Below are 72,089 nucleotides of genomic sequence, written 5' to 3'. Positions count from 1 at the left end.
TTCCTTATATTCTGGACTGTAAAGAGACCTGGTGATGGAGCAAGCCAAAGCAACATGTCGACACTCTGCAGAGCACATTGAGTTGCAAAAGCGGTATGTGGGTGAACGTTATCCTGTTGGAAAATATCCACTGGAATGATGTTCACGACTGACAGCATGACAAGTCGAATCACGAGACTGAGATACAAGTTTGCAGTTAGGGTGCGAGGGATAACAACGAAAGTGCTCTTGCTAGCATATGAAATCGCACCCGATACCATAGCTCCAGGTGTAGGTCGAGTGTGTCTATCACGCAGATACGTTTATTTCAGGCCCATAACTGACCTCCTTCTAATCAACACAGAGCCATCAGTGGCACCTAGACAGGACCAGCTTACATCAGAAAACACAACAGACCTCTATCCTTCCCTGCAATAAGCTCTCGCTTGACACCACTGAAGTCACGTAAGGCGGTGGTTTAGGCTTAATGGAATGCTTGATACAGGGCGTCTAACTCTAAACTGTCATTCAAGTGACCGGTTTGTAACAGTTCATTATGTCAGTGTGATGTCCATTACTGCACAGATTGCTGCTGCAGATACAGTACGATGAGGCAGAGACACACGCCGAACACAATGGTCTTCCTTCTTCGTAGTGCCACATGGCCGTCTGGAGCCCGTTTTCTTGCAATTCAACATTTTCACGACCACCGCAGCCAGCAATCCTGTATAGTGGCTACATTCCTAACAAGTCTTGCTGTAGTATTGCACAAGGAACATCGAACTACTGGCAGCTCTATTACACGACCTCTTTCAAATTCAAAGAGGTGCCGTAGTGGCGTTGTTGCCTTCTTAAAGGCATTTTTGACTAACATCAACTCACCAAGTCCAAACCCAAAGGTAACTAACGCAATCGTCCGTTACAGCGCGTATTTAAAAAAAAAAAAATGTGATTTGCATCCTCATAGTGGCGTTACTAACACCACTCTATTGCGACTGGCGTGAAATTTGAATAGACATCATCTTTCAGATGTAGGAACAAGCGTACTAACTTTCGTTTACGTCGCACGACTCCTTCATAGAGTTGCCAATTTTTTCCTTTAGTGTATAAAACTACACACTTACAAAATTCGCTCCTGTGAAGGAAAACGTTCACAAGGATCTGCTGACTTGCCATATTGCTTCAGAACTGTTAAAATCATTTGGGGGAGAAGCTGTAACCAGAAAAGCAGTTTTGTTGGTATTAGAGACCGGTAGACAGCAAGGCCAGACCACTGTGATAACTATTCGCAAAATCAACCTAAGGTCTCATTCATCCAACTTGCTGAGAAGAATAATATGCAGAATAGTGGAAAAGAAAATTGTGGATTTGTTGTACGACAGTCAGCTCGGCTTTAGAAAAGGTAAAGATACTAAATACTGGGATTGATAATGGAGCAGCGCTGAAGAAAAACTAATTTATCCTCATAGTATAAAGAAATTGCTCGGATTAGAAAGCGAGTTGTAGCTTTCATCTCTTCCAACTTGTATCGAAACGAGAAGAAGATGTTCCCGCCAAGATGCAATAGTGCCTCTTCGGATATACTAACTGCATATGCTGTAGTTTGCGACAGGTTGTATCTTGATGGCTATGTCGAACAATCCGCGACTAAGGATTGCAGTGAGATTATGAGGATGATTGCTTACCCCGTTTCATCTAAATCTGTCTCAATGCCTCCACTACATTCAAAATGAAATTTCTACTCTGCGGTGGAGTGGGCGCTGATACGAAACTTCATAGCAGATTGAAACTATTTACCGGGCGGAGACTCGAACTCAGGACCTTTGCCAATCGCCTGGGCTACCAGAGCACAACTTACGATACATGAACCTTCATGGTAAATTACAACTGTGTGCTAGCTCATGACTCGAACATGAAACCTTAGCCTTTCGCGGGCAAGTGCTCAGTGCGGTACACATTTTTAATCAGCTGGGAAGTTTCAAATCTGCGCACACTCCGCTGCATAGTGAAAATTTCATTCTGGGAACATAACCCAGGTATTGGCTAAGACACGTTTCCGCAGTATCCTTCCTTCCTGCAGTGCTAGTCCTGCAGGCTTCGCCGGAGGGCTTCTGTATAGTTTGGAAGATTAGAGATGTACTGGCGGAAGGATAGCTCTGTGGAGGGCTGCTGAGTCATGTTTGGGCAGGTCAGTCGGTGGACCCCTTTCCCTCAATGGACGGAGGTCCCGAGTTCGAGTCTGGGTGCAGCACAGGTGATTTATTTCTTTTCCGTTGGCCGCGACTCTTAACATGCGATGAACAGGCAGTGAATTTGTGACTGGCTTTTCAGAATACTAACGTGATGCTACCATAAAGTATCCAAATATTGGATGCCACCTTATTTTCTGATTTAAACCAAAATGAAAGAAATGTATTTTCACAATAGATACTGCAGGAGAGACAGTATGAAAGCATTAATTGCAGTAATGATTGCAGAATCACTTTAAAACCTATCGAGAACATCTATATTCACAATCAAATACACAACATCTCTTTCCACACAATCTCGATGGTAGCACAAAACTGCATATAAACGTTTCCCAAGGCAAATCTAAACGTTTCCGAAGCAAATATGAACTTGAGCTCAAAACGAGCATTTGTAATTCACACGTATTGCCTGCATGAAAGCTATTCACAAGACTCCTTCTGGACAAACGTAACTGTTTCGCGTCTTCCCTTTTATGCGCTTTCGTGATTGATCGATCAAGTTCACCAGGCACTTGTTGACATTAAACCGATTCCCTAATTAATCTCTGAAAGTAAATTTTGGAAGACTGAAATTGTAATTAGACACATATCGGTGTGGGTAAGGACTTCAGTACTATTAGAACAGCATATGATCATTTAACATCAAACATTGATATTGACAGTTACTCGTCTTGGCGTCAAGTCTAACACACACGTCTCCGTCGACTCTTCGGCACAACGTGTCATATTCCCATACCTTTCCCACATTCATTGGTCATTTAGCCCAACTCCTACTTGTGCAGCAAGTAAGCTCCAGTTTCCGTTTACTCTCAATATTACAGCAGTTTAAGCATTTAGATAGTACGATATAATAAAATTCTGCTCGAAATCTAGTATAAGCGCAACAGAGATGCTGTTTACGCCCCTGCTGTTCAAACTGTACATCGAGAGAGCTGTTGTATCCGTGAATTGAAGTACAACAAACGATAGAAGGCGCTAGGAATCAACACAGTTTATTCCTCTACCAACTAAGAAAACAGAATTATATACAGCTTCATTGACTAGGCTACCGATGGCATTGGGATGGCGATTAGCAAAGTCCGTGGAGACACCCATTATCAGAGTGCAGACTAGAATAAATCCAGAACAGCCAAGTTCCAAGTATCGAAGTCCAGTTGGTGACGATTCGTGTGTTGTGGCGTCGGGGAAACAGCAGTCATAGTACAGGAGTACTGAGAGTGATGCTGCATGCTCTTATGAAGCCCTGTCGGACGAGTAATATACCCATCGCCATACATATTATAAAAGTAGATGAATGTATGTATCTTACATATCTCCTCCTAACCCAATGGAAAGATTTTAACAAAACGTAATACCTGTATCACTTACTGTCTGGAAAGAATCACTCGCACTGGCATTGACGTCCCTATCCTTAGCGAAAATGAAGAAGACTTGAAGGTTATGTCGTATGGATAGCCCAATAAGTACTATATATGGATTGGAAGTAAACTGAAGAAAGACGAATGTAATGAGAAATAGCAGAAATGCGAACAGCGAGAAACGTATTGGGGACCACGAAGTTGATGATGTTAAAGAAGTCTGCTGTCTAGGTAGCAAAATAACCTATGACGGACGGTGCCTAGCAAGAGGTTCTCTGTGACAGGCACTAACAGTGTGGACGCTACATACTGACTGCTCATCGACACCGACAAAAGTGAAACTGACACTGTCGGGTTCTATTTAAGATCTTGGACCTAGAAAGAAAACAGCAGACATAGTAGGCACCATTTACTATTGCTAGAAGAACGGCCGTTTCTACGAAATGCAATGTCGTCAGCGAGTGCTGTGGGAACTTTCTCGATTTGTTAGATGACCATTAGCTACCTGATCCAAACCGCCAACTACCTTCAAGCAAAATACCCATGTGCTCCTGGTTACCTTCACCAAACCAAGAAGCTGCTTTAGCGACCATCGTCTTTTTGGTGGCCACCAGAAGCTATAATTGAAAGGTGTTGCTTAAAATTGGCTGACCAAAACTGCTCATGTTCAGAGAAAATTATGTTCAGTAATTCCCGTCTCACTCTCGTGACGGGGACACACCCAATATCGGGGAGCAAGGCTTTTCTTGTATTTTAATTTCTAATAAACTGGCGGGGAAAGCTCGCTAGTAGCGCATTTATTTTGATTGTTTTAGTAATATTACGTTACCATCTTCGGACCTCATTCAGAGGTCTGAAGTTAAAAGGATGCATGTGAATGTCCCCAAACCTAACCACGCCCGAGTGACAAGTGAGCAGCACATGTTCCGATGAAAGAGAACAGTTGAGTGAGGGCCCATCGTCTGAGACATGTGTCTTACGGAAGGCAGGATTTCGGTGTCGACGGCGCCTTTCTCAGTCACCATTGGTTGATCAGTTTAAAAAAAGTCACGTACACTTTATTTGGAACCAACTGCATATAAGGCTGACAATAAGGAACAATTACCAAATTAGACTGTTAAGACAATGTATAATTAAAAATTCTTCAGACAAATTGCATTCACGGCCGAAGGCCTTATTGACCAGAAACTCAAATTATTTGTCGGCTGAAGGCCCGAATAGTAATAACTCGAAAAACAATTTGATGGCTTAAGGCCTAGATTCTCACTAAAATTTTATAAAAAAGAGACAATCATATTAAGAGACAATATCTAATTGAAAATTCTTAACACAAGCTGTATTCACTGCTGAAGGCATTATTGCCAATCATCACAATCTGACGAAATCAATAGAGAAGGGGGCCTCAGACAGTGCTCCAAGGATCTACCTGGTAGAGTCGCTCAACTTCGTAAACGATTAGACAGGCAGCCAAGAGTTGTATTCACTTAGCTGGATAGCAACTCAAACTAGTGACAGTTTAAACGCAGACCAACACTCTTGCCAAATCTACCTGATGTCAGGTAACCAACACAACGATGGAATAACCAAGGCAAGGCGGAACCGGCGGACAGCACTGCATCTTCAGAATCCGGTGCTTAGAGCATCCAGAAGGGGAAGGAACCACTACGTCCAAGGTAGTCCAAAACAACAAAATATCAGAACCACAATCAAGGAGGCTGTCAAACTAAATGCCCTACCGGACAGCAGCTGCAAGGCGAGGAAAGATACACTGCTGTGAAATACGCTAACCTCCCGGGCACCGAGCGAGGTGGCGCAGTGGTTAGCACACTGGACTCGCATTCGGGAGGACGACGGTTCAATCCCGTCTCCGGCCGTCCTGATTTAGGTTTTCCGTGATTTCCCTAAATCGCTTCATGCAAATGCCGGGATGGTTCCTTTGAAAGGGCACAGCCATTTCCTTCCCAATCCTTCCCTAACCCGAGCTTGCGCTCCGTCTCTAATGACCTCGTTGTCGACGGGACGTTAAACACTAACCACCACCACCACCACCTCCCGGGCAGGTAACTAGAGCGTTAGAGGTCACTAGGCAGAAAAAAATCGCTGGGTAAACTTCACCAATAAACACAAGGGATTCAGTGATTAATAATAAAATGTGGAGGATGGCTAGTTAATTTCGCCAACTTCAAATACTCCACTCGTTGCTCTTCGTCTCAGCGACCCTGCGAGCAGCAAAGCATGAACAAATGGCGCGATCTCAAAATAGTGGAGCTTTTACTATTAGGTTAATGTTCACTCAGGTCAAATGTTCTGGGTCCGGTGGACAAGGAGGTTGTGGCCTTCGCAACTACGGACCCTCGACCCGACAGTGCCTGCGTGCCGCCAGCGGCCCTGGCATGTCCACGCGGTCAGACCTCACTGCTACTCCGTCCCGACCTAACTGCCGACGCAACCGACACAGAAAACACTTGACGTCCTTCCAAAGATAGTTCCACAGTGCTAGATATCGACAAACGCTGCTGCCACTCACGGACAGACAACGCTAGCAAACGTAGTGGCGCCAGTAACCACAAGAAGAAAACGGGACGCCACTATCCCTATTACGCGATTGCCAACCTACCAACGGCACCAATGCGAGCAGCATACGGCTCATCGTCCTCTTGCGAAGAACTGTTGAAGCCAGCTATGAAACGGCGAACCTGCTTGTAGTTTGAGCGCAGGAATGGAATACTGCAACAACAAATATCAAACAAAATAGACAACTGCTGCATGTGTGGACCAAATGATACATCTGACTATAAATTTACTGTGATAATTCGGTTCGCAGTGGCCTTCAGAGTAAAAATTGCCAGCTTGTTGTACATCCAGAAAAAGCAGAGGATGCCGCGAAAATTGTCAAAAATCTACTACTGAATCTTAGTGCGCTAAGAAGTCTGTCAGCGTTCGGGGTTGGTATGAGGCATATTACGTGTGTGTTACGACGAAGCAGTGATAATATTACGATTTTGTATGCCGCTACGATTATTTTAATTTGAGGTAGCGTTTAGAAACTTTGGAGTTATGCTACATTACGAGACATTTTTGTATAATGTATACTGCTGAGTGATAATAAGTGTAGGCGAAGAAAGAAGAGCTTTGTGTAAGTTTTGTAGTTCGGAAGGGCAGTGCATTTGGCTGCCTCGAAGAAGTATTCATGGGTAGCTTTTTTATTATTCACGATGGTTCCGCAATAACCAGCCATCCAATGGTCAACTACATTCAAAAGAACGTGGTTTTCACTCAATAAACACAACATCTTCCAGGAACAAGGAGTAATGAAGAGAGTAAGTCGCCGAGATCAGACCGATGTCAGTTATGCAGCTCCCAATGCGACACTTTCGTCAGAACATATCGATGTTAACGTTACTACAGTTTACAGATAATGTGGTAGGGCTCATCTCCAACCGACCGCAGAGGTAGCTTGAAACTTTACAAAATTTTACGTTCACAGCGCCATGTTAAAGATTTTTTACTGCAAGGAAATTTATTGAATGCATTTGCTACAACGATGATTTCTTTTAGTATTCACGAAATCGGTAACTTATTTACACAACCTTATACCAATATTATCTACTTTTGAGATGAAAGTATTGCACTTGGGATAGTTTTAAGTAAGGAAAACTTTCGCCAAGTTTAAAATTTAAGTGCTATACAATGTTGCACTCTTATATCGAAAAATTTTGCCTTAGAGGGTGAACACCTTAGCTTTGAGCGTGCTGCGCAATTAATTCTATGATGCAGTTAACATACACTGCACATTAGGTTTATGAGTGATAATTTAAAGGAGGAACTGTTTTCACCGGTCTGAGATCGACACTAAGTAGTTGCTTGCTATTTCAGACCCGAATGTGAGATTAAGTTACGCAACCAAGGTGGCCAAGTAATTTATAACTTACTTGTTTAACAGAGGCTGTTTAACGTCGAATTCTGTGTACGTACTGATCGAATGCAGATTATCTTCGAAAGCAAACTAAACTCGAGAGATTGGACTATATCCTTTAAACAGGTTTTCGAATATTTAAAGTAATATTTTTCAACATTTATCACTTACGGGCAGTTAATGACGCCCTTATAGAGGTGTATTAATTGGGACAAAATATGTAGGTCTCATTCTGTAATAAATTTTAAACATCTGTCTTTTCCTTTGCATGCGTAATAGTTTCTTGAATTTTTAAGAGGTTCAATAGACTCCCTATGGATGGTCACTATGATCTTAAATGCAGTATTTTGAGATACTGAACGAATAGATGGAAATGAATGGTTCAGGCGGTACGAGTTCTTGAATGAGCACTTCGGATGAGCCTCATGTAACTGAAATACATGTATTTCATAACAACCAACCGCTGCATGGTGACGTTACGTTGGCAACTAGCGGAATGATCCATGACGGAGTTTATTGCAGTTTACAGTTGATGATCCGTTGTCGAAAGAGCGTGCAAAATCCGTTACAGGAACTAGTAAACATATTAATTTCAAAAATTTAAAGAAAAGATGGTGCAATGTAATATAAGTTTCCAAGCGCGTTAACCAATTATATTAAATGCATTTTAGGAGATTTCTTACTGCAACAGTACAGGTTTGTTTTTTATTCTTACAGTATAATTTTTTAACGAAGAAGATAATACTTACAATTACTAGTAATACAGGCTATACTTTGTCTTTTGCGACTTTAGTAAAAGTCTTATTTAGACCACACATGTTTCGCATTAATTCAGAACATCTTCAGCTCTCATGTTTTACATTATTAGAACCAAACAGTAGTAAATTATAACGATTACTCCCGATTTTCTGCGTCTTATTGCATTCACTCGTCTGCCTTTGGTTCATTGGTTAGGGGCTGCACTTCTACTTCACTCGCGAAAATTTGGCAGATATTCACGTCGCGGTATCTCGGTTTTCCTCTTTCCAGCCTTTGGTTCTCGTTATCTAAATAATATGAAACACGTCACCCTGACTGTCAATAAATTCGGACATCTGCAACAATGATTGTGACTATTTTTCTTGTAATAACTGTTTGTCACCAACCTACCGTCTGTTTCTTTCTGTTGTTTATCGATACAGGTGCGCGTATGTGCAACTCAGTTGCTTATTTCTGCTAAGGGCAGGGTATGAAGCCGTCTTTAATTTCATCATTATTACGGGGATTTTAAAATTATGCTAAAACATTGGATTGTGGATACTGAGAGCGGAGGTTTTCGGCACGTTGAATCTGGATATGCGAAGGTCATTTACAAAGTATGCTGGTTTGCGTGGCTGTGTCTCAAGTAATTCAGTTTTAAAATTTAATTTAAACCGAGTCAGGTCCGATTATACGCACTGATCGACGTTCCTGCATCAAAATCGATTTCCCGCGCTCAAAGAAACCAACGTAAATTAACAACGCTTTTATGTCAGTGTGTGGGAGTAGTGTAGCAGGTTTTAGCACTATATCATTGTGGTCTTCTCGTTTACGTGAAGGTCGATTAAGCCCCAGAAGTGGAAGCTCATCAACAGCAACAGGCTACACCTCTCGGGTTACTCTTAATGCCATTTAGAGAGCGAATCGACGAAAATTGAGGAAATTGCATGTGCGGCCGCAATATCTGCCACTTCAGTTTACAAAAACCATAACTGAAAAGATAAAGATGAGGAAAGTCGATGCCAGACGAATTCCACAAGATCTGACTGAAGACAGAAAACACGTCGCAAAAGAATCGCAGAAGAATTGTTTCAACTCAACGAACCAGACGAAGAACAGTTTCTGAAGAGGATTGTTGCACTTGATGTATCGTGGATATGAGACTTCGAGCCAGAACTGAAGTCTCAGTCGACACAAAGGAAACGTTCCGACTCTCAGGGTCCGAAATAAATCTCGCGGCTGACAATCAGAGGTTAAACTCATTAAGATCTTTGCGTATGAGATGAATGATGTCATAGCTAGAAATAGAGTGCCCCAAGGGACATCGTTAACAAGCGCGTACTACAAGCTGTTTCTGCGAAATTTTTGCACTTCTAAATTCATATAAGAACGCCAGATCTGTTTGAGCTGGTGTCCCCATTTTATACCATAATCCAACTCCGTATGTTGCCCTACCAGCAATAAAAACGCTCGACAAATATAGATGGGGAATATTTCCGCACCCACCATTCAGTCCTGATATGAACTCACCAAATTTTCATTTGTTTCCCAAACTGGGAAAAGCCTTTAATACAGTTTATGAGGATTCGAGTGAGGTGATCCGAATAATCAGACAGTTCGACAATGAAGTTGCCCCGTCCAGAATACAGAAATTGCCGGAAAGCTGGGAAGCTGTCACAAGGAAGAATGAAGACTTTATTGAAAGCCTATAGAGATATATCGTAGAATTATGTTCTGCAGTTACGTCTTTCAGTGTGCACATCTTTTGACGTGACCTTCGTAATAATTATACAGCAGTGGATTAACGATGGGGGGAGTGGGATTTTCTGGTTCGGCCGAGTAGAGTTTCTATTGCTTTCTGGGAATCGTGGAAAAGAGAGGAGCAAGAAATGACAGAATTCTGTTGAAATTCCACTGGCTGATTGTCATATTATTAAGTCCACCAATGCAAGCAGAGAGTTGTTTGTGACGTTCTCTTCGTTATTTTATATGTGGTTTCTTTTACGTATTCATTCAGTGTATAATGCAGCAGAATATAGTGGCCGGAAAACCGAATGAATGCATAGCGAAAAATTTGAAAGGTACATTCTAAATGAAAAAAAACATCGGGGACAGAAAAATAACTTTTTCATATTGTTCCCCAATTAATCACAACATGCCATGTCGTGCAGAACGCGTATACGATTATCTATCGTTTAGAGGGATAGTTATAGCCTTTATACAGGCGCACAGGAAAACAATGACGTCGCAAAACTGTAGTTTTGTTTCTATCAGATGTCTCTTCGGAGCTGTATACGTAGGCAGAATATCACTTGCAACAGAAAATTTTTACATTTCCCTCTTGACATGATTTAATTTTTCCAATTGCAGCTTCCATTTCAAGTACAAAGTATTACATCTATTGCCCACACACTCATTTCTTCGCCAGTTTCAAAGCGTCTTTCAAAGCATTCCGTACTGCTCCATCAGATTTTAAAACATAGGCTGCCCTTTATCCGCTCTCGCCACCCCCGCCCCTCTGCAGCCTTAAAGCTGCTTCTCCTAGTTGCTTCTTTTCATTATTGCACGACGTTATTTGAAACGGAGCTTGCGTTTAAAATAACAGCTTTGAAATTTGTGATTATATTCGCGAATGCAGATACAACAGACTTGCATGACACAAACTAGCTTTGAATGTTAACTCATTGCAGTTTCGACAACGAAAAAAGAGACATCACAGATGCGTATGCTTGAAAGACTTGACGTCGGGAGACGACACTGAGAAATTAAAAGAATGAAATTCATCGAAAAAAGCATCGCATTCAAAGCAGTGGTAATCGAGCACGTCGTTTTTTGTTTGTGCCAAGGGAAATTAAGAACTTAATTACGTTCTTTCTGACTTTATACATTTGACCCTTCCCGAGTCAGATATTTACTCAGATCTTTGATTCTTATAACCAATAAGGTTGTTGTACAAAAAGGGTAATCAAACATAAGTGGAAAAGCTACTCATTACCTAGTAAATGACAGCTTAGACAATCTTTAATAATAATATTTTATATAGTTCACAACTATATATAACGTTTTGAGTATTAAAAAGTCATAAATCGACAAAGAATTGAGCAGATAAAGTGATTATCCACAAATTCAATTTTACAGCGATATCTGCTGATAAAATTCTCACGAGCTTACAGCGATATCTAGTGGTTTACAATACACGAGTTTTCAGCAGAGTACTCGTCTGCCATTGTCACCCACCTGACAACAGCCGGGAAGTAATCGTCAGAAAGTTCGTGGATTTTAAACCACGTGATGCGGCTGGAAGCTCGAGAGAATTTTATCACAACATGATTATCGCTCATCAAGTTGTATTTAGAGAAACTGAAGACAGTGAAGGAGCCGTATTTCACAAAGTGGTCGCTAATACTCGTAGTTGGGTTCCTGTGAGGGGGTGAACGAGGAAGGTGAGGCTACCATTGATTGTATGGTGTCGTCCAAAGAAGGAGGGATTTTTTTTTTTTGGTATCAGTCTTCTGATTGGTTTGATACGGCCCGCCACGAATTCCTCTCCTGTGCTAACCTCTTCATCTCAGAGTAGCACTTGTAACCTACGTTCCCAATTACGTGCTGGATGTATTCCAATCTTTATCTTCCTCTACAATTTTTGCACTCTCCAGCTCCATCTAGCACCATGGAGGTCAGTCCCTGTTGTCTTAACAGATGACCTATAATCCTCTCCCTTCTCCTTGTCAGTGTTTTCCACGTATTCCTTTCCTCTCTTTCTCATTCCTTACTTTATCAGTCCACCTAATTTTCAACATCTGTCTGTAGCACCACATCTCAAATTCTTCGATTCTCTTCTCTTGCCGTTCTCCCGCAGTCCATGTTTTACTACCATACAATGCTGTACTCCAGACGTACATTCTCAGAAATTTTCTCCTCAAATTAAGGCCGATATTTGATATTAATAGGCTTCTCTTGGCCAGAAATGTCATTTTTGGCATTGCTAGTCTGTTTTTGATGTCCTCCTTGCTCCGTCCATCATGGGTTATTTTATTGCCTCGGTAAAAATGGCTCTGAGCACTATGGGACTTAACATCTATGGTCATCAGTCCCCTAGAACTTAAAACTACTTAAACCTAACTAACCTAAGGACATCACACAACACACAGCCATCAGGAGGCAGAAAAAATCCCTGACCCCGCCGGGAATCGAACCCAGGAACCCGGCAGTGGGAAGCGAGAACGCTACCACACGACCACGAGATGCGGGCTATTGCCTAGGTAGCATAATTCCTTCACTTCATCTACTTCGCGACCGCCAATCCTGATGTTAAGTTTCTCTCTGTTCTCATTTCTGCTACTTCTCATTAACTTCGTCTTTCTTCGATTTACAATCAATCCATACTTTGTACTCATTAGACCATTCCAATCACCACATCAAGTAATTCTTCTTCACTTTCACTCAAGATAGAGATGTCATCAGCAAACCGTACCACTGATGTCCTTTCACCTTGAAAGAAAGAAAACAACCAAGGACAGTCGATGCCATACGCAGCAAGGTATGGAAGACGGTGGCGTAGACAGATCCTCAGGAGCTTCCGTACATTTTTCTTTCCTGGGGTTTTTACCACCCTCGTTTCGTGTTTCAGCAGATTTACTTTGTGACACGATGCCTTACCTGTCACCTCGTTCGTCAGTCACTCTAATGGAGAGAAATCGTTTGCGACTGCTGTCTGTAGATCGTGTGATCTTCGTTCTATGTGTTACCGTATTTTAACCCTTTGTGTATCGCTTTTTCTGAGACAGAGATTGGGCTTTTTCTGAGACATAGATTTGGGATTAAACAGCATTTGCCTAAACGACAGAGGAAAACCGCCTAAAAATCCCACTGAAGTTGCACTGCATACCAGATAACCGATTGCTTAATTCGCCGAGAACGTACGATCCGTGTCTGGCCGGCGCCTTGTTGAAACTAATAACCTGGTTCTACCTCCTGTAGCCTGCCGGAGTGGACGTGCGGTTCTGGGCGCTACAGTCTGGAACCGCGAGACCGCTACGGTCGCAGGTTCGAATCCTGCCGCAGGCATGGATGTGTGTGATGTCCTTAGGTTAGTTAAGTTTAAGTAGTTCTAAGTTCTAGGAGACTGATGACCTCAGATGTTAAGTCCCATAGTGCTCAGAGCAATTTGAACCATTTTCCTACCTGCTGTGATGTCGCGAGCGACAGCTCATAGTGATGCCAGAAGCAGACTATGCCTCGACATTCTCTGACCAAAATCTCTGAAGTTTTTTTACGAAATATTTCATCTGACTGTAGGCTAAACTCTGCTGCAACTTTTTATTTCCTCTGACAACTACAACTGAAGTTTTGATTATTTAATCTCTATTCTTTTATTAAAACGGAGTTACTGTGACTTGCCAGCTGCGTATATAAAGACTGTTTCTCACTAATGCAAGCTATGAGCTGCTTTATGTTGTGCTTGCTCTAATTCAGCTCCTTAAATCTGATTTCTTCTTCCGTTATTCTTAAGGGAAGAGGGATACATCTTACATGCAACTGTGGTCCTTTAAGAGCTGTGTACATATAATTACCGTTAAAATTCGTCACTCAGCCTTTCTAGTCGTATTGGAGAGGAGTGATTCTGACGTGCCAAGTATGTACGAAGACTGCTCTGATTAATGCCTTACACGCTAAACAAGTCGAAATTGGAAGTATTATCAATTTCCTCATAAATTTCTTGCCACTAAGAGAACTACTGTAGTAAGATGATTAACCGTCAAGTTATATCATAAGGACTAATCCCTATCTTACCAAACGTTTTGCCACCTCACTGCACTTAGAAACAAAGGAAATTATAAACCCGTTACAAACACTATTAAAATACTGAAATGCATGAATGTAGTTATTTCGTGATTAACGCACCACTGTCTGAATGTAATTCGCCCCAGCACTCTAATTCCTGTGTGCACACGTCAGGGGATTCCTTTTTCTTTGGCAGCTAGGTACTCAGATAGTTTGCCTGAAAACGGAATACTTTGGGAAATGCATCAGATGCTAATCTTGGGGGTTTTCGACCTAACGCAAGCTCGCTACTGTCATCCCTATTCATTCTGTGTTATTGAAGAATATGTTTCCCGTGAAATGTTTTGCGCAAATGTCGACCGAAAGTACTTCTGTTAATAGAATAAATGTATTTAACACGTAAAGAATCCTTCTGAGAGAAATGGAAAGCAGTGACTTAGCTTTTCTGAGATTTACACGCAGCCCAGACGCATTAATGTGACCACCATCTATACTCGATCAGTAGTAGTTGAAGCGATATAAAGGAAAACAGTGCAGTCGTTGTCGTAAGTCGGAAAGGATTTATCTGTCGTCCAACAGGGCAAGATCCTTAGCTTATGGGCCAAGAATGGAGGCATTTCCGGAAAGGCTAAGTATGTAAATTTCTGGCGTGCCACAGTGGCATGGCAAAATGGCGCTATTCAATAATGGCGCCCAGGCAAGTGTGGCGCAAAACGGACCATAGATGGCACGCGTGAGAGACAGCAGTGGATGTGTGTACGAGCGATTAGACGGGAAACTGTTGATCATCTCACCCTCCAGATGAATCAAGAAGCTACCAACAGTGTCTTCTCAACTACCGTTCAGCGGATGTTGTTGCGTATAGGCCTCCACAGGAATTGCCTGGTTCATGCACCCGTTATAACTGCTGTTCATCGGCGATGAAGACTAGAAGCTGCACGCCAGTACAGCAACCGAATGTCCACTGTGTATGGCGACTGGTGGCCTTTTCTGATGAATCACGTTTTATGCTTCATCGCACACTGGCGTTAGGCGTGGAAGAGTAGGTCCTGAAACGTCTAAAAGCAAACACACTACAGCCAGGATTGCTTGACATTCCCTTGGTGACCTCGTCATTCTGAAAGGCACAGTGGATCAACACAAGCATGCATCTACAGTTGCGAAACACGTCCACCCCTACCTGCACCTTGTTTGTCCTCGGCACGATGGCATCTACCAGCAGGACTTTGAATTGTATCACGCAGCTCGCAGTATTCGTGCGCGGTTCGAAGAGCACCAGGCTCGTAGTCTGACACTAACCTAGCCAGATTTAAACATTGCGGAGAGTGTGTGCAAGCACCTCGATCAGGCTGGCGCCGTGGATCCTCAACCGAAAGAAACCTGGAGCAGCTGACCACAATATTGGAGTCGATATGGCTCCAAATCCCTATAGGTGCCTTCCAGATCTTTAGTAACTCTCTTTCTGCACATCTCGCCGCGGTTCACACTGCAAAAGATGGTTATTCAGGCTATTATCAGTGTAGTTAGAAGTTCAGCAAGGCACACTTCATTTCAGCGCCATCTGAAAAAATTTTTTTCGTGGCAGAACATTTAAAATGTTGTGCCGGTACGTGCAGCCACAATGCATTCTGCAGCTTACGGTAATAGAAGCTTAGAGTCTCAGTGACGAGTGGAATTTATTTACTGCAGAAAAGATACTTACGTTCTTTATATTGCATAGCAAATAACTGTTACCGTGTGACGCACTATGGACTACACTGTAATACTCATAAAGACACACTACATACAGGAACCCCACAAACGGGAAATGAACACTTCTCAGCGAGATGTATGTACAACGTGGCGATACCCCGACTCTACAAGTTACAACCATACTCCCCTCAAGCAGCCGGGACACTAGTTCATTAAGTCTCAGTCTATCTCACCTGTATGTCTCGAAAGGTGGCGCTATGCGTGAAGATTTATGAGCAAATCGTAGTATCCGAAACACGCCACGAAATTCCAAAGATACTACTCACTTGCCTGTGTATATACGATGGCTGTCAATATCGTGTTCACAACGGTGTGACGCTGCCTAAAAAGTGAGTTAAACTTAACTCAGGATTGGTATTTGGATTCTAACAACAATGGTGCAAATGGCTCAAAGCACTATGGGACTTAACATTTGAGATCATCAGTCACCTAGGACTTAGAACTACTTAAACCTAACTAACTTAAGGACATCACACATATCCATGCCCGAGGCAGGTTTCGAACCTGAAACTGTAGCAGCAGCGCGGTTCCAGACTGAAGCGTCTAGAACCGCTCGGCCGAAGCGGCCGGCTGGATTCTAACCCTAGGAAAAGTATAACAACTGGGTGTTGATAAGATATTTACTATAAAACCAACTCTCAAAGAAAAATATGCAGATTGAACAACTATAGAGGTAGAACATTAACTCTTACTCATTAACTTAAATATGAGATTTGCAAAACATATACAGATTCACTCGAAATCGTGCCCCCTTCTATACGACGGAAACACTAAATGGCTGATACTGACTAATACTCTAATACTCTATCATCAGAAAAACAAAACTTAACACATTAGTATTAAAGATTCCCTATCTGCTGAGCGGTGGTACGTATATCATCGGATCCAGTGGTGGGATGAGTAGTTTTACAGCGTCGATCTGCTCGATGCTGGTGATGGTTTTGCGGCCGACTAAAGATTCCGACTACACAGATGACACTAAACAACGTCCCGAAGATCCTAGGGTCGAAGCTGCTTCCATACAATACTGGACAAAAATCAAGAATTCTGCTTGCTGAAAAGCAAGGAGCACAGACTTGACTCAAGTGAACGGTCGTAAAGAAGCACTTCACGATACCCCTGTCTCCACGAAGAAGCACTGGTTTGTTTCTCTGCTCATAGGGAAACGAATGATGTCGGTCTCTGTGCCAAAAGCACCACATTCGAATCTAATGATGACACTGTTCACAGACGCCTTGCCAGCAACGTCTCAAATCGCTATCCAATGAAGTGAGTCATGTCGACACCCGTCAGAATCTCCCTCCGCTGAGCAGCGTCCAGTTTAGGGCGAACCCAGCCACGTCAGCATGAGCTCTTTTTGTGGCCAGTCACCATGCCCGTTACGAACGGAATACCTTCCACTCTGAGTCATGAATCTGTCAGCCATCTACCTTCAGTTCATAGTCCGTTCGGTAGAAAATTCTAGAACAAATTGTGACCCCCTCCATCTACCATTCAGCCACCCAGGTGAGTTTCTGTGTCTTTTGGAGGGAATACGCCTTGGCGTCTGGCTTGAGGACTTCTGCAATCGCTAGCTCAGATTAATAAAATTTTCCCAGGCTTCCAGCCGCGTCTGGTGGTTAAAATCCCACGAGCTTTCGTCAAGTGATAAGACTGATTTTAACACCTGATACAAGGTAGGCCGGCAGCAGCAAAACTACGCCGCTCTTCGGCCACAGATAATACATGCAGTACAACTGGAGACATCGAAAAATCAAACAACAAAGTGGATAGACAACAGTAGATATAAAAATTTAAAATACATGAAGTCGTTCACAGATGCAGCGTCCAAATAAAAACGTTCAGCACACGGACACTAACAGAGACCACAGAAGTAATACACGTGAACGAAGGAGCACAATCGACCAAGCACTGGAGGGAGGGTGCCCTCGGGAAAAAGAACAGAGAGGGTGGAAGGGGAGGATCAAAGTTTTTAGGGAAGGGTAGATGGAGAGGACGAGGGCATTATCAGGGAGTGGGAGTTCGTGGACGCCAACATGGGCGAGGGTATGGAGAGTGGAGAGATGGAGAGCAGGTGGGACGTGGGAATACAGGCACAGCAGCAGACGGGGTGGAGCAGGATGGGAGAGACAAACGGGTGAGGAGGATCAAGTTTGCAGGAGGTGTAGAAGATCCGTATCCATTCGAGGAAAAGGAGGAGGTGCAAGAAAGGAATGAGGTCATACAGGATCTGCGTGTGGGAGGAGAGATGGATGCAATAGGCGAGGCAGAGCGCATGGTGTTCTAGGATTTGAAGGGATTTGTGAAAGGTAGGACGGGTGGAGATCCAGTCAGGGTGGGCGTAGCATAGGATAGGGCGGATGAGAGATTTATAGGTGTGGAAGATGGTGGGGGGGTCCGGACCTCATGTGCGTCCAGAAAGGAGCTTAATGAGACGGAGTCGAGAGCGTGCCTTGGCTTGGATTGTTCGGAGATGGGGGGTCCTGGAGAGGCGATGGTCAAGGGTGACGCCAAGGTACTTGAGGGTGGGGGTGAGGGTGATATAGAAGTCGAAGAGACGGAAGGAAGGGGTGGTTTTGCCTACAACGATCGCCTGGGTCCTGGAAGGACTGACCTTGAGCAAGCACTGGTTGCACCAAGCGGTGAACCAGTCAATGCGGTGTCGCCGTGGCCGCGTCGTTATATGGCCGCACTGCTGTCTGTGACGTCACTAGTGGCGAGGCGAGGAAGAGAGCACTAGTGACGTCACATCCAGCGGTGCGGCCATATAACGACGCGGCCACGGCGACACAGCAGCCAGTCTTATCACTTGACAATGACTGAGGAGAGCTCGTTCGAAAGCTCGTAGGATTTTAACCACCTCACGCGGCTGGAAGCCCGAGAAAATTTTATTAATTCATATCGCCGCGAAACCATGCATTCATACGATAGCTCAGATTTTCGACAGGCATTCCTCGTGCTTTATTCCGTGATAAAAAGGCTAGTGGTGGCCCTATCTCTACGATCATTTGCTCTTGGTATCGTCTAGCCCCCGCCTCCTTAGCAGTTGCAGGGCTGCTGCGAGAAGCCCTGGTCCACCTGCTTCTCGATGGGCGGCGGCGGAGTGACAGAAGTTAAGTGCCTTTCAGGGCGGCTCTGTATGCAGCCCTTGTTCCCTGTCGCTTTTCGAGACCGCGAAGACCCACGTTCGCCCCGCCGTCAGAGCCAGCGGGAAATTACACTAGAAGCACGCACATCTATAGATATGTTCGTATGAGGCTACCCACTATCAACCAATAAATGATAAATAATTCGATAAGCCCACTGAAAATGCAATCCCATACAAAGTAAATGAAGTAGCAATATTAAAATTATTTATATGTGTTATGAAAAACTTGCTGCCATACAATACAGTGTTCTGGAGCCACAGTCACCGAAAATTTTCGAAAAGATATTTCCACCATCTGATTGAGTATAATGTGTTTAATTTTCTGATTCGGTCTTAGGCCTTGGGCCATTTTCAGTTGTTCCACTAAAATGAATAACAAAACGCAGGGAAAAGAACAGAAAGGTAAAATTAATGTATAAATAACTTGATTTGCTACATTAGTTACATGTCAAAAGTCGGCGAAAAAGGCATATCAGATTACATAAATTAGTTGTCTTGTAAGTGTCTGTTATACATAAAATGGCTGGAAAATTGCAAGTCTGGCATATGTGGTGAATGTGTGATGTAAATTACACGTCCAAAACCCAATTTTTTCATTGCATGTAAATATCAACTAACTCGAGCATAACTGAAACGAATATCAAAGATCATCACAGAGACATTTTCACCATGTAATCTATGATTTGTCAAGGAAAAAGGTAGCGGATTTGTTTATTTAATAAGTTGATTACACCACCTTTGAAATAAATACTACATGACAGTATATAAAGTGTATAACATAACCTTGGTGAAATGCATTATCGTAATACACTCCTGAAAATGGAAAAAAGAACACATTGACACCGGTGTTTCAGACCCACCATACTTGCTCCGGACACTGCGAGAGGGCTGTACAAGCACTGATCACGCGCACGGCACAGCGGACACACCAGGAACCGCGGTGTTGGCCGTCGAATGGCGCTAGCTGCGCAGAATTTGTGCACCGCTGCCGTCAGTGTCAGCCAGTTTGCCGTGCTTTATTGACACATTCCTGGGGGTCAGATACATCACATGATCACACTGACAGAACCACAGGCACATAGACACAGGCAACAGAGCATGCACAATGTCGGCACTACTACAGTGTATATCTACCTTTCGCAGCAATGCAGGCTGCTATTCTACCATGGAGACGATCGTAGAGATGCTGGATGTAGTCCTGTGGAACGGCTTGCCATGCCATTTCCACCTGGCGCCTCAGTAGGACCAGCGTTCGTGCTGGACGTGCAGACCGCGTGAGACGACGCCTCATCCAGTCCCAAAAATGCTCAATGGGGGACAGATCCGGAGACGTACACCTTCTAGAGCACGTTGGGTGGCACGGGATACATGCGGACGTGCATTGTCCTGTTGGAACAGCAAGTTCCATTGCCGATCTAGGATTGGTAGAACGATGGGTTCGATGACGGTTTGGATGTACCGTGCACTATTCAGTATCCCCTCGACGATCACCAGAGGTGTACGGCCAGTGTAGGAGATCGCTCCCCACACCATGATGCCGGGTGTTGGCCCTGTGTGCCTCGGTCGTATGCAGTCCTGATTGTGGCGCTCACCTGCACGGCGCCAAACACGCATACGACCATCATTGGCACCAAGGCAGAAGCGACTCTCATCGCTGAAGACGACACCTCTCCATTCGTCCCTCCATTCACGCCTGTCACGACACCACTGGAGGCGGGCTGCGCGATGTTGGGGCGTGAGCGGAAGACGGCCTAACGGTGTGCGGGACCGTAGCGCAGCTTCATGGAGACGGTTGCGAATGGTCCTCGCCGATACCCCAGGAGCAACAGTGTCCCTAATTTGCTGGGAAGTGGCGGTGCGGTCCCCTACGGCACTGCGTAGGATCCTACGGTCTTGGCGTGCATCCGTGCGTCGCTGCGGTCCGGTCCCAGGTCGACGGGCACGTGCACCTTCCGCCGACCACTGGCGACAACATCGATGTACTGTGGAGACCTCACGCCCCACGTGTTGAGCAATTCGACGGTACGTCCACCCGGCCTCCCGCATGCCCACTATACGCCCTCGCTCAAAGTTCGTCAACTGCACATACGGTTCACGTCCACGCTGTCGCGGCATGCTACCAGTGTTAAAGACTGCGATGGAGCTCCGTATGACACGGCAAACTGGCTGACACTGACGGCGGCGGTGCACAAATGCTGCGCAGCTAGCGCCATTCGACGGCCAACACCGCGGTTCCTGGTGTGTCCGCTGTGCCGTGCGTGTGATCATTGCTTGTACAGCCCTCTCGCAGTGTCCGGAGCAAGTATGGTGGGTCTGACACACCGGTGTCAATGTGTTCTTTTTTCCATTTCCACGAGTGTAGATCAGGAACAGTAGAGGTCCCAGGACGCTTCCCTGGGGAACACCTGATATCACTTCAGTTTTACTCGATGATTTGCCGTCTGTTACTACGAACTGCGACCTTCCTGACAGGAAATCACGAATCCAGTCGCACAACTGAGACGATACCCCATAGCTCCGCAGCTTGATTAGAAGTCGCTTGTGAGGAACGGTGTCAAAAGCTTTCCGGAAATCTAGAAATACGGAATCAACTTGAGATCCCCTGTCGATAGCGGCCATTACTTCGTGTGGCCTCCGTCAACGCCCCACCGGTCTTACCCTACGTGACGTCACATTTCGCTGTACAGCATATGCAGACGACCTGGTTCTCGTGTTCCGCAATCGCGACGATGTCAACAGAGCACTAGAATGGATTACCACGTACGGTGTGACTTCCGGCAGCTGTCTCAACGTCGCCAAATCGGTCGCCATGGCCATAGGAGACGGGTTGACCCCAGCGTGTGTCGAACCCCTACAGCATCGTGGCACTATCAAATGTCACGGAATAGAGTTTCACGACGACATAAGGCGCACTGCGGCTCTTAACTACCGCCGCTTATTACAAAAAAATTCGGGTCCAGATCTTCAACCTTCGTCTGCGGACCCTCGACATTTTCCAAAGGACACACTTCTTCAATGTTTACCTCGCATCGCGCCTTCCACACATAGCGCGTGTTCTCCCAATACCGTTACTGATGGCTCGGCGTCTATTAGCGGCATTCGGAGCCTATGTCAGTACAGGCATGCTCTTCAAAGTCAGTTATGAGTCACTGACCCTTCCTCCAGAAAGGGAAGGTCTTGGTCTAGTCCATTTCGACGACAGGGCTGTGGCCCTGTATGTCAGCTCACACATCAAGCTGTGGCGCCACCACCCAGAAAGTTTGACAGGTTTGCTATTGGAGCCCTTAGCTCCGCCCTCCCTTATGCACCCACTGACGACGCAAGACATACCCCCACCCTTCTACTACTTCGGGAACTTTTACATTGAACACAGCTATGTCCGTATCGCAGTACCACCGACGAAACAGGCGTCGGCGAGGGATATATATCATGTCCTACAGCAGAGGCGGCCACCAAACATCGTGGAGACCAAAAGCCCTCAGATTAATTGGAAGGTGGTGTGGAAGACGATTGACGCGGTTCCACTGGACACAGCCGTCCGATCCACATGGTACATCACAGTCAATGGTAAAAAGATCACCCGATCACGCCTCCACAAGATAAACATGGAATCGCCTCTCTGCGTAGACTGCGGGATGCCAGACACGGACGAACACCGTCTCAAATGTGGTGCGGCAGAAGACGTATGGCGCTTGGTGCGACAAATTTTGTCGTATTTTCTACGCGTGACTCCGGAACACATTACACCTCGGTTTCTACTATTTCCGGATCAACAGTATTTCCCGCGCGCCAGGACCTACGCTGTCACGTGGATCCGTGCGCATGCGGTACACTACTTATTTCACGATGGACCTAAAGACGTATTAGACTTTTGGAACGACCTAGAAGAACGTCATTGCAAGATCGTACGGAACCCAAAATACAGACAATATTTTTCTAATTATTTAGGGAGTGCCCTACGCGACCCTCCACGCAGCTGGATCATCAACAGGTAGGAGCAGATACCCATTGAGTGAGCTGACATGACTAAGTTCGATTCTCGGTGGAACAACATGATATACGTGAAGACGTACCTGGATGATGAAGCTTAAGTAGAGTAGCGACACTCCCTTCTGCATCCTGTATGAAGCACTTTTTTTTTTAGTTTTCCCCATATATATATATATATTACCTCGGAACGTCCCGAGATATTGTTTTCTTTTTCTCAGCGCACGATGCGGTGCTAGATACATTTATTTTTCTTGTGGTATAAAGTAAAACCACATTAAGAATGTATTAAAAAGAGTAAATAGAAATAAATAAATAAATAATAATTCCCACAAAAGATTTCCCTTTCCCATCCCTGATTCCTTGACGGACGGGGGGGACACTGCGACCACGCCTCTGGTTACGACCCCTGATCGCTCTGCCTTCCCCGCCCTCCCCCACCTCATTAAAAAAAGGGTATGATTCCTGATTTGGGTGCAGGAGGTCCCGAGTTCAAATACCGGACGAGCCCTGCCATAAAAAAAACAGGCTAGCGTCTTTGATTCATAATCAAAACGTCTTCGATCCCGGGTTCGATCCCCGCCACTGCCTAAATTTTGATAAATAATCGGCATTGGCGGCCGAAGACTTCCGGCATAAGAAGTCAGCCTCATTCTGCCAACGGCCTTGTCAAAGAGGGCGGAGGAGCGGAAAGAGGTTCAGGGCACTCCCTTGTCCTAGGGGTGGGAAATTGCCCCTAAAGGCAGGAAGAATCAGCAATAATCAACGACATGAGGATGCAGAAAGCAATGGAAACCACTGCATTAAAGACACGTAACGTGTATCCACAGGACATGTGGCTTGTAGTTGAAGAAGTGTCATGCTGATCTCTCCATTGGCAAAAGATTCCGGAATAGTCCCCCATTCGGATCTCCGGGAGAGGACTGCCAAGGGGGAGGTTACCATGAGAAAAAGATTGAATAATCAACGAAAGGATAATGCTCTACGAGTCGGGGCGTGGAATGTCAGAAGCTTGAATGTGGTAGGGAAACTAGAAAATCTGAAAAGAGAAATGCAAAGGCTCAATCTAGATATAGTAGGAGTCATGTAGTGAAGTGGAAGGAAGACAAGGATTTCTGGTCAGATGAGTATCGGGTAATATCAACAGCAGCAGAAAATGGTATAACAGGTGTAGGATTCGTTATGAATAGGAAGGTAGGGCAGAGGGTGTGTTACTGTGAACAGTTCAGTGACCGGGTTGTTCTAATCAGAAACGACAGCAGACCATCACCGACAACGATAGTTCAGGTATACATGCCGACGTCGCAAGCTGAAGATCAACAGATAGAGTAAGTGTATGAGGATATTGAAAGGGTAATGCAGTATGTACAGAGGGACGAAAATATAATAGTCATGGGCGACTGGAATGCAGTTGTAGGGGAAGGAGTAGAAGAAAAGGTTACAGGAGAATATGGGCTTGGGACAAGGAATGAAAGAGGAGAAACACTAATTGAGTTCTGTAACAAGTTTCAGCTAGTAATAGCGAATACCCTGTCCAAGAATCACAAGAGCAGGAGGTATACTTGGAAAAGGCCGGGTGATACGGGAAGATTTCAATTAGATTACATCATGGTCAAACAGAGATTCTGAAATCAGATACTGGATTGTAAGGCGTACCCAGGAGCAGATATAGACTCAGATCACAATATAGTAGTGATGAAGAGTAGTCTGAAGTTCAAGACATTAGTCAGGAAGAATCAATACGCAAAGAAGTGGGATACGGAAGTTCTAAGGAATGACGAGATACGTTTGAAGTTCTCTAACCCTATAGATAGAGCAATAAGGAGTAGCGCAGTAGGCAACACAGTTGAAGAGGAATGGACGTCTCTAAAAAGGGCCATCTCAGAAGTTGGAAAGGCAAATATAGGTACAAAGAAGGTAGCTGCGAAGAAACCATGGGTAACAGAAGAAATACTTCAGTTGATTGGTGAAAGGTGGAAGTACAAACATGTTCCGGGAAAATCAGGAATACAGAAATACAAGTCGCTGAGGAATGAAATAAATAGGAAGTGCAGGGAAGCTAAGACGAAATGGCTGCAGGAAAAATGTGAAGACATCGAAAAAGATATGATTGTCGGAAGGACAGACTCAGCATACAGGAAAGTCAAAACAACCTTTGGTGACATTAAAAGCAACGGTGGTAACATTGAGAGTGCAACGGGTATTTCACTGTTAAATGCAGAGAAGAGAGCAGATAGGTGGAAAGAATACATTAAAAGCCTCTATGAGGGTGAAGATTTTCTGACGTGATAGAAGAAGAAACAGGAGTCGATTTAGAAGAGATAGGGGATCCAGTATTAGAATCGGAATTTAAAAGAGCTTTGGAGGATAGATAACATTCCATCAGAATTTCTAAAATCATTAGGGGAACTGGCAACAAAACGACTATTCACTTTGGTGTGTAGAATATATGAGTCTGGCGACATACCATCTGACTTTCGGAAAAGCATCATCCACACAATTCCAAAGGCGGCAACGGCTGACAAGTGCGAGAATTATCGCACAATCAGCTTAACAGCTCATGCATCGAAGCTCCTTACAAGAATAATATACAGAAGAATGGAAAAGAAAATTGAGAATGCGCTGGGTGACGATCAGTTTGGCTTTAGGAAAAGTAAAGGCACGAGAGAGGCAATTCTGACGTTATAATGGAAGCAAGGGTAAAGAAAAATCAAGACACGTTCATAGGATTTGTCGACCTGGAAAAAGCGTTCGACAATATAAAATGGTGCAAGCTGTTCAAGATTCTGAAAAAAGTAGGGGTAAGCTATAGGGAGAGACGGGTCATATACAATATGTACAACAACCAAGATGGAATAATAAGAGTGGCCGATCATGAACGAAGTGATTCGTATTAAGAAGGGAGTAAGACAAGGCTGTAGCCTTTCGCCCCTACTCTTCAATCTGTACGTCGAGGAAGCAATGACGGAAATAAAAGAAAGGTTCAGGAGTGGAATTAAAATACAAGGTGAAAGGATATCAATGATACGATTCGCTGATGACATTGCTATCCTGAGTGAAAGTGAAGAAGAATTAAATGATCTTCTGAACGGAATGAACAGTCTAATGAGTACACAGTATGGTTTGAGAGTAAATCGGAGAAAGACGAAGATAAGTAGAAGCAGTAGAAATGAGAAGAGCGAGAAACTTAACATCAGGATTGATGGTCACGAAGTCAATGGAGTTAAGGAATTCTGCTACCTAGGCAGTAAAATAACCAATGACGGACGGAGCAAGGAGGACATCATAAACAGACTCGCTATGGCAAAAAATGCATTTCTGGCCAAGAGAAGTCTACTAATATCAAATACCGGCCTTAAGTTGAGGAAGAAATTTCTGAGGATGTACGCCTGGAGTACTGCATTGTATGGTAGTGAAACGTGGACTGTGGGAAAACCGGAACAGAAGAGAATCGAAGCATTTAAGATGTGGTGCTATAGACGAATGTTGAAAATTGGTTGGACTGATAAGGTAGGGAATGAGGAGGTTCTACACAGAATCGGTGAGGAAAGGAATATGTGGAAAACACTGATAAGGAGAAGAGACAGGATGATAGGACATCTGCTAAGACATGAGGGTATGACTTCCATGGTACTAGAGGGAGCAGTAGAGGGCAAAAACTGTAGAGGAAGACAGAGATTGGAATACGTCAAGCAAATAATTGAGAACGTAGGTTGCAAGTGGTACTCTGAGATGAAGAGGTTAACACAAGAAAGGAATTCGTGGCGGGCCGCATCAAATCAGTCAGTAGACTGATCACCACAAAAAATAAATAACTGCCCACGTCGTGTTGTGTCCACTCCACTGTAGCTTGAATGGATTTTTAATTTCGGTTTATATGCCCGAATTCTAATTTCACCACACAAGTCTCCAGGGTTGAGCAGTTGTTGTCCGATGACGACACGCAATACAGTTTGATGAAGCACAGTAAGTCGCTATTAATTATGTTTCGCAATTTAATTTTATTACTCGTACAGCGACTCAATGTTCCTTTCTTTAACATCGCGTCGCCAAAATAAGTATGAAATTCTAATGTCTTTGCAATACATAATGTCGACCATTGAGTTGAAGTTCGTACCTCTTTTCCCTTTTTAGAGAAGGGAAACCTTAAGCGCTTTTGATTCTATAGCCTGAGTATCAATTGTTCACTAATTTCAATTTACTTCCTATCTCAGTTCATTATTTAACACAAATTATATAACAATGTAATTTCAGAGATATTACGTCGGTTCCACACTAACGAAATAACACGTAATTGTCATTTAACATCACTTTTATTAATAATCCTTTTTCTTATGACATAAATGTTAATGAATGATCACTATCTAGGAGGGAGCGGTTCTAGGTGCTACAGTCTGGAACCGCGTGACCACTACGGTCGCAGGTTCGAATCCTGCCTCGGGCATGGATGTGTGTGATGTCCTTAGGTTAGTTAGGTTTAAGTAGTTCTAAGTTCTAGGGGACTGACGACCTCAGCAGTTAAGTCCCATAGTGCTCAGAGCCATTAGAACTGTCTAGGAGGAAAACGGGATTGATCCTAATCATGAGCTAATAGCTTTTAATGAGCCCGTAATCGTTAATTAAATAAAAAGTCACGTTCAAGGATGATATGCGAACATCTTTCGCTTCGTACGTTTTCACGTATCTGTCAAAACTAACCCTGTCGCCCACAGTTCAAATTAACACTGACGTTAACTCCTTTTGTCGGAACATCGAATCGTAACTATTATGTGAAAGTTTATTCTAGTCCCCGAATTAATTCCTTTCAGATACGCGCACGACCGAACAACGAAATGACGTTACATTACCACAATATCCGCCCAATGAACATCTCTTTGACTTTATCTTCTCTACTCTGCTTAATTAAATTATTTCTAATTACAATTTATTCAGCTATTTAACGAAAACATCTAACAAAAAATAAAATAAATTTATCCCAATGTAAAAGACCCATTATAAGGCCCTCACCTGGCCTCCTTGAGACCAACACACAGTCATCACTGGCCCCGGAACAAAACCATCTTACATCAGAAAAAACAACAGCCTCCACCCTCCCCTCCAGTGAGCTCTCACGTGACACGACTGAAGCCACAAATAATGGTGGTTTGAGTCAGTGGAATACGCAACACAGGGCGTGTGCATCGAAACTGTCCTTGAAGTAATCGATTTTTAACATTTAGTTTTGTCACTGTGGCAGCAAATGCTGCTGAAATTGCTGCTGCAGGTGCAGCATGATACGCTACAGTCATACGCCGAACACGGTGGTCTCCCCTCTCGTTACTGCAACGTGGCCGTACGGAGTCCGGTCTACTTGCAAAAGTATATTCTCCTGTCCACCGCTGCCACAACTACCAACACTGGCGACATTCCTGGCAAGTCTTTCTGTAGTGTCGTGGAAGGAGCAACCAGCTTTTCGCAGCCCTATTACACGACATTACTCAAAGCCAGTGAGATTCTGCTATCGGCGTTATTGTTGCATAAAGGCGCTCTTGACTAACACTAACTCACCACGTCCAGTCTCAACGAAACAGGGTGTATTTAAAGCAGCATTACAGCATGTATGCCGGCCGCGGTGGTCTCGCGGTTCTAGGCGCGCAGTCCGGAACCGTGCGACTGCTACGGTCGCAGGTTCGAATCCTGCCTCGGGCATGGATGTGTGTGATGTCCTTAGGTTAGTTAGGTTTAAGTAGTTCTAAGTTCTAGGGGACTAATGACCACAGCAGTTGAGTCCCATAGTGCTCAGAGGCATTTGAACCATTTGAACAGCATGTATTAAAATAAAACCTTATTTGTGTCCTCATAGTGGCCCTACTAGCGCCTCTCTTAAGCGACTGGCGCGAAATCTGAATAGACATCTTCTTTCAGATGTGGAAACACGCCTACCAAGTTTCGTTTACGTCGCACAATCCCTTATTGGTTATGCGATTCTTTCTCCGTAAACGTGTTATTATAGAGGCACGACCTTATGTGCAATGCCTGGTGACTCAAACATACTGAATTCTGTAACAATTTTCATCGGTACGTATACAAATTGTAAGTTTTTCTATCCACACACACACACACACACACATCAACTTTATACAGGGTGCATCAGGAGGAAAGGTACATGCTTTGAAAAGTAATAGTATAAGTGCTCCCGAACAAAAAAACTTTTTATGAAGATATGCCCTATTGCGAATGGTTTTCGAGATAGGAAACGTGTAACACCACTTTTGCACGTTTTTCTTTAATAACTCGAAAACCGCGCACTCCAACGAAAACGTGTCTCAGTACACGATTAAAGTAAATTAAATTTGCTACAAAAAAGGTGATATTTACTTTTTGTCTAGGACTAACAGTCTGCGCGGAGAGATCTCGAGCATATTGAAAATCTCGGGCAACGCGCGTGCGCTGTAGCTTAGATACTTTTTGTAGGTCAGTTTCAGGTAGTTTTCCAACTTGATCCTAATCAAAACGTTCTTCTCAACTTACTCTATATTACTGTGATACGTTGTAAACAATGACAATGAATAATACAGAAAATAAATAGGAATTTACATTAAAAGTGTTCTTTCTCGGAAACCATTCGGAATAGGGCACACGTCCACATCAAGTTTTTTATTTATAATAAGTAATGCTATCACCCGTCAAACCACGTATCTTTCCTCCTGACTCACTCTGTATATAGTCAAGCAGAGCAAATATCTTTTCGAAAACAGAAAATCATTAGCCGAGCTAAACAAAATTATTCGTGAAACTGGTCCTCCGTGCCACAGAATAACAATACTAGCGACTTTTGTAATTTAGTTTAAATATTAATACATTTTTGTTTTGCGTGGAGAGAATAAGAGGGAGATGGTCGGATATGGATGCCCAGCAGCCCTCTACCGTTTCTCCTCTCGGCTTTAGCTGCACGCAGTGTGCTGATACGTGACTGGAAATCAAAGGACGTCGGAGTTCACATGAGGACGCAGAAGTTTAGCAGCGGAGACCACTCGCTGTGAAAACGGAGGGAGTGCTCGCCAGAGGGGGGTGGCGGGCGGTGAAATCTGGCGTCCCTCTGGGACGGAACGCTGTCTGTCGTGCCTCGCGACCCGTCATAGGGAGTGGGAGGGACGGGCGAGACGGTCGACTTTAAGCGTGGACTCGGCGCCGACGTGGGCGCCGCTTCGGCCAGACGCTGGAAGGCAGAGCCGCCGCCCCAGCTGCTGGAGATCGTTCTTCAGCCGTGCCGGTTGACCCCGCGCTATGCGCGAAGCTAGACCACCACGGGCTCAATTAAACTCCGAGCTCAGAGCTGCACGCTGCGGTCGGCGGGCTCGCCTTACGCCCGGCTGCTCTTGATCGAGAAGTGTTCGGACCGTCAATTACTTCGAGCTCCCTTATCCCGCCCCACACCATTCTCTCTCTCTCCCCCTCTCCCTCTCTCTCCCCGTCTTTATCCCTCCTTCTCTCCCTCCCTCCCTCACTCCATCTTTCTCTCTCTCTCTCTCTCTCTCTCTCTCTCTCTCTCTCTCTCTCTCTTTCTCCCTCTGCAGTTATCGAAGTTCAATGGGCCAAGAGAAATCGGCCGTGCAGCAAGTTTGCGGAACAAGCCAAAAGCAATGTGACGTGCTGGGGTGGAGTAACTCGTGAGTCTAGCTTCAACTTCAACTTACACAGTGTGTCCCAGTTTCATTAGGACTTTCCCTATGAAAATAAAAATCATGGATGACGTTCACAAAATCACTGTATGTATTCAAAAGTGTCTCTCCTTGAATCAGTTCACAGCTAAAACCGTTTTAAAATATATAGTTAAGGCTCACCGGCCACTTGACCATCTTCTTTTTCTGTGCGAATGCACAAATAGAGCCCGAACTCTTACGGGAATCGGCAACGCGCCGCGAGTAATGAGTATAATGGGCGGTGGCACTACGAATGTAGTGCAGGACAATACGTTGAGAATGTGGTTTCGCGGCAGGCGTGCCAGAGAGAAATCCCTGTAGGCGCGCTAGCCTCTGTGTCCTCGTTGGCTCAGAGCCGGCACGATAGCTCAGCGTGTTCGGTCAGAGAGCTGTAGTAAAAAACTGAGTGGAAGGATCAACAAAACGAACTTGACCGGATGTCAAATAACGTCCGCAATGACCAAACACATCGACCAACAAAAACAAAACAAAAAAGATGAATAGAGCGTCTTCCATGTAAGCAGGAGTTCCCGGGTTCGAGTCGCGATCGGGGCGTACATTTTCATCTGTCCCCGTTGACGTATTTCAACGCCTGTAAGCAGTTAAGGGTGTTCATTTCATTGTAATTTCATTCGTTTTAAAAGTGTTTTGAAACATTCACTACAGTCTTTTATTGCAATTGTATTCAGTACTGCGGTACACTTTCACTGGAAGTTCGTAACTGCATCGTAATGATATTTGGTGTGCACACTCTAGCCTTGTATATCAGTAACACAACCAGTTTGTAGTTGCAACACTTCTTTATTGACTACACATACACGTGAATTCATCAGCAGTAATAATCAATTAACAACATCTGCATATGAAGGCTCTCTCCACAATTAGTATTTACAATATTAACCGTCACACTTGTGACAACAGCCCCCTTACGTGCCGGTAACAACAACCAAAATAATAGATGAAATAGATAACCAAATGTTTACAACGTTGGCTGTCGCCTTTCTCACTCAGTTTTACACTTACTGGAAAGGTAAAATTAATTTGATGCTATCTGACCTGAAAGGTACCATTAATTGTTCTGTTTACGCTTAGCATTCTACTACACTCAAACTCTGGAAGATTATAGACTTTATGCAAGCTTAAGTCAAAACGTCAATTTGATGAACATGTGATGGGCGTGAGCAAAGGTTAATCTATTACGATTTGACAAACGCATGATTCAAAGTGTGAACTTATATTCAACTTTGGGCAGTAGGAAATCTGCCTATTCCCTCGTTGAATGGAATAGAGAAATCGCGTGTTAACGGGGTCCGGACGGCCCTGAGATAAAATCCTGAGATTTCCGTCACACTGCAAGCTCGCGGGGCGAGGTTTGCTCGCGTCGACTACTATAGACGTTTCTGAAAACAGGAAAACGTGAGCGGCAGACGTACTGTGGTATATACAAGTTACACAAATACAGGGTGTTTCAAAAATGACCGGTATATTTGAAACGGCAATACAAATTAAACGAGCAGTAATAGAAATACACAGTTTGTTGCAATATGCTTGGGACAACAGTAGATTTTCAAGCAGACAAACTTTCGAAATTACAGTAGTTACAATTGTCAACAACAGATGGCGCTGCGGTCTGGGAAACTCTATAGTACGATATTTTCCACATATCCACCATGCGTAGCAATAATATGGCGTAGTCTCTGAATGAAATTACCCGAAACCTTTGACAACGTGTCTGGCGGAATGGCTTCACATGCAGATGAGATGTACTGCTCAGCTGTTCAATTGTTTCTGGATTCTGGCGGTACACCTGGTCTTTCAAGTGTCCCCGCAGAAAGAAGTCACAGGGGTTCATGTCTGGCGAATAGGGAGGCCAATCCACGCCGCCTCCTGTATGTTTCGGATAGCCCAAAGCAATCACACGATCATCGAAATATTCATTCAGGAAATTAAAGACGTCGGCCGTGCGATGTGGCCGGGCACCATCTTGCATAAACCACGAGGTGTTCGCAGTGTCGTCTAAGGCAGTTTGTACCGCCACAAATTCACGAAGAATGTCCAGATAGCGTGATGCAGTAATCGTTTCGGATCTGAAAAATGGGCCAATGATTCCTTTGGAAGAAATGGCGGCCCAGACCAGTACTTTTTGAGGATGCAGAGACGATGGGACTGCAACATGGGGCTTTTCGGTTCCCCATATGCGCCAGTTCTGTTTATTGACGAAGCCGTCCAGGTAAAAATAAGCTTCGTCAGTAAACCAAATGCTGCCCACATGCATATCGCCGTCATCAATCCTGTGCACTATATCGTTAGCGAATGTCTCTCGTGCAGCAATGGTAGCGGCGCTGAGGGGTTGCCGCGTTTGAATTTTGTATGGATAGAGGTGGAAACTCTGGCGCATGAGACGATACGTGGACGTTGGCGTCATTTGGACCGCAGCTGCAACACGGCGAACGGAAACCCGAGGCCGCTGTTGGATCACCTGCTGCACTAGCTGCATGTTGCCCTCTGTGGTTGCCGTACGTGGTCGCACTACCTTTCCAGCACGTTCATCCGTCACGTTCCAAGTCCGTTGAAATTTTTCAAACAGATCCTTTATTGTGTCGCTTTTCGGTCCTTTGGTTACATTAAACCTCCGTTGAAAACTTCGTCTTGTTGCAACAACACTGTGTTCTAGGCGGTGGAATTCCAACACCAGAAAAATCCTCTGTTCTAAGGAATAAACCATGATGTCCACAGCACACTTGCACGTTGTGAACAGCACACGCTTACAGCAGAAAGACGACGTACAGAATGGCGCACCCACAGACTGCGTTGTCTTCTATATCTTTCACATCAGTTGCAGCGCCATCTGTTGTTGAAAATTGTAACTACTGTAATTTCGAAAGTTTGTCCGCCTGAAAATGTACTGTTGTCCCAAGCATATTGCAACAAACGGTGTATTTCTATCGCTGCTCGTTTAGTTTTTATTGCCGTTTCAAATATACCGGTCATTTTTGAAACACCCTGTATATACATATAGAAAAGCAATACCTTAATATAAACATATTACAGGTTAACCAATGAACAGAATTAAGGAGCTTAGTTTCCTTTGATCTATAAAAAAAATCTAGATACTACGTGAAAAGATGTGTCAGTCACACCTAATGACTTAAGGTCCTCCTTACAAGGTAATCAGTATTTGCTGAATGGCTGAGACCACATAAATCAAACGTGCAGTACCTAAAGTGACAATCAACCTTCAGATAGCTATTTGAAATTGCAATAGAAAACTAATGTCACTTCAATAGGTCGCTAATGCAATAAGCACCGCCCCTATGGCCACAGACCAAAATACACACGGTCTCTATCCGACCATAAAACACAATGTGACCTATATTTGTCATGGCCACTTGCCTTCCATACACACAAGAAATTATTACGAAACAACAACTAACACTAATTCGTAAAACCAGAAAATTCTAAATCTATAACCAAATTAAGAAATGACGTTCAAGTGAACCAGTTATCTTCAGCGTGCCACTAAGCAGCAAATCTAAACTTACAAATGTGAGGCGCTATTTCTAGCCACTTTAGTAACGTAATATCATCGCCGTTCCAGAACATAACTCGCCTCGCCACCACTGCAGTGAATGTTTTGCTGGCCACTAGCAGGAGCAACTGCAACAGTCAACAGTCCTTAAGTACACAATAATATTCACTATATATAGGAGGAGGAACCCACCACGAAACCTTGGCGATTAATTTTTTCTTCTTCATGTGAAATTCACACGCCATCCGTCCACATAGCTCTCTAGGTATTAGTACGTCCTGGTCGCCACTGGCCAGCCGTGTCAATACAACTCCAATACTGTCCGGCAGCGGCCCGTGCTGCTTCGTTGCTCCAACTCAACTGGTCCTCACGGCATATGGCCGTGTCACGTGACATGGTGTCACCAACTCCCCACAATGTCAACATCGGAAGTACGTCACGTCCCAGACCGACTCGGCTCATGTACGGACCCACTCTCCTCGACTTGCGCAAGCGCGCCACCATAAATAGCCTGCCTCAAAGACGCAAAGAGAACAAGGCATAGGGACAACGATCAAAGATGGAAGTAAGAATCGATATCGCCTGGGGCCAGAAACCCACCGGCTCAATATTCTCTCACTGCCAACTTCAATTTTGGAAACAACAAGTCGGCTGATGCCAAATCCGACGCATGTGGCGGGTGATCCTGGGCTGTTATTTGATCCAGGGTTGTGATTCATTTGCTGGCCAAAAACTAACACACAGTTTTTCGCTTTGTGGACTGGGTCAATAACGTGAAGGAGTGACCAAGAATCTGCTACTCAGTATTCGGGTCGAATTCGGCTAATTGTCGCCCACAACGATGGAGGGCTCAAAAAACTTGACGGCGCCTCGCTGCTCCAGCCCCATTTCCCGAAGTACTCTTAAATTTGTGCTCCGGCCGCTTGCTGCAGTGTACGCAGCACTTTGACCTTCTACATAGGTGTTGTAGAATGATCAAGGATCGTAACGACGCAGCTCGCCACCAGATAGGATTGCAATTCGAAATTTCACACAAGCAGATCTAATGGAACGAGGACACACGATGTATTTCATGCAAAACAATAAAAGAAAGAAAAGTAATACACATACTAGTTGTGCATAAAATCCCACTATCATTAAAAAAATAAAAAATAAAAAATAACTTCAAAACTATTACTCAAACAAAGGTGATTTGCTGTGAAACGCTCAGCAACTCTCAAAGATTCATTTTTTCCTTTGTTCTTTCTTGTCGATTTTCCTAGGGACTAGGAGTGCACGAAAGTGGCGCCAGATCAGAAAAAGGCGCAATGTGTCATCCGGTATGCAGGGTTCAAATCTGTGACAACGGTACTGTGGAATTATCAGTGTCAGTGAGTGAGGGAACCACCGGTAAAAACAAGCATAATGAGGTTGTTCAGAAAGTTTCAAGAGACAAGCAGTGTCAAAGACCATTCTCCAATTGGACATCCTCTTGCGTCTCCAGCACGTGTTCAGAGAGTGCGTGCTGCACTTCAATGCACCCGCCATAAGTCAATTTGTTGTGTGTCATGTGAACTGCAGTAAGCGAGCTCGTCTACCCATAAATTAATATACAGCTGATGTTTCTGAGAGATATTGAGTCTCGCCTTCATCGATGATTCAGAAGATATCTCCATCCCCTCCTAAGTTACGAATTTATGGACAGCCTTGCAGGATTCATGGTGTCAATTCCATTCAGCAATACTTCAGACATCAATCGATTTCATGTCACATAGTGTGTGGGCACTTCAGCATACTCGCGGAGGCCCTGCACGATATTACGCAGGTGTACCAGTTTCTTTCGCTCTTCTATGTATGAAGATGGTACTGTTTTAAATGTAGTGTCACTGATTTAACTATATACAGACTATTTTACGTTTTAGGAATAACTGAGTGAAGTAATATTCTGATATTCATCACATTTTATCGTTTTCGAAAGTAAAACCTTATAGAGGGTGCGCGATCTAGAGCAAAGAAAAGGGAAACAAAAGTACACTTAGCTGGATCTATATAATTTCTCACTATTTTGGTATTAGGTTCTGCTGAAACATTCAATTAAAATTTGTACCAGTGTACAACCCGATTCCGAATCCCACTGATGCTACAAATTCTATTTCATTGCTGGTGCTTGTGACTTTATCGTACATAATGGTAACACCCAGTATGTCTCAGCAACACCACCTGTACACGACTGGCATATCACTTATGTACAGGCAGGATTAACTTAATTTCACTCATTGCCGAAGTGCTATTCCAGTATTGGAGAGCCTCTGCAATACTACTGCTAGTTTGGAAGGCTGAGGCGTTAATAGCGTTAATAGCTGCAATGCCAGTACGGCATAGCAGTTAGCACATCTGCCTGGGAAGCAGAAGACGTTAGTTCGAAACATGGCGCTGGTACAAATTTTAGTTCATTGGTTCAGCTTACATCATTATCCATAAAGTGTTACATAAGCGGGTACGCCTTTTTGGACACAAAGCTCAAATGGGCCAAGCACTGCAGGCGAACAATCGCCCCGGCAAAAACAAGCATAATGAAGTTATTCAAAGAGTTTCAAGTGACAACGCAGCAGGCGTTCATATGTTCCTTTCTGGTCTCCGTAGACACTGACCACGACTACCTCATAAAATTCCTGTCTCCAGATGAAGCAGCGTTCATTCTTTCCAGGACAGGGTGGTACGACATCACGATCTGGGGCTCTGAAAACAAACAAATGACAGGTAAACACACCCGTGATAACCCAAAGGTTAACATTTGACGTGGCCTTATGCACGATAAGTTGATCGGCCAGTTTTTCTTCGCAGAGAAAGCCGTAACTGGAAATGCTTCCTTCAATGTACTTGACCGCTTCCTGCTGCCACAGATTGAAAAGCTGCAGGTGTTCATCACCTTCCAACATGATGGTACACAGCGAAATAGCAGTATGATCGTGCAGGATGTGCTGAATAAGCAGAATAACACTTTTACCGAGAACTGGATACGTCGTCATGGTCCCAACAGATTTCCCACACGCTCTTCCGATGTCACATCATTAGACTTCTTTTTGCGGATTATGCCAAGGATCGCGTGTAGACAACTGTCAGTGATATTGTTACACAAATTAGAGACGCAGTAACAAATGTTGAAGCTGCAATGCTGACCCAGTTTCAGGAAACACTAGGCTAGCAACAAATGGTCTGACAGTCCACAGGAAAATAACACTGATTTGAAAGCCACCGTGACGCGGAATGGCCGCGTGGTTTCAGACACCATGTCACGGATTGAGCGGCCTCTCCCGTCGGAGGTTCGAGTCCTCCCTCGGGTGCGGGTGTGTGTGTTGTTCTTAGCATAAGTTAGTTTAAGTGGTGTGTAAGTCTAGGGAACGATGACCTCAGCAGTTTGGTCCCTTAGGAATTCACACATATTGTACAAAATTGAAAGCCACCAGATTTAAAGTACCAGACAGCTTGAGACTTAAACAAGTAACAGTAAGGCAAAACATCACGTAGCGCCTACAATGGCAAGCAGCCACCATTACAGTTGTGGCACAAGCACTAAGCATTAAATGGATCAAGCTCAAACAAACCAGTTGACGTAAACAATAAGTACAACGGGTGAAAATTTTTTTTGAGATCCATAAAGTGAGAGTCACAGAGGCGGGCATATCACAGTGCAAATGATACCAACCACCGCTACGTCAAGAAGTCCTTATTCCACAATTTCAGCTCAATAAAAAAACGCCAACAAAAGCGCGCAGCATGGACGTAAGGAAACACAACTTAGCTGAATCACACTGAAGGGCGTGTTGAAAACTGCGATGCAGCCAGTAACGTTACAGTCTCTGCACACAACCGACGGGCAGACCACTCCGTGTTGCCCTCTTGCCCCGTACACGGACACCTCCCAACTCAACACGCTCCGGTATGTTTTCAAGAAAATGTTCAAATGTGTGTGAAATCTTATAGGGCTTAACTGCTAAGGTCATCAGTCCCTAAGCTTACACACTACTTAACCTAAAGTATCCTAAGGGCAAACACACACACTCATGCCCGAGGAAGGACTCCAACCTCCGCCGGGACCAGTTTTCAAGACTCCGCGCTAGTAATCACACTGAGAAAGCTACGGATAATTCATGCCACTTAGCGGGGCGGCAGCAAATGAGCGGGGAAGAAAAGATGAAATGAAGGCGCCACGGTTAACTGCAGAATGCCGTGACTGATTGCTTTGAAAATAATTTGTTGTCCAACAGAATCATACTAATTTCAAACGAAAATACCGGTTCCGGGTGGCATAGGCCACAATTAGATCTACAAAACAAATAAGGTTCAAAATTGAAAGAGTAGATAAATTAATTACGTCTTTATTAAAATACAGTAACATAAAGTGACGTTCCACTTTTTTGTTTATTTTTTTGTACTATCACTCTTATATGACACAAATATAGACTGGTTCGACCACAATGGCTATCATCAGATGCTAAAATAACTGAAAGACTTGTATTACGACTTTAAAGAAAGTAAAACGGTTTTAATTAGGTCTACTTGAGAGCTGAGGAAAGTGCTATAAAACTACATGTGAATCGTACCTAAGAGCGGCATTTGATGAGAAAATGTTCATAGTTGAAACTAATCCCAGAAAGTCAAGGAGTTATATAGATCCAGATAGGTGTACTTTTGTATCCCTCTATAAAACAAGTTTTAGGTTTGAAACCCATAAAATGTGATGAATATCACAATAATATTTCTGTCAGTTATTCGCAAAATATAAAAAGACTGTAAATAGTTAAATCAGTGACACCATATTTAAAACAATGCGGTGTTTATACATAGAAGAGCCAAAGAAACTGGTACACCTCCGTAATATCGTATAGGGCCTCTACGAGCATGAAGAAATGTTGCACTACGACGTGACACGAACTCGACTAATGTCTGAAGTAATGCTGGAGGGAATTGACACCATGAATCCTGCAAGCCTGTCCCTAAATCCGTAGGATTACGAGGGGATGGAGATCTCTTCTGAGCAGCACGTTGCGAGGTGTGGAGTCCTGCTCACTCGTCTCTTATAGGGTGCCTAAAGGATGCTGCTTTCTCGGATAGCTATACAACAATTCAAGCAAATCACGTTAATGGTTTTTATTACGATCAGGTAGATTGACAATACTTAACTTTGGTTTATAAGAACATGTCGTAAGCGATTGGCGTCATACAATCAGTGACTTCGCTATGTACAATGTCCATGCAAGTGATGGACATGGATCAAACGCGTTCGTATGGCTCTTCTAGTGTTCTCTTCTAGTCTGGGTCTACTAGCGTCGATCTTCTAATGTCCGGCCGAGGCTGGCAGGAGCGGCGCTTATATTCTCGGCGCATAGAGGCCGCTCCTGTCGTGATGTGGCCTGCTAACTATTGGCTGACGCCGTCTCATAGCCTTCTCTGCTCTTGCATTCTTCATCTTCGTGCCAGCGCTTGTCGTTACGCCAGGACATTCCTCCCCCAAAGCGACGGAACATCGTCGTGTAGGTAATGCGACCACGGTGGTGGAGGCAGGAGGGTGGGCGCATCGCTGGATCGGAAAATGTGGCTGCAGGGAACGTCAAGCTTTCGGCAGCAGCCGACCATCCGGATTTCGCTCTGGCGGAAACGTCCTCCGGGAAACGTCCAGAAAGGTACTCATTGACCTCCTGATGCCATGAATCAGATGAAGAACGCGGCGACTGCTGCGGCGTTGGCATGTCCAGCTCCATCGGTAGGACAAGAGCAGGCGGACGCTCCGTCTCCGTTGGGTCGTCCCGCGGTGTCGTGATGACTATACCGCTGACGGTTGCTGAGGCAGCGCTGTCCTCCGAATCCGTGAATCTGGGGGAAGAGAGACTGGAAGATCATCGTGCACATGGCAGAGGTGAAGCTGATTTTGATGGCGGCGCTGCAAGCCGTCTAGACTTGAAATAAGATACATGCAAGCGCCTAGTCGACGGATGATCTCGCCTCGCGCCCACCATCTGCTCCCGCTAAAAACCATATGTGACGCGAAGCGTTACTTGCGGCCGGCCTTCGCCTTCGGATGCTGAGTACGGTGCAGCAGGAGGACCAGTGCCCTATGGCGGCGGCCGTGAAGCAATCCCGCAGGCGATGGTCCATTTCGTAGGTGCGGACGATAAGAGGCGAGAAACGGTTGCAATGCTTGATCCCTGGTGTGCGGAGCGAAGTTTGGCCATCTGCTGTTCGAAGGTTCTGAAAAAACGTTCCGCTTCGCCGTTTGACCGTGGATGGAACGTTTCACTACTGAGATGCTGTATGTCACTGCTTTTACAGAATGTTTCACATTTATTTGACCTGAACTCAGGGCTGCTATCTGTCACCATGACTTCAGGTAAACCTTCGAGGCAAAAATAGAAGACAACAACCTGAATTGTGCTTCATGACGTCGTCGACTACATTGGCACAGCAAAAGGGAACTTGCTATAAGAGTCAATCACAATCAACTAGCGAGAGGTCCAAAAAAGTCTATGGCACGCATTGCCATAGCGATTGCGACTTAGGCCAAGCAGAGAACGTTTGTGGCGGAGCTGACTGATTCTCCACACATGCGTGACACTGTGACGGCATCTGTTCTATTTGGGCGTCCGTACCCTGCCAAGTGCAGTGTCCACGCGCTAACTGTTTCTTCCCTCCCCCCTCCATCCCCCCCTCCCCCAATGAAGTAACCGCTACACTTCTTTTTGCAAAGTTCACTGTCATTTTGTACATGAATCACATCTTTCTGTACAGCGAGGTTTTGTCGACGGGCGAAGTATCGGTGCACTACAGAGTTCTTTATGCTGTGGAAGGAACGAGGCCAAGATGTGGGAATGGATGTTAGTAAATTTCCAAATACGAATCAGCTTCCGTGGCCTGTGGAATTTTTCTATAGTTCAGAGGAAAAGAGTGAAGTAATTCGGAATTCTGAGCATCGATGTGTCAACAAGATGCAGCAGAGCATCAAAGTCTGTATCACGGCCAATCAAAAGAGGTAAAAGTGCGTCAGCATTACCATGTTGAGCCTTCGAATGATACACAATCTGGTACTGGTATTGAGACAACAACAAAAACTCTATCTTTGCAATTTTTTTGGTCAGTTCGTACAGGATGAAACAAGAACTGAAAAGGCTTGTGATCCGTTACTAAGTAGAATTTTCCGCCACCCAAATAGAAGTGAAACTTGGTGAAACCATACACAATAGCCAAAGCCACTTTTTCAATTTCAGAATAGTTCACTGAGCATGGGACAACACTTTTGATGCGAGAACAGTCTTTATCATCAATTGTGTGCGAAAGCACTGCACCGATTCCGTAAGAGGAAGGGTTTAACTTGCTACACCACTGGTTTGTCAGGCAGGATCAAATGGAACTAAGTATCGATCACTGAGCAATGCATCTTTAAGTTTTTGAAAAGCGGCTTGGCACTCATCTGTGAAAACAAAAGTGACATTCTTGCGACGCGAGCGATGTAATGGAGCCTCGATTTGCGAAGCGTTCTGTATGACTGGATGTATTAGATTTTTCCTAAGACTGACTAATTCTGTTACATTTCGAGGAACTGGCAAATCGTGTATGGCGAACAAATGAGACTAAAGAGGCTGTACATCTTGTCTGTTGATGACATGGCTAAGATGCTGCAACTCAGGTTTAAAAGAATCACACTTGTCCAATCTACACTTTAGACCTGCCTCAGATAACCCACGAAACAAAGCACATTAATTTACAATAAGATCTTCAGGTGTACGACCAGCTACTACAATATCGTCCAAATAGTTTGAACAGTATGCTACTTGTGCAAACAGCTGTTCCAAATACTGTTGGAAAATGGCGGGTATGGAACCACTGCCAAAAGGCAAACGAAAATTCTCACTCACTCCGTCTTCAAGCCACGAGTGGCCTACCGGGACCATCAGACCGCCGTGTCATCCTGAGTGGAGGATGCGGATAGGAGGGGCATGGGGTCAGCACAATGCTCTCCCGGACGTAAGATGGTATTCTTGACCGAAGCCGCTACTATTCTGTCGATTAGCTCCTCAATTGGCATCACGAGGCTGTGTGCACCCAGAAAAATGGCAACAGCGCATGGCGGCCTGGATGGTCACCCATCCAAGTGCCGAACACGCCCGACAGCGCTTAAATTCGGTGATCTCACGGGAACCGGTGTAACCACTGCGGCAAGGCCGTTGCCCAAACGAAAATAAACACATCAAAAAAGTTTTGCATCACCCCGGTTCCCAGAACTCCTGAGGGTAGACTTTGACTGTGCATATTGTATCACAGACACAGTCCCTCTGACCAAAGATGTAAACAGCCATGCATGAGCAGCGCCTATTAGAAGGCCCGATCAGTTCCAGTCATTACACCAAGAAGGAGGTACACGGCTCGTGTTGCCTGTTGTTCAACAGGACGTCGTGTTTCGACTCAAAGTGTGCGCAATAGGGTGCATGATGCGCAGCTTCACTCCCGAAGTACAAGCCGAGGACCATCTTTGCAACCACGACACCATTCAGCGCGGTACAGATGGGCCCAACAACATTCCGAATGGACCGCTTTTCACTGGCATCACGTTCTCTTCACCGATGAGTGTCGCATATGCCTTCAACCAGACAATCGTTGGATACGTGTTTGGAAGGCAAACCGGGCAGGCTAAACGTCTTAGACACACTGTCCAGCTAGTGCAGGTGGAGATTCCCTGATGTTTTGTGGTGGCGTTATGTCGGGCCGACGTACGCCGCTGGTAGTCATGGAAGGCGTTGTAACGTCTGTACGATACCTGAATGCCATCCTCCGACCGACAGTACAATCATATCGGCAGCACATTAGCGAGGCATTCGTCTTCACAGACGACAATTCGCGCCCCCATAGTCATCATCTTGTATATTACTTCCTTCAGGATAACATCGCTCAGCTAGAGTGGTCAGCATGTTCGTGAGACATGAACGCTATCATACGTGCCTGGGATAGATTGAAAAGGGTTATTTATGGACGACGTTCAATTGGCTCTAAGCACTATGGGACTCAAACATCTGAGGTCATCAATCCTCTAGACTTAAACCTAACTAACCTAAGGACATCTCCCACATAGTCCGGCCGAGGTGGCCGAGCGGTTCTAGGCACTTCAGTCCGTAACCGAGCTGCTGCTACGGTAGTAGGTTCGAATCCTGCCTCGGGCACGGATGTGTGTGATGTCCTCATGTTAGGTAGGTTTAAGTAGTTAAGTCCCATAGTACTCAGAGCCATTTTTGAACATCATACACATCCACGCCCGAGGTAGGATTCGAAACTGCTACCGTAACAGCAGCGCGCGCGGTTCCGGAGTGAAGTTCCTAGAACCGCTCGACCACAGTGGCCGGCCAGTGTTGAAGCGCCATTAGCTATTGGAAACACGTAACAGGAAGACGGTTCGTTTGTTTTTTTTATTATGAACACATTCCTCTGTATTAAATATGATTTTACCGATTTCACGACTTGTAAACTATTTTTATATTTTACGAGTAAATGACTCAAATTTTACGGTGACAATTGCTGTTTTTTATGGTTTTCACAAGTAAAAATTGTCTTATAGATCGGGCGCACATCCAGTGCAAAGAGTAGGGAGAGAAACAACGTGGTTTTCGCAGGGATGGGACTGAAACGAAGAATGTACTTTACGGTGCAGCATTATTGTTTGGAAAAAGCATTTCAAAGTGCTTGGTTCAAATGGCTCTGAGCACTATGGGACTTAACATCTGTGGTCATCAGTCCCCTAGAACTTAGAACTACTGAAACCTAACTAACCTAAGGACATCACACACATCCATGCCCGAGGCAGGATTCGAACCTGCGACCGTAGCGGTGGCGAGCTTCCAGACTGTAGCGCCTAGAACCGCTCGGCCACCCCGGCCGGCCGTGTGTAAGTCGAGGGACCGATGACCTCTGCAGTTTGGTCCCTTAGGTATTTACACACATTTGAACATTTTTGACAGACACAGGAGCAGGGAATAACAACAACGGAGGACGAACCGAGTCTGATAAGCAGCAAGGCACAAACATGCGCAGAAACCGAACCAGTCACAATTATCACGCTCACAATGGGGAGCGAGGTCGATCTTTACGCCTACCGCTTGGCCTCGGCACCGAAGCAAGGAATTAAAAGTATCTCACTGAACATGCAGTGCCGCTTGTCGCCGCCAGGAGATGCGTGGGTGACGATGACCCTCCGCCAGCCTCCAAATCAGGTCGGCCACAGGAATAATGCGTCCACTCACGTTTCCAGTGCACGTCTCTCGCGTCCGGAAGATGCTCACCCAGACAGACTTGGAAGTCACACGGGTGGCAGACCTGCGCTGTCCCTGCTGCTTCACTCACTGTCCCTCCCCGAAACGGCATCGACACCTCTCGCGGCAAACGTGCCACGCCCCCCTTCACGGTAAGATCGTGTTGTAGGAGACAAGGCGCGAGCTATCGGACGCACAACAATTCACACATATTTTAAAAGACAGTTTACAGTAAAAATTTTAAAAAGAGCATACATACACCGTCCATCCCAAAAAATCAACGAGAGTGATTTCTCAGTTTTTAATTTTTTTGGCGCATAAGCGACGGCAGCACAATAACTAAGGTGGCACCTTCAACTAACGACTATAAACAATGGATGTGCGTCACTTGGTTCAAATGGCTCTGAGCACTATGGGACTTAACATCTGAGGTCATCAGTCCCCTAGTCTTACAAGGGGAATCGACGCGCAAGTCGCCGAAGTGGCGTCAAATTGAAAGACTTGCACCAGGCGAACGGTCTACCCGACGGGAGGCCCTCGTCACACGACATTTCATTTCATTTTACAAGGGGAAGGCCTCAGACACAACCAACAGATTCGGCTCAAATTTGGCAGGTTGCTTGTGTACACCCTAAAACCAATGACTCAAAGATATTTTGAGAAAATCACCCCAAAAAGTTATGACAAGCAATCGACTAAAAATTGGAGGTATCGATAGATAATTTGTAAATAGAGCCTTTTTCATCATCAGGTATGGGGTCCGCAATCGCAAACTTTTCCAGAAATCGAGGAAAGAAATTTTTATAACTGCCGCTTCAGTACTCACATAGTCAACGGTTTTCGCTGTCAACACCGATAGCGCAACGGCCAAGGTAACTGGCTGGGAATCGGAAAATCAGGGTTCGAATCTTGAAGAAACCTTTAAACATCCCATTTGAAAAATTAATGAATTACTGTGCTGATAAGCCTCTATGTTGTTTGATTTTCAAACAGCTGAGAAAAACTGAACATAGTCAAACATTACTCTCTTTACTTATTCTGATCAACACTAAACTGACACACAATACTTTTAGCGCAACGCAATCTGACTTTCAAAAATCCCTACAAAAGAATGGCCCTTACTAACATTAACCTATACCTTTCATGAATCTCTTACCTCACAAAAATATTCGTTACTCGAACTACTGCAATACAGCGAGCGCCATTACTGCCAGCTAAATAAAAGATTCTAACTACTGAAGGCACTAACTACTGATAGGCATACTCAGCAAATAAAAGATTTTGATAGAGAACAAACAATGTATTTACCTTATTAATGTTCTATATATATCGGTTCATGATATCCAGTATTACAAATTTACTCTTTGTGGCACACACACGTCCAGATCGTCCGCTCTCTCCCTACATTCACCACTGCCGGCGGCTCACCTCCAACTGCGCAATGCTACGCGCTGTTCACATCCAACTGCCCAACGCTACTATAGCGAATATTCCAACAATGCTAACAAGCCACAGACTGCACACAGCACAGTCAGTGTGATTTTCATACAGAGCGCTACGTGGCGTTACCAACATAAAAACCTAAACAGCCTACTTACTACCTAGCAGATGTTATGCTTTTCGTTTGTATTTTTCCACATCTCAATTGATAGGGATAGGAAGGTTACTAAGGTAAGTAAATCAATAAGCTATGATAATAATGAGGTAGGCAAACTAATTTCCCAAACACCGTGAGTTAGTAAAGTATTAAGCTTTTAAGCCTTGTCACATGAAAACAACTCCGAGTAAGAGTGCTGCGAATTCCTCGAGGGGGATGACAGACAGCCAACCGCGCGACGCTTGTTTACCGCGAGGCACGGGACAGAATGCATGCGGGGAGAGTTATGTTGTTATTCGTCATATCATAGTTGTGAACCTGGAAGAGTGAAGGTGTCCAGCACGAGCCTTATAGAAGTCAATTGGAAAGAGTTGTTTTCCGTCATTAGGCTGCCGCGAACCTCGCGGATACATGAAGTGATGTTTCCATCGTTAATGCGCTGAATGAAATACGTTTTGTGAATGAATACAGTGTTCTTCCGTAAGTAACATACGACGAGTACTGCATGTAGTTTGTAGTAATTAGCTCGTCTGTTTATGCCATAGTAAGCCGTTATTGTTGTTGTGTCATATCTTTCAGGTGCATAATCTGAATAATGGAGGATGTTCGCCGCAGGACTACCGCTGTAATACATATATGTAAGCCTGTCACAGACGATGGCAATCGGGAAGTTACCGGCGCTGTGTCTTTGTTTGTAAAAGTGTTGCAAGGCAGATGCATTATCAATGCACTACAGGAAGCAGGCAGTTCTGTTTCTCGGGGTTTCAGATTAATAGGAGCGGCTATCGTCGAGCGATTTTTGGAGCTGACGTACGAAATGACTTTTGTTGATACTGAAGTACTATACCACGAAGATGAAGCAGAAGGTGATTCAGTGGAAGATATCCCGACTAGTGAATCGCAAAATGTTCATAACACTTTGGGAATCCCCACGTCACTGGGAATATGTGCTTCATCTGTTCCCGACGAGTCTCACCAACCGGTTACTAAACGGTTGACTTACAGCGCTATACCCCTTGAAGTAAAAGTAAAGGCGGTAGCGTTAACCAGGAATCATCCAAATTGGAACTTACAATCACTGCAAAAGAATGGAGCAACAAAAGCCCTGAAAAGGAAGAAGGACTTGAAATTGTGGGAGATTGATATCGTTAAAGGAGGTACAAGATACGACAAATACCAGGCAATAAGCAAGTGGACATACGACCGATTTGTCGAATCTCTTTGTCGTAACGAGAATGTAACAACAAGAATACTTAAGGAGTGAGCTGCAGGTGCTCCGCTTAGACATACGGCCAGCAAGGATTTTACATTAGCTGCATCATTATCTTGGGCAAGAAATTTCAAATCAGAGTATAAAATTCGTCAGCGGCACGTCACTAAACACGTCTCTCATAAGGAGGTACAAAATATAGAAGATATACAGAAAGTGGCGGCTCTTTTTAGCACGCAAACGGCGTCTCTTATGACCGGTTTTAATCGTGATTACGTTATCAACACCGATCAAACAGGATGCGGGTATCGGAAGAACATTCGACGTACGCTATCGCATAAGGGAGAAAAACGAACCCTTGTCGCAGTTGGTAGTAAAAACAAACTAACACATTCGTACACGGCGCAATATACTATCACAGCCTCTGGAAAAGTGTTGCTTAAGGTTTTCCTGTGTTTATAAGAAACGTATGTTACATTTGGTCTTCGGGTTATAGAAGAGGTCAATCGTTTAACCGACTCGTTGAAAAATGTTTACATTACCTGCTCAAAATCCTGGAAACTGACGAATGCGAATTAAAGAACATTTCTTGTTTTAAAACCATCCGTTTCAGATAACAAGTTTTGTCTAATACTGGATTCGTGGAGTGGACGAACTAATACTACAATATTTGAAACAATGTTTATAGATGGCGAGGGCCAGCCGACGTGCACAGTAAAAGTAATACCGCCAAACTGCACACCTGTGTACCAGCCGTGTGATGTTTGTTTATTTTTATAGCCAGATAAAAAACTTTATTTCCAGGCTTCAGAACTGCAGTGTGCTTCTGGAAACCCAGCGCGAATTGCACAACCGCACGGATGCAATAACTATTGACAGCATAATTCATAACCAACTTCCAGCTCCGATTTTTCAGCCAATGATATCGAATGCGTGATAAGCACCAAAATCAATTCCCGAAAAACAGGAGGAGGAGGATATTAGTGTTTAATGGCCCGTCGACAACGAAGTCATTAGAGACGAAGCGCAAGCTAAGGTTAGGGAAGGACGAGGAAGGAAATCGGCCATGCCCTTTCAAAGGAACCATCCCGGCATTTGCCTGAAAGGATTTAGGGAAATCACGGAAAACCTAAATCAGGATGGTCGGAGACGGGATTGAACGGTCGTCCTCCCGAATGCGAGTCCACTGTGCTAACCACTGCGCCACCTCGCTCGGTCCCGAAAAACACATATTTTAAAATGTAAACCAAGTTTGTTGTTCACAACCCTTCGGAAGGAATAGTGTAGTTGTCGAAAGATTGCATTCGTTGGATGTTCTTGGTGCCGTGAGTATATTTGTTTCGAATGTTTATATGACAAGTGCCATCCATCTAGTGTTCGAAGAAAAGTGAGGACACGTGACTGGAAGAGCCATTGTAAAGTGACGTGGAGTAACATTTTAGTTTTTTACCATCCGAAGAGGTTTGAGAAATTTATTTGCCTACCTTATTATTATCATTCCTTATTGATTTGCTTACCTTATTAACCCTCCTATTCCTATCAATTGAGATATGGAAAAATCCAAACGAAAAGAATAACATCCGCTAGGTTTCTTCGCGACTCAAACTCGGGTCTTCCGATTCCCAGCCAGTTACCTTGGCCGTTATGCTATCGGTGCTCCCAGCGAAAAGTGTTTGCCATATGGGTACGGAAGGGGCAGTTGTAAAAAATTGTATCCTCGATTTCTGGAAAAGTTTGCGTTTGCGGACCCCGTACTTGATGATGAAAAATGCGTTATTTACAATTATGTATCGATCTCGCCAATTTTGAGTCGATTGCTCATCATAACTTTCTCTAAAACGTTTGGGTGTTGACCCAAAATATCTTATATTCCTTCGTTTTAGGTTGTATACAAGCGACCTGCCAAATTTGAGCCGAATCGGTTGGCCGTGTCTGAGGCCTTCCCCTTGTTAGAACTACTTAAACCTACTTAACCTAAAGACATAACACACAACCATGCCCGAGGCAGGATTCGAACTTGCGACCGCAGCAGCATCGCGGTTCCTGACTGAAGCGCCTAGAACCGCTCGACCACAACTTTCGTCGCTTCAGTTCTGATCAGGAAGTGTTAAACAATGGAAGTGTGACTCTAGTGTGTCAATACTTTTGGAAAAAAATCATTACTGGTACTGAGACATGGTGTTATGAGTACGAATCTCCCATACACCGACAATGCAGAAATTCAAAAGGGCCAACGCTTTAACGACATAAACGGCAATCTAAGCAATGTGACGCCCGAGTTGAACAACACCCCAGAGAAGGAGTTTTCTGATTGTTTGACATGGTTAGATGGATGCTCTGTGCATTGTACTCAAGGGGGGGGGGGGGGATATTATGTCGAACATCTGATGACACCTATGTAATACATCATGTAACAAGTAGTAGATTACGCAAAATGGTAAGACAGTACGCTAACAAGGTTATACCGCAATTTTTTATTCTAACGTCCTTCGAAATTTGATGATGAATAAGAACTGTCTCATACACAAACACTGCTATTAAAAGAAGACACAGAACACCAACAGGTAATTCTGTCTTTCAAACCTACGTTTCTAGCATTTGTAGACTTAGAGAAAGCTTTTGACAATGTTTACTGGAATACTCTCTTTCAAATTCTGAAGGTGGTAGGGGTAAAATACAGGGAGCGAAAGGCTATTTACTATTTGTATAGAAAACAGATGGCAGTTATAGGAGTCGAGGGGCACGAAAGGGAAGCAGTGGTTGGGAAGGGAGTGAGACAGGGTTGTAGCCTGTCCCCTATGTTATCCAATCTGTATATTGAGCAAGCAGTGAAGGAAACAAAAGAAAACTTCGGAGTAGGTATTAAAATCCATGGAGAAGAAATTAAAACGTTGAGGTTCGCCGATGACATTGTAATTCTGTCAGAGACAGCAAAGGACTTGGAAGAGCAGATGAACGGAATGGACAGTGTCTTAAGAGGAGGATATAAGATGGATATCAACAAAAGCAAAACGAGGATAATGGAATGTAGTCGAATTAAGTCGGGTGATGCTGAGGGAATTAGATTAGGAAATGAGACACTTAAAGTAGTAAAGGGGTTTTGCTATTTGAGAAGCAAAATAACTGATGATAGTCGAAGTAGAGAGCATATGAAATGTAGACTGGCAATGGCAAGGAAAGCGTTTCTGAAGAAGAGAAATTTGTTAACATCGAGTATTGATTTAATTGTCAGGAAGTCGTTTTTGAAAGTATTTGTATGGAGTGTAGCCATGTATGGAAGTGAAACATGAACGATAACTAGTTTGGACAAGAAGAGAATAGAAGGTTTCGAAATGTGGTGCTACAGAAGAATGCTGAAGATTAGATGGGTAGCTCACATAACTAATGAGGAGGTATTGAATAGAATTGGGGAGGAGAGGAGTTTGTGGCACAACGTGACAAGAGGAAGGGATCGGTTGGTAGGACATATTCTGAGGCATCAAGGGATCACCAATTTAGTGTTTCAGGGCAGCGTGGAGGGTAAAAATCGTAGAGGGAGACCAAGAGATGAATACACTAAACAGATTCAGAAGGATGTAGGTTGCAGTAGTTACTGGGAGATGAAGAAGCTTGCACAGGATAGAGTAGCATGGAGAGCTGCATCAAACCAGTCTCAGGACTGAAGACCACAACAACAACAACAAATAATTTCGCATCTGACCCGAACTGATCACTGTGTGTGCTCACGTTCTTGTTAACAGAGCGCTGTTCTGCTGACGGTTAAGGCACACAAAGAGGCAGGCGCGGTACTAGACACGGCGTACAATTGTGGCGTTTACACGCAGCTCCACAGTGATGTGTCTTTATGAAATGCTTCCAAAAGTATTAAAATTTATCTGCACCTTTTTGCTTAGAAAACTCACATGTATTCAAGGTTGTCCAAGTTTCTTCCTTTACTTATTGTGCGCAGGATTTTGAATTTTTCGTTCTGTTAGTAAAACCATGTTTTTCTTTACTTAGATGTAAACACAGTGCAATTTTTTTGGTCTTGTGCATATGTTGCTTGAAACGAACACCGGTTGACCTACGAGTGTACTACACATGTTCTTTTCAGTAGTCTTGCCAAATAATTTTTATACGCCTCAACTGCTGAGAACTTATCTGTCCTAGACATGATATCACATTTTTCATATAAAGTTTTCGGTTGTTTTAAAAGCCATTCGTCTTACGTTTATATGAGTAGAGCTATCAAGAGTCTTAGCTCTACTCTTGATATTATTATATATTTTTATTACATTTTTTGCGTCATAATTATTACCAAGGGCTATCACTGAAGTGTGTGTACATACATTACCACTGATGTTTCCACTTTTGTGGGACTGAACAACAGCATGTACACTACGGTAAGACATCACTTTTTTTACTCTATTTTAATTTTGAAGTTATTTCCTTATCTAGTATTTTAATTTTTAAACTTATTTGTCTTGTATATCTGAAGGTAGCCGATGCTGGGCGAAACTGTCAATTCCGTTTGAAATTAGTATGCTTGTGTCGAGCAAACAATTATTTTCATAAGACTTAATTATAACCTCGAAAAAATAATGTTACCTAATTCATTTTGTTGTTGTTGTGGTCTTCAATCCTGAGACTGGTTTGATGCAGCTCTCCATGCTACTCTAACATGTGCAAGCTTCTTCATCTCCCAGTACCTACTGCAACCTACATCCTTCTGAATCTGCTTAGTGTATCCATCTCTTGGTCTCCCTCTATGATTTTTACCCTCCACGCTACCCTCCAATACTAAATTGGTGATCCCTTGAGGCCTCATAACATGTCCTACAAAACTATTCAGTACCACCTCATTAGTTATGTGATCTCCCCTTCTAATCTTCAGCATTCTTCTGCAGCCTAATTAATAAGAGCACTTTATTGGCAGACAGCCATCTTAATATGGAAACAAGAAAGACATTTCTTTCGAGCATTTTTATCTACAGTTGTGAGGGTAGTACTCTGTGCAGACATGAAGACGAAAAAACTAGAAACAGCAGAGATAAGAATATCGGGAACAGGTTTTGAAACATCTTTTATTGCAGGCAAATCCAATGAACAAATGCGAAAGGAAATTAAAGAGGTAAGTATATTGATTAACATGATACATACAAGAAAAACTAAATTAACGAACCACCTAATTCGAAATAACCGATTCATAAAAACTTCTTAGACGGAAACATTCTGGGTAAAATGATAAAGATGGAGATCCAGAACATCTATAATACAGAGTATTATCAGTGGAAAACTGCAGTAACTACAGTCGAATGGTATAGATTGTGAGAGACAGAGAAGCATGCCGACATAAACAAGAGGTTCCCTTTTGTGTCTGACGTTAAATATTCTTTTGCTTCCCTGCAGATACATATATGTGCTCTTGGTGCACACTCAAACCACTGCGCCACAATACCGCAATACTACACGAGAGAACCGAAACAAAACGGCATAACCGAACTGTTCTTTACCGGTGGGCGTCATTGTTTCGTATCGGCTCTCTAGAGACTTGCTATGATATTGTGGTTTCAGTAAGCACCAGGACTACAGGCATGTACGCTCAACAGCAAAAAACTTTGACAAAATGGCAAAACCTTCCGCCTATTCAGCAATAGCAGCATAAAAAAGCCGCCAGGGCTTAACGTCTGACTGAGGAGACAAATCATTGTTTCAGAAAACTGAGATGTCCGACGGTCACCCTGTATTCATCTAAGTCCTGAGTGATAAGGATTGCTTACTTTACGACAGAGGCTATGGAGCTCACTGAATGCTCGAATCACAGAAGCAGTAACTGGATACCAGATAATGTGAGACACAGAGGCTATAAAAATTTTAAGATTTCGTTATAACTATAATTCAGGCTTTACTATAATTGAAAGACCATTTTACCAAGAAGGCTTTCTTTTTTTCTAAAATCGCTCATATTCGTCTTTTGCAACTTGAAATGGTAACTTCGCACGTTTCAGAATGAAGAAAAAGGCCACAGAATCACCTTCGACGAGCATATGGACTCAACTGTTCAAGGAGAGTGCCGTGGCGCCTGTGTTTCGTGGCGTAATGTTTGGAAAAGTGGAGGGTTAATCTGGAGGCAGAGTTCAAGGATACGCGTTTCCATTTTCTTTGCTTTTTTTTTCATATAGTTTGTACGAATTCACTGCAGTGAAAATGACGGCGAAAATTCGAACGATGTATACCCAAATCATGAAATCGTGTATGAGATTAACGAAATAGCTGGTTTTGCTACATATCGGCCTCGCTATAATTCAAATATTTTTCTTCCAGTACCTCAAGTTATCGCGAAATCTGATGTATTTGATTTCCTGTAACTGTTGGATCTTTCTGGCTTTGAACATGGCATTGAGAATTTTTCTTTGCTCTTAGTTTTGATAACACTACAATTACCTGGGAGTTAAGTGGAGCCACTTAAGTGGAGACTGGTAGTAGTGTATGTTCCCGGTTCAGTGGGAAGGTTTCTTCTCTCTCGCTCTCTCTTTCTCTCCCTCTCTCCCTCCCTCTCTCATTTTAAGTGGAGCGATGGAACATAAATTGTTTCAGAATTAAGCTTATAAATTTCAGTGTGAATAATTAGTTGTTATACTGTACAAACAAATTTCAAACCACGTACATTTCAGGTTGATGTGCGCATACATTTTAAGAAAAGAGCATTTGTTACTACAACGTGTTCATTAAACTGCGTACCAGCAACGCTGCATTTATTTATTTCCTTAAATTAACTTCATTGCCATTTTCATACGGCCCGGTTTGTTTACATATATTTATCATAATTCCGTTTTGCGAGGTTAACTGCTCTCAGGCGTTTTAACAAGAATTGTTTACGTGAAGACATCGTTTATCTACGCTTCCGCTCAGTTGACGAACATTTTGTTCGCTTTAACAAATGACAATCTGCGTGTGAATAGTGAGACTAACATTTCAGTTAACGAATGGCAACCTGTGTGTGAGTAGTGAGACTAAAATCCATAATGTGGTGTACTTTATTGGCTAACTACCGTAAATTTCTGGCATGCTCGCAAAAAGGAAGCCACATACGGGTCTAATGCGACACCTCTAAACAGGAACAGCCATCGTCGTAGCTGAGAAAAAGAAAGTCTGAAGTCTGAATCAAGTATTAGTCAACTGCAGAAGTGCTCAGGGCAATGTCCCGGAGCTTCTGACAGAGTTTACCTGGGACAATGCACATATAACATTTGGAACATAAATCTGGCTGAAAACTGAGATAAATGAAAACGGAGCACACTAGTCAGAATGAAATATATACCAAAAGGATAATCTGGATACGAATGGTGATGGCGTATTTATTGTTGTAAAGTATTCTGATAAACACAGAGTTGAAATGCAAGGTAAATAGGGTGTGAACCTGCAATCTACGCGACCTGCATTTGCGTATCGATAGTCAGTGCTTCTCGTGACGACTGTGGTATTGTTGCCACCGCACGTGGCACTTCTCTTACCTGTGACGAAACGTTGTCTCGCCACTATGGAAGATCGTGATGTATCATGTGCTTTATGTCATCTGCAGTTCCATATCGTGAGCATTAATCATCTCAGAAATTTTATTGAATAACAGAGAAAAGGGATCTCCGCGGGAGGAGGTATTTGCTTGGCACTTTCAATTGCTTGTGCCTGCGTATTAGCTTCTGCCTCCATATTTTGAGCATCGGTTTCTGCCACCGTCTGATCGGTACTATTGTTACCGCCATCGACGTTATTTTCAGAAACACTATAATTTGTGGAATCCATGTTTTCAGGTTTACCTATCTTTGTCATAACACAAACTGAAAATATACCTTGAAATAAAATCTCTTGACAACACACTGAGAAATAAACACAAATTTACCAGAAACTAATAGTGTATTACTAAAATGACAATATGGATGCTTCAGACTAAAACCATCCACTGTCACTCGTTTTCATCTCGCTTGCTCGCAGCGGAAAAGTAGCCACCTTAGTGTAGCGCTTAGCAACAATGTCTACTGCAGTTACCAACTACGCAAAATGCAGAAAACCCAAAATTGACAATTAGTTAAATGAACTACACGTTGCAGACTACGAATGGAGAGGAAACTAGTAACATGTTGATAACCTTACCTTTCTCTCCGTGTTGCTGTTTGAAGTCTGCTTCCGTTACATCAGTTAATTTCATTTATGTTTCGTGTAGCCATAATCAGTTTTTTCTTGTCTCGCATAATACAGTCGATTCATGAAAAACAACACAGACAAGCATCAATTAACATCATACAACTTTTTTTTGTTCGAGGCCCACGTTCGGCGCCAATTTAATATACTGATATTTTTTAAAAAAATAGTGTAGTATTTAATTTATTACTTTTACTAGTGGCAAGCTTCTAAAAACATAAAATGGTGAATAGAAAGTTTTTACTTGTCGGTAATGAAATTATACATTCCGCCAACCAGCATCAGATGCCGATCAGACCGACGAGTACGTTGACAGACGGCATTGTTTAGAGGCCAGTGACCAATCTAAAAAAAATACACGGTCTGCGTGATTACATTACCTGGAAACTGATAGAAAAGACTGGTAAAAGAGATCTCAGAGACGCTGATATAAAGGTTTGCTAAAGTAATAGCCAATTGAACACTGGTAGCGTTCGGATGTGGCCACCAAACAATTAGTCGGAAACTCTCCTTCACTGCAGCCTGAAAAAGTTCTAAAATGCGGCATAATAATTTGATATGTGTAATTAATAAAAAAGTAAAGTACAGTCTTAATGAAAACACGGCTTTTGAAATTGTGTAATTATTTGCCAAACAGCGACGCTGTGAAACAGCCATCGAAAACAAACGAGAGAGAGCGTGAGCTCACAGCTCCTGCTTTTGTATAATCCAAAAACAAATAACGGCGACCGCCTTCAACTTTCTTAACAGTTTCGATCCATGAACATTTCTCTAGAAAATTCTTTAGCGGGACAGCAAAAAAATACATTCCTTACATTAAATCGTGAGCTTTTCTCCTTACTTTACAGATTTATTTCAACGGAGAAAGTTAATTTTTAACTTATTTTAGGCTTAATTAAATGATTGGGGCATATTCTATTAATTATTCAAAAAAGCAATATTTCAAGATGCACGTAATTTTGGCCTATATGTTTCACATCAGAGAGACGTGTAATTGTGGTACATGTTTTAAGCTCAAGAATTTGGAGAACGAAAATCTCCTCTATAGAAATCGATATGACTCCAGCAAACAGAGAGCTTGAGAAATTATGCTCGCTCTGTTTCTCCACGAGATTCATAGCGCTGCAGACAAGGGCGCTGAAGTTGACGCCGCAACGTGTTCCTTGACTTCTGGAGGATTTGGCACAGTCCGCACTGACGTTTAGTGAAAAAAAGGCGAGCTTACCGAGCATTGGGCCAGGTTTGCGACTAAATTCAAGACTTCTTTGTAGACAGAACTGAACACGTCGCTCTTAAGGAACCAAAGCCGACAGATTAAGTACCGGCGTACCCAAGGAAGTGTGATAGGACCGCTATTGTTCACGATGTATATGCATAATGTAGAAGCTCTTTAATCCTTCGTAGATTATGCGGCTGCCTATAAGAAAGTAGTAACACTAGAAGACAGTATCGATTAGGAGAATGGTGTGGGATCTGTCAGCTGGCCGTCAACGTAAATAAATGTAACACACTGGGCATACATACGCAAAGAAATACACTACTGTACGAGTATATTATTGATGACAAATGGCTGAAAACAGTGTCTACCGTAACATACCTATGAGCGACCTTAAGTGGAATGACCACATAAAAGAAGTAGTAGGAAAAGCAGACGCCAGACTGAGATTCATTGGAATAATCTTAAGCAAATCGACGACTGAAGTGGCTCACAAGGCGATTGCTCGACCAGGTCTCGAATATTTCACCATTCTGAGACGCTTGCTAGGTAAGATTGACAGAAGGGACAGAGAAAACCAAAGAAGAACGGCTCGTTTCGTGGCGGAATCGTTTGTATGGCGCAAAAGTGTTGTAACTTACTATTAAAATTTGGAGACTGTTTCTTCCGGGAAGAGTCGCACTATATATTACACTGAAACTTCCCTTTTGAAAATTAAGAATGACTGTGCTGGTAAACTTCTACGTTATTTGACACAGAAACAGCTGAGTAAAACTGAAAGTACTCAGACAGTTTTCTCTTTACTTATTCTAATCATTTCTAAACTGACACACAATATTGTAGCGCAACGCAATCTGATTTTCAATAATCCCTACAAAAGAATGGCCCAGACTAACAATAACCTATACCTTTCATGAATCACTTACCTCACAAAAATCTTTGTTACTAGAACTACTGCAATACAGCGAGCGCCACTACTGCCAGCTAAATAAAAGATTCTAACTGCTGAAGGCACTAACTACTGATAGGCATAGTTAGCAAATGAAAGATTTTGATACAGGACAAATAGTCAAAATACATATATAAATTCGTTGCATACATTTTGACAAATTTCCTTTTTCTGACGGACACACGTCCAGCTCGTCCGCTCATATTAACATCTCAAAACTCTGGCATCTCTCTCCCAACATCCACCACTGCTGGCGGCTCACTTCCAACAGCCTAACGCTACGGGCTGTTCACATCCAGCTGTCCAACACTACATAAGCGAATATTCCAACAATGAGTCCAACCAGCCACAGGCTGCACACAACGCAGTCAGCGTATATCATACAGAGCACTACGTGGCGTTACCAACATAAAAACCTTAACAGCGTACTTACATAGCGGCCGATCGATCGACAGTACTACCGTGTTCACTGGCTGTCTCACTGTCTACACTATTATTTACTGCCTGGTCCATTTCCCTATGCACAGTTACCAAATTATTATGTTTAACATTAGTTAATTCATTACACGATAGCGCTGTCATGCTACGTTCATCATCCAGCAGCGGTGGATGTGGGGAGAGAGTTGCCAGAGTTGTGGGAGGCTACTATGAGCGGACGATCTGGACGTGTGTCCATCACAAAAACAAAATTTGTCAAAATGGATGTCACGAATATATATGTATATTACGACTTTTGATCACCATTAAGCTAAATACATTGTTTGTTCTGTATCAAAATCTTTCATTTGCCAACTATGCCTATCTGTACTTAGTGCCTTCAGTAGTTAGAATCTTCATTCACTTTGAAGCCTAGTGTTACGTTTTTCACAAGCCATAATTGTCAAAATATTTCACACGATAACACAAAAAGGCAGAATTTGAAGAACAAATTAAGAAAACACTAAAATAGCACTGAAAACAATATCTAATTAATTGCACACACGGCTGCGAAATATTTGGTGCAAGTCTACATGCATGCCACAACTGTTTTACTGAACAGCAATGAAAAACTACAACTACAAAGGAGATTCTCTCTACAATTATGTGCTGGCAATAAACAATAACTACGCTAATTACTCAAACTACAAGAAAAAATCAGAAGATTCCAGTGAGGTATCCTCGACTGAGGGTCGACATATGAAACACCCCTTCTGAAAATTAAGAATACTTGTGCTGCTAAACTTCTACGTTATTTGATACAGAAACAGTTGAGTAAAACTGAATGTACTCAGACAGTTTTCTCTTTACTTACTCTGATCATTCCTAAACTGACACACAATATTTTAGCGCAACGCAATCTAACTTTCAATAATCCCTACAAAAGAATGGCCCTGACTAAGAATACCCTGACCCACTATATTCTTCATGAATCACTTACCTAACAAAAATCTTTGCTACTACAACTACTGCAATACAGCGAGAGCCAATACTGCCAGCAAAAAATCACACCCCAGGAAATTGAAATAAGAACACCGTGAATTCATTGTCCCAGGAAGGGGAAACTTTATTGACACATTCCTGCGGTCAGATACATCACATGATCACACTGACAGAACCACAGGCACATAGACACAGGCAACAGAGCATGCACAATGTCGGCACTAGTACAGTGTATATCCACGTTTCGCAGCAATGCAGGCTGCTATTCTCCCATGGAGACGATCGTAGAGATGCTGGATGTAGTCCTGTGGAACGGCTTGCCATCCCATTTCCACCTGGTGCCTCAGTTGGACCAGCGTTCGTGCTGGACGTGCAGACCGCGTGAGACGACGCTTCATCCAGTCCCAAACATGCTCAATGGGGGACAGATCCGGAGATCTTGCTGGCCAGGGTAGTTGACTTACACCTTCTAGAGCACGTTGGGTGGCACGGGATACATGCGGACGTGCATTGTCCTGTTAGAACAGCAAGTTCCCTTGCCGGTCTAGGAATGGTAGAACGATGGGTTCGATGACGGTTTGCATGTACCGTGCACTGTTCAGTGTCCCCTCGACGATCACCAGAGGTGTACGGCCAGTGTGGGAGATCGCGATGCCAGGTGTTGGCCCTGTGTGCCTCGGTCGTATGCAGTCCTCATTGTGGCGCTCACCTGCACGGCGCCGAACACGCATACGACCATCATTGACACCAAGGCAGAAGCGACTCTCATCGCTGAAGACGAGACGTCCCATTCGTCCCTCCATTCACGCCTGTCGCGACACCACTGGAGGCGGGCTGCACGATGTTAGGGCGTGAGCGGAAGACGGCCTAACGGTGTGCGGGACCGTAGCCCAGCTTCATGGAGACGGTTGCGAATGGTCCTCGCCGATACCCCAGGGGCAACAGTGTCTCTAATTTGATGGGAAGTGGCGGTGCGGTCCCCTACGGCACTGCGTAGGATCCTACGGTCTTGGCGTGCATCCGTGCGTCGCTGCGGTCTGGTCCCAGGTCGACGGGCACGTGCACCTTCCGCCGACCACTGGGGACAACATCGATGTACTGTGGAGACCTCACGCCCCACGTGTTGAGCAATTCGGCGGTACGTTCACCCGGCCTCCCGCATGCCCACTATACGCCCTCGCTCGAAGTTCGTCAACTGCACATACGGTTCACATCCACGCTGTCGCGGCATGCTACCAGTGTTAAAGACTGCGATGGAGCTCCGTATGCCACGGCAAACTGGCTGACACTGACGGCGGCGGTGCACAAATTCTGCGCAGCTAGCGCAATTCGACGGCCAACACCGCGTTTCCTGGTATGTCCGCTGTGCCGTGCGTGTGATCATTGCTTGTACAGCCCTCTCGCAGTGTCCGGAGCAAGTATGGTGGGTCTGACACACCGGTGTCAATGTGTTCTTTTTTCCATTTCCAGGAGTGTATATATCGTGACATCCATTTTGACAAATTTCCTTCTTCTGACGGACACACGTCCAGATCGTCCGCTCATATTAACATCTCAAAACTCTGCACATCTCTCCTCCCACATCCACCACTGCTGGCGGCTCACCTCCAACTGCACAACGCTACGCACTGTTCACATCCAACAGCGATTTTCATACAGAGCAGTACGTGGCGTTACCAACTTAAAAACCTAATCAACCTTCTTACAACTTCCTTCCACATATATCGTGAAATGACCTGAGCGTGAAATTAGAAAATTTAGAGACAGTACAATTGCATACCGACAATCATTCTTCCCACACACCATTCGCGAGTGGAACAGAAGGGGGGGATCAGTTTATGGTACTAGAAGTATTCTTCGCCACACGCCCTTAGATCGTTTGTGGAGTATTAATGCAGATGTTTGTGCTTTTGACCCCCGACGTAAGTAGGCTAAAAGTAGTAGCATATTACACAAAATATCAGGAGAGGCTCTGTATATTCATCGGTAGAATCCTAAGGAAATTTAATCTATCGACTTTAGAAATGATTCGTAAATCCTGTTCGAATATCTAGGGTCCTTACCAGGTAGGAGAGTTGTCGCGTGTTTCATAATGAGTTCGCTCAGTGACCACCACAACGTTACACAGAAACTGACCTAATTTAATTTGCAAACGTCACAACACAGATGTAGAGAAACACGTATTGATTGTTGAAGTTTCGAGATAAGGCTCACTAAAAGAGTAGGGAAATGCATTTCTTCACCCCATATGCACGGATGTTTACTGTCAGTCGTTCCTCCCACGTATCATTCGCGAATGCAAGCAAAGGAGGAAAACAAGTGGGACCGAAAGTGTACTCCGCCACCTACCGTGATCTGCTGAGTATAGTTGCCGATGTATGTTTAACATGGCTCTTTGGCTCCACCTCTCAATGTCCATCAACTCCTATTTTTTTAAGAGACCCATCAATTTACATGACCTAAATCCAAATTGAAAAAAATGGATAGAAAACTTCATTATAACTTGGCCTCTCTCGAAGGCTTGAAAGCTTTCTAATCCTGATGCACCCTTTTTGCAAACTGAGAAAATAGGCGTCTCGTATCTTGTTTCTCTTTTCTACAGGTTCAGGAAGTTTTGTCACATATCCTTCCTTTCCTAAATGTGTCAACATTCAACAACGGGTTCTGACAGCTGCTTTCCGTTCATATGGATCTTCTGCTACCTAACAGACTATCTTGGCGCTGTACAATTCGCTCTCGCTAATGGAGGAAATATGTGTGTTGACGGGCTACACGTCACAGGCTATCTCACAAGACGTGATACACGTTGACGGCGGCTGAAATACGCACGAAAAAATTGGTTACTCCTTGAGGTTATAAGTCGCTGTCTATTCACTTTCCTAATGCCCGTTGTCGGAGACGAATCTCTTCAGAGTAACATACTCCTCAAACTGGTCTCCAAGGAATTTTACAATGAAAAATTATTTATAAACGATGACGAAGCAAAAAAGGGAACGTCATTAATTACTGTGATCATTACCTCAATGTGCATCCTAGCCGCTGCAAATATTGCTGGCTTCGATACGGCATGACCATCCACAGATACCTAAGAATCTATGTTAAAAAAATGCGTGACGGAAAGCTGAATCAAGACAACAGACATGGGAAAAAAGTTATGAGGTTGGTGGTGCCATATCGAGACCAGTAACTAATTTACCCTTTGCTACCTTCAAGGCGAATATTAGGATCTTTGTTTTCACTCAGACCCCAAGTATTCGTATACATTATTACGAGTGTTACCTATAGACTCTGAATAAAATACTAAAGTTGTAGCAATTACTTCTCACGATCGTGGAATAGCATTTATACTATTTTCATTCACCTAGGGAAACATAAACACGTTTGACCAAGGCACCAACAGTATTGCCTCGCAGATACAGCTTAGTAATGAAAGAATTATCGCAGTTGCAACAAAATGAGGTAGACAGACTTTTGTACTGTACCTTAAGTTCACAATTGTTATGCCTAGAACTGAACTCTGCGACGCATCGAATCTTACCGGGTTTTAAGATGAAATTAAGTATTTTATTAACGTCGACCATCATTTCTCGGCAATGGATCACAGTGAATGGCTAATTATTTAATGCTTTAGGCTAATCTGTGTCAAAGAGGTTTCCATGTACCGCCGAACTCTGTTATTGAAAATATTATTCATCGAAAACATTTGTAAATATTCGTGAGTAATTATCAATTACGGCTGACTACTCTACTATAGTAGTTCTTTCTATGGGTGGTTCAAGTTTCATCGAGCTACGTCACTTTTTGCTTGACCCTCCACCTGGAACAATATGCGAAATTTATTTTCGTACTTAGGAGTTGCACACCAGTTTAATTTACTCTGTGCTCACTAAATATAAGCTGGCCGTTGTGGCCGAGCGGTTCTAGGCGCTTTAGTCTGGAACCGCGTGACTGCTACGGTCGCAGGTTCGAATCCTTCCTCTGGCATGGATGTGTTTGATGTCCTTTGGTTGGTTAGGTTTAAGTAGTTCTAAGTTCTAGGGGACTGATGACCTCAGATGTTAAGTCTTATAGTGCTCGGAGCCATTTGAAACATCACTAAATATAACCGAAAGACAAAATTATTCCACTATCATTTGCGAAGCAACAACTCCCGAACACCTTACTGCATGGCTCAATAGACTAAACAGACTGAATGACTGATTTTACACAAGTGAGGGTGTTACCAAATTGGAAACATCTTCAAAAACATCGAGAATCCAAACTGTTCAAATATGGGTCAAATGGCTCTGAGCACTACGGGAGAATTGGTCAAAATTAATTTAATAGTGTATAAATAAGTTAAATAAACGTAAACTTCGCCCACAGGCCATGACGGACACCACGGTAACGACCGCCCGCCGTTTCATCCTCAGCCAATGGCATCACTGCGTGCTGTATGAAGGAGCGTGCAGTCAGCACACTGCCTTCTCTGCGTGACCTGGAGCCGCTATTTTTCTATCAAGTAGTTCCTCAGTTGACATCACGAAGGTGAATGCACCCGTTGCAGCCCTTCCGACAAGGAAAATTCCCTGGCACCTGGCAGTACCCAGAATCAAATATCCAGAGTCAAACCCCAGTCCACCTCATGGAGGTCAGCCGCCCTGATCTGTCAGCTATAGAGACGGACAATGTAAGTACGTGCGATGCTACACACATGGAAAAAAAATTTCGTTTAATTAAATTTATTTGTCAGAATGAGAAAACTGCCATTGCTAACATCTAATACTCAGTAAAACAATATAGAAACAAATCAGTAAAGCCCAATATATTACGTAAATGTATCTCCCTGATACAAAGACGGTATGACATCAGTGAATGAACCACGAAATTATTTTTCCGACGTATCGACATTTCCGAAGTATCTTTTTCATCTCCTACCTCTGATATATTCGGTCTGTGGATAGGACTCTCCTCCATCGCACTTCAGCCGTGATGGTCGTGTATCGCTAGCACCACCAAATCACTGGTTTGGAGCAACCTGCCTGTGTAATTAGACAGTTATGTAGCACCACCGCGAATAGCCACTGACATTAAAAGTAGGAGGAAGCCTGTGCTAGCGTGTCAACAGACGTTGAATCTTTTCCTGTACGGTCACAGAAATAACGACAGGTGAAGAGGGAATTTATAGCTTAGCTTCGTCTTCTTTTGCTTTCCATTCATTTTATGTTGTCAAGTTTGGCTTAGGGTTTTTTATTTGGTTTTGCTAGCGTCACAGCCATAGCAGTACGCATTAACAAGGAAGGAGATACACTTATGCTCACCCAGAAAAAAGAATTAGGAAAATAAAACTCATTAATATATGAAGATAGTAACCGTTATTGAAAGGACATATACCATTGATGACCGTGCAGCTTCTCTAGAATAAATTACAATTAATTGAAACCCTCGGGTGCCGACAGGTGTTGTTGACATACCTCGAGGGGGGACAGCTGAAAATCTGTGCCCCAACCGGGACTCGATCCCGGAATATCTTGTTTACATGGCAGACGCTCTATCCATTTCAGCCACCAGGGACAGAGATGAATAGCGCGACTGCAGGGACTTATCCCTTGCTCGCTTCCCGTGAGCCCCACATTCCCAACTGTCCACAATCTACACACGTGATGTACGTAATAAATATTTGTCCATCCGCTCATTACTCGCGCACACTAAGGTGACGATTCCCGCAAGAGTTCGGGCAACATATGAGCAGTCGCACAGACGAAGGTCAACCTCTGCTTTTTGAATACTGCACAACCATCTCTGTAATTCTTTGTTAATAATGTCAAGCTTTTGCTTTATATAAAAGTGGTAGTTTTTGAAGTGTTCCACAGAAACTAGACTGGAAATTTCTTCAAAACGTCCACTGCTGGCATAAATACTGGAAGACATTTGAGTTCCTCCATATGTACGAACTCGGGTACGAGGCGCTGCGCATACTGTATGACGGTTTCCGTTTCGAAAAAGTAGGAGTAATTTATCTAAAGTAACCAACCCCGACTGCAACAGTACGTTTCGTTCTAAACGTATATTCGTTTTATAATTTACCTTGGGTGAACAGCCGCAATAAGTTTCTTAATTAAATATAACCCGGCGAAATTAAGTTACCAGCATGAAAATAATAACTGGGGTCCTTGGTTTAGTATGTGCTGCAATAAAATTAGGGTACATCGCTACGGGCACGACTAACAAAACAAGTGAATCAAATATAGCATTTCCAAAGAGTAAGTGCTTGTTTTGACTTCACCCAGTGATTTAAAAGCTGCACACGACGTAAAGCTGCTGACAGTAAATAAGTAAACTTTAATATTAATTTATTCCGTTAAACAAACATCGATCACTGAGTGAAAAACATAGCATATTCATCCAGTACAGTTATAGGCAACGTGTGTCCTGACTCTAACTTTCCTAACAGCTTGAAGAACACTCAATAATAAATTCAATCCATCTGGCCCGGAGCCATTACTAAGGGGACAGTCCCCAATGGATACTAAACAAAGATTGCATCTTTCACAATTAAATCATAACTTTTGCCCTTAAAAAGCCATCGGCAGGTGTGTTATGTAGTACCTCTCGTCTCTTGGAGATTATCCGGCGTCTCCACGGTAACCGTATTAGTTTCCCGGCTACTCCATTGATAATTTTCATCGGTATTGCTCGGATTGTTCCCGATAAAACATTATGTGATGAAGTCCTTTGTTACAGTCTGAAATCCTCTGATGTGCCTCCTGTTGGGCACATCATATTACTGATGGTGAAACGTCCATCTCTTGAAGGAGATTTTCGAGAAATGAAGACTTTGTCTTTTCTCTTGCTCTCGCTCTTCCTCCCTCCCTCGCTCCATCTCTCTCTCTCTCTCTCTCTCTCTCTCTCTCTCATCGTCATCATTATCATCATCACCTCCATTAAAAACAACACGAGCACGACAGTACAGTATACACACATTCCAATCACCACACTTAAGGCACCTAATTTGTAAGAAAATTCAAATGGTGTCAATCAAGACAAAGTTTCCACCAAGCTGTGAGACGGTCCTACATCGAGGTTCATTGCCCTCCAGAATAAAATTGCTGTGTGGTCATTGCCAAAAGTCGCAGGGGCTTCAACGACGAACACCATCACTGCATTTCCGTGCGCTCGCCTCAAAGACAGAGGGCAGCGACAACCCTCTAAGTAGGCGCAGTCAGCACTGCTCTACACGCTTTCGCAGGACTGTGTGCTCGAAAATAGGTCTTCACAGTATCCTCGTGCCTCAACAGTATTTAGACGGTGCCCAGCTAAATCTAGTCAGCTCTCCAGTGACAAGTTCTCTCGGCTTTACGCCCACCGCTGCCGTTGTTCCTCAATGGGAAGCTTTCCTGGAATTCTCCAGTGACCTGTTGTCCGACGCCACATTACATGCCTGGGTTCTCCGACTCAACGTGAAGCTGAGAGAAGCCGTCCTCGAGTCGAGCAACGCTGGGACTTGGCCTTTGCCGTGCGGACCTCCGGGGCTCTGGTATTTTGGAACGATGCAGTTTCTATAATTAGAGACAATCAGTTCCTCGTACCAGAGCACGTTGACTCTAGTAAGTGTAATTCAGATTTTAGTTGCTTTTACAATGCCGACCCCCGAAACTCTGGTGTTTTGGCTCGATGCAGTTTCCGTAATTAGAGGCACCAGTTCCTCGTAAACCGACGCTTTGACTCTATTACGTGTAATTCAGATTTTAGTAGCTCACAGACCACAGGCATTACGAGTCTGGCTCACTTCAAAGATAGATACTTAATAGTGACTATTTTTGTATAATTATGCTCCAAAGCAGGAGAACTGATGTTTTATGTTTCTTTTGGTAAACTTTTGGTAACCTCGTTGTCTACCATGCCTTTAGTTTCTCTATGACAATCTCCGCACTTCAAACACATTGTCACGTTTTGCAGTGCATACGATGTATTGATGCAATCAGTTAAATCGTTGTTTTGGGTTACAACACTGAACACGCAACCACTCAGTCTGCTTCTGTCTTTCACTTAACCTACAGTCTTGTGACCACAATGTCCCTTTCTTTCTCTCTAGTAATGTTCCTGAAACTGCTATCGTAATCATTTTATAGAGTGTGGAAACCATATAAGTAAACTAGTTGCCGGAGTGCCATTACATTTATTATGTCTACGGCTACTGGATTCCAGTGCATTATCACGACTAAAACGCCCTGATATTAAATACTGATAACACGGAAATTCTTAAACACATGAAAGATAAAACACAAAGCAACACTATTATTAACGTCAATTACGTACATAATGAAAAATGCTTTATGCTGTAGGTAGCTTTATGCGTCTGAACATTCACACAATTTCTAATACATTACATAATAAAGTTATGAAACACACTAACCAGACATGAAATACTAACAATTATAAAGACTGGGGCTCTTTGAAGTAGCCTTGATGACAAAGTTATTTATAAACAAAATTTTTAACATTCCAGTTCAAATCACCAGCACTACTACAACTTTTGTCTAATATAACCAATATAGTTCACATGGTATCGCTCAACCTGCGTGGTTGCAGGTCATACGCGTCATATTCTTTCAACGCGACGAACTCGCGATAATCTCACTTCTTTTAGCAACATAAGCGCGGATACGGCGTTAGTAAAATTTTAAGTAGCCTGTTTAGGTTTTTATGTTGGTAACGTCACGTAGCGCTCTATTTGAAAATCACTGACTGTGCTGTGTCCAGTCTGTGGCTGGTTTGCAGTGTTGGAATTTGCTACTGTAGTGTTGGGCAGTTGGCTGTTAACAGTGCGTGGAGTTGCGCAGTTGGAGGTTAGCCGCCAGCTGGATGTGGGGAGTGACATGGCGGAGTTTTGAGAGCGGATGATCTGGACGTGTGTCCATCAGAAACAGTAAAGTTCTAAGACTGGTATGACTTTTGAACACTATTAAGGTAAATACATTGTTTGTTCTCTATCAAAATCTTTCATTTGCTAACTATGCCTATCAGTAGTTAGTGCCTTCAGTAGCTAGAATCTTTTATTTAGCTGGCAGTATTGGCGCTTGTTGTATTGCAGTAGTTCGAGTAACGAAGATTTTTGTGAGGTAAGTGATTCATGAAAGGTATAGGTTATTGTTACTCAGGGCCATTCTTTTGTAGGGATTTTTGAAAGTCAGACTGTGTTGCGCTAAAAATATTGTGTGTCAGTTTAATCACAGTCATTTATAATTTTTGTAAGGGGACGTTTCAAATCCAATAAGAGACAGGAAATGTTACAAGCGTTCTCTTTATTTAATGCAAACAACTTTTCATAACTATTAACTTCCCTACAACTCAGAGTTGACAGTGATAAATAAGAGCAATAAGAAATAAGGCGTCTGGTCTACAAATTTTAGAAATAGTTATACTTATTTTTGTTAGCATCTGTGGACCGTCAAAGACCTGATCACTCTTATTCTAGTCAACTGTGAAAGCGCGTGTAAAGCGTTACCCCAGGAATTATTTAAGAGATTTTTATGTCTTGAAATAGCCTACTTTCCACGGCATTTCTGCCTTATCACTACTTCAAACTTGTCTCAAATAGTCGTGACAGTCATGAGTACACCGTACGTACTCTGCAATAGGCAGTCACCACTTGAATTCATCCGTATAAACATAGTTTCAATTTCTTCACTGGGCAGCTTGTATTTACCCGCAAGTAACTTCTACGGACCATTTTCAGAGATATATGCTGCACTTACGATCGTGGCTGATCTACTTTCGTTATGTTGAATCAAGCTTTAAGTAATTTGGGACTCAATATTACCGTCTTTTTCTCATCGTACTTCCATTTGACATTCTTAGATCATCTCGATGACATTACCGAACAATGCAGGGTATTCAAAAATGTTGTGCGAAAAGCAAGGAAATAACTTATATTGCCTACAAATCACATTCAAGCAGTTAAAATAGCAGAGTTTTCAGTAGTTAAGAACCGACATTATAGGTATTTGAAGTTTTCTTAAAATATTTGTTTAGTTAAAGAGGTAAATCGGAAATGCAGACTACCAGTAACTAAAATAATGGCTTTATATACGCAACGACAGTTATGTAAGTTAGTGAATGGGAGAGCATCCATGTTCCATAACTGTGTTTTATCGTTGCCCTTTGGCCCGCTGCTTTTTGGTCGTTGAATCTTATTTACTTTATTGATTGAATAGCTATTTCTTATGAAAGCTTGTTTCAGTCGCTTCAATACGGCATTCAGGTGTTTTTCTTCTGCAAATTCTGGCATGGCTTTCCGAAATAGCCTATGTTTCAAACTACTACCAATGTGCTTCATAACTAAAACGTTCACGCAACTACCAATAGAAGCGTGAATACAAGGCTGAAACAACGTGAACGTCTTTGCTACCTAGATAAAACAAGAAAATCAAATATTGTAGAGCGTGCTTTTCAGTCACGAAATTATAAAGTGTTCTGTACCCAAAATTTTTGTCTACAATAGCAATTGTTATCCACGGCTATGTACAGAAGCCATCGAAACATACAAGCTTGTGGATAATTTTTGCAGAAAAGAAGAAGCCGTGAAACTTAGTGATGTATTGATAGTAGTTCTACAGAGTCGATAAATTAATTTTTATTCGTGACAGGCGATAATCGATAGTTAATATTCTTTCTGACAAGAATTGTCTGTGTTGGTCACGTGTAAAATGGACCACACCCATTTTTCACAATATTTTTGGCACTTTAAGATGCCTGGCTCGTCAGTCGGCAGGACTCAGCGTCTACAGGAGCACCTCATAAATTGTGCAGGTAGCTCTGAACGAAACGTCAGGAACCTAGAAGTTTCTCGGACCACGGCCATGCAACACAGAAGAGTCACTAGCAACTACGATACCTGGCCATGAAAGCCTGCAGTCACTTTAAAAGCACTATTAATCATTTTTGCATAATGAATGAATTTTAGAACCGAATAATTTCCAATTTATCTCGTTATGATGAATCAAGCTTCAACTAATTTGGGTCCCAGTATATCGACTTTTTCTCGTCGCACATCGATTTGACATTCTTATATATTCAGAATAATGTTAACAGCGTTTAAAAAAGTAAATGAATCTGTACAAAAAACTTTTGACAACCTAAATGTGTATTTAATCCATGAGAGTATGTTGAATAAAGTATATATCAACGCTACAAATAACACTAGCCTTCATCAGAATCGTACAAGATTCAGAATTGAAAGACCAATCACACATCACGTTATTGTGAGAAACTCTAGAGGAAGCTTTGAAAGTCCTAAACTGGAGATACGAAACAGAAATTCTTGTTAATGGAACATATTCGGTTTCATGTTGACGTAAAACTTCTTATGCAAAAAAATCCACATAGAATTGAAAAATTTAATACGACGAGAACCACAATTATTTGATTATCAATTCAAAACAATAAGCTTACGTTAATAAGTTTTCCTTTGTTTATATTCCTGCAAAAAATATTGGAAACCCCCGCCACAACATCATAAAACATCTCTAGAAGAATCAAAAGAAAATAGTGCAGTCCAGTTATAAAATGGACTATCGTGCAGTAATTGGTTTTATGCATTTGAAGTGGTGTAACTCTACAACAATCCACACTGTGTTGGTGTGTGTATGGCAACAATGCACCACTATATGACACAGTGGTTAGGTGGAGCAGACGCTTCCTGTGTGACGCAGATCAAAGACGCTCAACATCTATGTGTGAATATCTGGCATTCACAAGAATAGACTAGGCCATGGTGTTCAAATAACATCAAATCACACTCAAGGCGACCTGTGACTGCCAATTGCAAAGTGAAATTATAATAGTACTGAACGTCAGTTATATTAACTGAAATTATAGTAGTGCATGGAACAGGGATCAAGGGTTGCTGTGAGATCAAATATAAAATAGGCGCACAAATTTTATTTGATTTCGGTATGAATAAAGAAATAGGTTCATATAAACATAGATCCGCAAATATTCAGTTACGGCTAATAAAAGATTTTTGCCTGAAATTTAGCAACTTCTCTAATATGAAGCCATTGCAAAACTGTACGAGGTTAAAGTAAAGCGCGGTTTCAATTTATTTTGTTGTTGTTGGTCTGGTGAATCTAATAAAACATGTCCCAGACGTGTATCTGCAGCAGTTTTCCAGAACATTCAGAGAAGCAAAAATACAAGTACAGTTGTTTATTTTCCATTAAGAATGTAGAAACGTATATGTCATTATTGGCAACCGTTAATGAGTTGTTTCAGTCGTTTCCTAACCTTAAAATGACTGAACGAGTTAGTTTTCTGTATTGTTCAGTGAAAGAACATAACAACAACAGTATATTTAAGTCAACAAACGGCCTTGCCGCAGTGATAACAACGGTTCCCGTCAGATCACCGAAGTTAAGCGCTGTCGGGCTGGGCCAGCACTCGGTTGGGTTACCATCCGGTCTGCCAGGCGCTGTTGGCTAGCGGGGTGCAGTCAACCCTTGTGAGGCAAACTGAGGAGCTCCTTGACTGAGAAGTAGCGGTTTCGGTTTCCGAAAATGACATACTGCCAGGAGAGCGGTGTACTGGCCACCTGCCCCCTCATATCCGCATCCAGTAGGCTGAGGATGAAACTGCGACCGGCCGGTACCGTTGAGCCTTCATGGCCTGTTCCGGGCGGGGGAGTCTAGATTTTATTTAAGTGAAACCACATAGTAACTGTTGTAATTTGTAGATTATTATGAATTAGGGAAGCCTTTCTATTTTACGACAGAGGAATAAGCCGATATGGTGTTTCTTTGTGGCAAATGTGATGATAATGCTACGACTGCAGTTAACGCATACGTTATCCAGGTCGTAGGATTCCAAATGCAGGAACCATTAGTCGAGTATTTCGAATGTTACGGGAGACAGGTACTCTACTAGCGTTCATAATCAGTAAGAGCGGTCGTTACGTTAAGACGATGGTGATAATATTATGGATGCTGTTTAACATGGCCCGTGTACCAGTAGACGGCGTATCTCTCAACGATTAGGCACTTCACAATCTAAGGCATGGCGTACACTGAAGTGCAAAAGTGCAACATTTACATCCGGGAGATACTGCCCTTCGTTTAGAGTTGGGCAACTGGTTAAATACTAATCGACAG

Source organism: Schistocerca gregaria, chromosome 1 (assembly GCF_023897955.1).
Source record: "Schistocerca gregaria isolate iqSchGreg1 chromosome 1, iqSchGreg1.2, whole genome shotgun sequence".
Lineage (NCBI taxonomy): Eukaryota > Metazoa > Arthropoda > Insecta > Orthoptera > Acrididae > Schistocerca > Schistocerca gregaria.
This window is presented reverse-complemented; position numbering follows the sequence as displayed.